The following is a 72089-nucleotide window of genomic DNA, read 5'->3' as shown; positions in this document are numbered from 1 at the left end:
GACCAACACCGACAACGATAGTCCAGGTATACATGCCGACGTCGCAAGCTGAAGATGAACAGATAGAGAAAGTGTATGAGGATATTGAAAGGGTAATGCAGTATGTAAAGGGGGACGAAAATCTAATAGTCATGGGCGACTGGAATGCAGTTGTAGGGGAAGGAGTAGAAGAAAAGGTTACAGGAGAATATGGGCTTGGGACGAGGAATGAAAGAGGAGAAAGACTAATTGAGTTCTGTAACAAGTTTCAGCTTGTAATAGCGAATACCCTGTTCAAGAATCACAAGAGGAGAAGGTATACTTGGAAAAGGCCGGGAGATATGGGAGGATTTCAATTAGATTACATCATGGTCAGACAGAGATTCAGAAATCAGATACTGGATTGTAAGGCGTACCCAGGAGCAGATATAGACTCAGATCACAATATAGTACTGATCAAGAGTAGGCTGAAGTTCAAGACATTAGTCAGGAAGAGTCAATACGCAAAGAAGTGGGGTACGGAAGTACTAAGGAATGACGAGATACGTTTGAAGTTCTCTATAGCTATAGATACAGCAATAAGGAATAAGGAATGAAATAAATAGGAAGCGTAGGGAAGCTAAGACGAAATGGCTGCAGGAAAAATGTGAAGACATCGAAAAAGATATGATTGTCGGAAGGACAGACTCAGCATACAGGAAAGTCAAAACAACCTTTGGTGACATTAAAAGCAACGGTGGTAACATTAAGAGTGCAACGGGAATTCCACTGTTAAATGCAGAGGAGAGAGCAGATAGGTGGAAAGAATACATTGAAAGTCTCTATGAGGGTGAAGATCTGTCTGATGTGATAGAAGAAGAAACAGGAGTCGATTTAGAAGAGATAGGGGATCCAGTATTAGAATCGGAATTTAAAAGAGCTTTGGAGGACTTACGGTCAAATAAGGCAGAAGGTATAGATAACATTCCATCAGAATTTCTAAAATCATTGGGGGAAGTGGCAACAAAACGACTATTCACGTTGGTGTGTAGAATATATGAGTCTGGCGATATACCATCAGACTTTCGGAAAAGCATCATCCACACAATTCCGAAGACGGCAAGAGCTGACAAGTGCGAGAATTATCGCACAATCAGCTTAAGAGCTCATGCATCGAAGCTGCTTACAAGAATAATATACAGAAGAATGGAAAAGAAAATTGAGAATGCGCTAGGTTACGATCAGTTTGGCTTTAGGAAAAGTAAAGGGACGAGAGAGGCAATTCTGACATTACGGCTAATAATGGAGTCAAGGCTAAAGAAAAATCAAGACACTTTCATAGGATTTGTAGATCTGGAAAAAGCATTCGACAATATAAAATGGTGCAAGCTGTTCGAGATTCTGAAAAAAATAGGGGTAAGCTATAAGGAGAGACGGGTTATATAAAATATGTACAATAAGCAAGCGGGAATAATAAGAGCGGATGATCAAGAACGAAGTGCTCGTATTAAGAAGGGTGTAAGACAAGGCTGTAGCCTTTCGCCCCTACTCTTCAATCTGTACATCGAGGAAGCAATGATGGAAATAAAAGAAAGGTTCAGGAGTCGCATTAAAATACAAGGTGAAAGGATATCAATGATACGATTCCCTGATGACATTGCTATCCTGAGTGAAAGTGAAGAAGAATTAAATGATCTGCTGAACGGAATGAACAGTCTAATGAGTACACAGTATGGTTTGAGAGTAAATCGGAGAAAGACGAAGGTAATGAGAAGTAGTAGAAATGAGAACAGCGAGAAACTTAACATCAGGATTGATGGTCACGAAGTCAATGAAGTTAAGGAATTCTGCTACCTAGGCAGTAAAATAACCAACGACGGACGGAGCAAGGAGGACATCAAAAGCAGACTCGCTATGGCAAAAAAGGCATTTCTGGCCAAGAGAAGTCTACTAATATCAAATACCGGCCTTAATTTGAGGAAGAAATTTCTGAGGATGTACGTCTGGAGTACAGCATTGTATGGTAGTGAAACATGGACTGTGGGAAAACCGGAGAGAACAGAAGAGAATCAAAGCATTTGAGATGTGGTGCTATAGACGAATGTTGAAAATTAGGTGGACTGATAAGGTAAGGAATGAGGAGGTTCTACGCAGAATCGGAGAGGAAAGGAATATGTGGAAAACACTGATAAGGAGAAGGGACAGGATGATAGGACATCTGCTAAGACATGAGGGAATGACTTCCATGGTATTAGAGGGAGCTGTAGAGGGCAAAAACTGTAGAGGAAGACAGAGATTGGAATACGTCAAGCAAATAATTGAGGACGTAGGTTGCAAGTGCTACTCTGAGATGAAGAGGTTAGCACAGGACAGGAAGTCGTGACGGGCCGCATCAAACCAGTCAGTAGACTGATGACCAAAAAAAAAAAAAAAAAAAAAAAAAAAAAAAAACTGGTGGACGAGAGTGTTTACCCTGCCAGCAGAGACGTCCAGTTGAGCAATGAGGTGAGAGACGAGATGAGCGTATGGCATCGTTGGCGGGGAGACCTCTATTGGGGAAAGTTCGGCAACCAAGTGCAAGTCTTATTTCGTTCGACGCCACATTGAGTGACTTGCGCGGCGGTGATGAGGATGGAATGATGAGGCGGACAACCCGAACGGAGAAAATCTCCAACCCTGCCGGGTATCGAACCAAGGCCCCTTGAATGGGAGGATAGCACCTTACCACCCAGCTAAGCAGGAGGACTGAGCAATGAGGTGTCTGATCGTGTTTCGATGATCACCTCGAATGAGACTGTTCGCGCTTTCCAACACAGAAGCAGTCACAGCTGTGTGAGGTCGACGACACGCGGAAGATCGAACAGATTTGCGCGACCTCTTTGCAATTATTACAAACGCCTCGCCCAACGACTCGCCGTGCTTTTTACCGCTGCCGGGTCTCCGTAAACATTCTGCAAGAGCCTTCGAATACCTGCGATGTTCTGATCTTCCGCCAAAAGAAACTCAGTGACATCTCTCTGCTTGGAACGAACCCCCGTTACAGACGCCATTTTGAAGGCTACTTACAGCGCTGATGCTTACCGGAACTTAGCTGTAGGTGCTGAAGCGGGAATACGTTGCACAAAAAATTTCGCAGTTTTTCAACAGACACTGGCCGAGTAAATTGCATTATTTATTGAACGCCCCCCGCACAACACCGGCGCAATAACATGAGTTGACGTAGAGGAAAGAATTCCAGTGAGGACTTTCCGCGTATTGACGTGTCCGTAACCTCAACGTGAAGTTACCTGATTTGTTGATGTACCAACGCCAACTGTGCAAAGTATCTACATGGAATGGCGTGCCACTAACAGCCACGCATCACAACGTAAGGACAGTGACCTCAAAAAAACACTTACCGACGGGGTCATGAGACGGGTATCGCAGCTTCTCATGACAGTTGGTTTCAAACACAAGAGTTGTTGCCGTCAGTTGGGGAAGGTCCACTCAATCAAACTGTGGTACCGTACAAAGATCGCGGTGCCTCACCAAAGTTAGACAGATACCACAGACATTGGTGAGGGCTCACTGCAATCCACAACGACGTGGGGGAGGCAACCCATAGGATCTCGCCTGCCGTCTCAGCGTACCAGCACTCTCACATTGAGGTCAATATAGTGTTGAGGATGCAGAAGCTCGGCCCCAGTTCGAGATCCCAGCAACAGCAGGCAACGTCATCGAATAGAACAATGGCGGTTAAAGATTCTGATGAAAAGTATTTCGTGGATGTTGCATTTTGTACTGCAAGAGAACTGTTTGCTAATCTGTTCATCGAGTAAGGGGTTGCTTGTCGTCAGTTGTAATGAACCCAGTAGTGCTGTGGCTAAAAATTGTGCCAAAGTCTGGTAAATATTTTTTTATTTTCGTAAGAAAATGAACTAAAATTTCATGTTTGATGAGCCTTCTTCCAGAGCAATCGAAGGACTCACAGTTGTGGCCGGATGAAAGTAGTTTCGGCTGTTCACAACACAGTTTATGAGCCAAAGTAGTGAAGAAGGCGCATGCAGTGGGCATAAGAAGTCTGGTACCTCGCAAACGGCCAGTGCTCACGGTGACACTAAGCTTCACGTTTTCATTGGCCCAAATTAAACATAACTGGGGGGTAGCTGACAGGAGTTGTGTAATGCGGTACAACGAGTCGCGATTTTGGCTCTTTTCAAACGACATATGACGCCGAGTGAGCTAACGGCCCAGTGAGGCGATAAACACGTAGGCCGAGAGTAGTTTTGTGATGCTTTTTTTGGGGGGGGGGGGGATGTTAGCGTACCATGGCCTCGGTTCACGTATTTATGTTTATATAGGAACTGTAGGAAGCTTCGGAGTGGGGCTCTCAAGCTACGGATGCACCTGAAGAAGGCCAGTTGGCAGCCCAGGAGGCTTCAAGTTCCAGCCTTGACCACTAACGAGGCTGAGCTGACAACAGGAGTCAGCAGAAATTCACCTTGACTCTGGAAAGAGGTGTCAGCCATGGCTGATAAGCCGGCCGGGGTGGGCGAGCGGTTTTAAGCGCTACAGTTTGGCACCGCGCGACCGCTACGGTCGCAGTTTCGAATCCTGCGTCGGGCATGGATGTGTATGATGTCCTTAGGTTAGTTAGGTTTAAGTAGTTCTAAGTTCTAGGGGACTAATGACCTCAGAAGTTAAGTCCCATAGCGCTCAGAGCCATTTGAATCATTTTGAACCATGGCTGATAAGACACTGAAATGTGAACCGACATCAGTAAATTTTGACTTTCTAATCACATTTATTATAGTTGAAAGGCTCTTTACAGCTCCACAATACCATCCTGACAACGTAGAGGTGTCTCTGCCTGGCGCCCTACAATTTATCCTTTCTTCTACGTCTTCATAACGAGTTTGCTGTGGACTCTTCCAAGATCACGAAAACCACTCTCAAACACCACTAGTTTGATGTATACTGTGTTCTCCAGAGTCCTATCATACCTCGATTAGCCCACTAAATCACCAACCTTAATCCTATAGAACACTGTGATTATTTGGAAGAATGGGTGAAACGTAGCAGTCAGTTTCTCCGCAATTTTATAGCTCTATGGGAACTATTTTATAGCTCTATGGGAACTACTCGTGTATCTGATGAAACTTGTGCATTCTCTTCCTTGCCGAACTACGATCAGTATAAATGTTAAAGGCTGTGTAACACGGTAACAGCGTTATGTCTCCGTCGGATGACTAACCTTTTGTACAGTGTGCTTCTGTATCTGTATCTTATATGCGAGTAATTTTATTGGGATATTTCTTATAAAAACTACTCAACAGCAGGCATTTTCAGGCATGTTGTAGTCGATGAGGGGCGTTCAGTAAGTAACGCAACAGACATTTTTTCCCTTGGCCAATTTCGGCCGAGAAAATGCGGAATTTTTTTGTCGGACTTCGTGGAATATTCCCTTTTCAGTCCCTATAGCTTTGTGAAGTTCAGACAGATGGCAACGCTATACGCAGCCTTCAAAATGGCGTCTGTAACGAAGGTGCGTTCCAAGTAGAGAGCCGTCATTGAGTTTCTTTTGGCAGATGATCGGAACATCGCAGGTATTCGTAGGCGCTTGCAGAATGTCTACGGAGACCCGGCAGTGAAAAAAAGCACTGTGAGGTGTTTGGGCGCTAGGGGTTTGTCATCATCGCAGAATGGTCGAGCAAACTTGTGAAATCTTCCGCTTGCCGACCGGCCTTACACAGCTGTGACTCGTGCAATATTGCAACGTGCGGACACTCTTATTCGAGGTGATCGACAATCAAACACCTCGCTGCACAACTGGATGTCTCTGTTGGTAGTGCTGACATTCTCATCCACCAGGTGGTGTACTAAAAGGTGTGTACCCGCTGGGTTCGTCGCCGCATAACTGAAGACTAATTTATTTATTTATTTATTTTTATTTATTTTTTTTTTTTTTTTTGTCGAACATCGTCACAGGCGGTGACACATGGGTTCATTAGTTCGAACCGAAAACGAAACTGTAATCCATGGATTGGCATCGCACCGTTTCACGTTCGAAGAAAAAGTTCAGAGTGGCATCCTCAGCTAGTAAAACCACGGCGACGGTCTTCTTGGACTCTGTTTGATGTCCTCCGTCATGATGCGACGATCAGTTCTGAACCATCAATAAATTGAAGAAACACCTTCAGCATGTTCGTCACCACCAAAGGGAAACGTTTTCCTCCTTCACCAGAAAGCAAGCCCTTACGCAAGTCTGCGCGCTATCTAGGAATTCACAAACCTTCACTGGATTTGTCTTTGTCATTCACCCAACGGCCCGGATCTCGCACCTTCTGTCTTCCATCTATTTGGCCTAATGAAGAATGCGCTCCACGGCAAGCAGTACGTGGATGATAGGGAGGTTATTAATGCTGCAAGACGTTGGCTCCGACGTCGACCAGTAGACAAATGGTTCAAATGGCTCTGAGCACTATGGGACTTAACAGCTGAGGTCATCAGTCCCCTAGAACTTAGAACTACTTAAACCTAACTAAGGACATCAAACACATCCATGCCCGAGGCAGGATTCGAACCTGCGACCGTAGCGGTGGCGCGGTTCCAGTCTGAAGCGCCTAGAACTGCTCGACCAGTAGAGTGGTACCATGCGAGCATACAGGCCATTACAGTGGACGGAGATCATGTTGGAGAATAGAGTAGCCAAAAGGTTGGAGAATAATATTGTGTATTGGAATCCTGAATAGAAACAACCTGTTTTCAGAAAAAAAGTGTTTCATTACTTACCGAACGCCCCTCGTATAATTCAAGTCATGATCATCGAATTTTTCGCTTTGGGAAACGTAAAGGAATGCCTTTCTATCAGGGTATATGCTTATATTTGCACATATATGTGATTTTACTTACGTTTGGTTATCGAGAGCAGGTAACAGGTTAGGTTTTCCGGTTAATAAGACGTACACGAACTTGTTAATGCCCCATCTTAGGACTAAAATGAGTTAGCGGTGTCAGTTTTCGTCTTTTTATTAAGATGCGTGTGTGGTTACATTTAAGCTTCGTATTACTACTACAGCGCGTTAGCTGTTGCATTTTTTCTTCCTGTAGCTGCAATCGCTTGTTAAAAACTCAATCCATAACGCTTCGAATATTGGCATTCATATGCTTATCTTTTCGATTAAAAAGGAAATCTGAGATTGTCAAGGTGTAACAGGCAGTCGATGTTCGAGTTCTAACTGGCGTACCGGTGTTTTGTCTTTCGTTGTATTCTGGGCAGAGATTTTTTAATACATCGAGTTACTGGTTTTACAAACTCAATAGATGTACATATTTTTATTCTGCGTTTTACAGCTACTTAATAAGCATTGCTACATTTCATTGTCTCAGAGTCTCTCATGAACATTTTTTGCTTTCCATACCTTTAATATTTAATTGTAAATGCTCAGGATTAGATTTACTGTCGAAACTTGCATGAGTTGAGAATTGCAACAGCAACTCTGTCTTTGATAGTGCTAATGGACCGCAGCAGATCAGTGTTACCGGGAGATCAAGTTCCGCTACGGTCGCAGGTTCGAATTCTGCCTCGGGCATGGATGTTTGTGATGTCCTTAGGTTAGTTAGGTTTAACTAGTTCTAAGTTCTAGGGGACTAATGACCTCAGCAGTTGAGTCCCATAGTGCTCAGAGCCATTTGAACCATTTTTGAACCAAGTTCCGAGATTTTTATGCTACAAGACGGGAAGATGAAAGTTGCTCAGAAAACAAAGTTCCAGGGTAGAAGGAAACGCAGCAGAGGAAAGGAAATACAGCACTAACCTGACTGCAATGACCGCTACTTATCTCTTGGCAATTTGGCCACTGGTCGGCAGGTTGGTGAAGGCGGATCGAAGCTGGAATGTTGGAACTGCTGCAGTCTCATCCGAATTATTCTACTCCATTACTTGAAGACTATGAGGGTTGTTACGGTACATCTTAGACTTTGAAGGGTCTCTACATGAACCTCTTCATAATTTTGTTTAACATTTAACTTAATGCACCCACCTCTGACACCTAAATGCTGGGCGCAAACTGTGAACTACATAAAAAATGAGACTGAGCAGCTGAGTGTGTGTACAGAGGCCACAAGGTATATTACCTGTATTTCAACTCACTTTTTACTAACATTTTGCGTAATTATCGGAGCACCATACGCAAATTCAATACATCTATGTACAGTATGTCAGTGTATACATCCTTTCTTCTTTTCAACTGATGAATGAAAAGTATGAATGAGAGTCGTACAAGCTAAATTTCAGTATCTAGATCGGTGGGGGTAATAGTAGTCTGCTACTGTGGCAGAACAGCCAACCCTATAAAACACGTACCACGTAGCAAAGAGGTTTCTGTTCGCCTTGGGTGAAGATCTTGTACAGGCTGGACTACACAACAGGGAAGTCTCTGGGCACTTCCGAAAGAACGGAACGCGTGGGTTCGTTCGGTGGTGTTCCAGGAGACGAGAGACGGGCGACACAGACTAAGTGTAAGTGTGCATATACATAGTTGATTCATTGTCTCATTTGTATACATTTCAGCTCAAGCACCGAGCGAGGCGGCGGAGTGGTTAGCACACTGGACTGGCATTCGGGAGGACGACGGTCCAATCCCGCGTCCAGCCATCCTGATTTAGGTTTTCCGTGATTTCCCTAAATCGCTCCAGGCAAATGCCGGGATGATTCCTTTGAAAGGGAACCGCCGACTTCCTTCCTCGTCCTTCCCTAATCCGATGAGACCGGTGAACTCGCTGTCTGGTTTCCTCCCCCAAACAACCCAAACCCAACCCTCAGCTCAATTCAGAATTAACGTCTTACTCCCATCGCTCATTATTCGTTATACGGAATTTTTCTAGCTTATTTCGTAACATTATGAGCAGTTGCATTTAGCAACGCATGCAAGCCATTGTTCTGATCTGCCCCTATTCAAACATGTGGACTCGTGATGTATTTCCTCAGTTCACTCTGATTTAGTTCGTTGTTGATCTCACGAGTATTGCATAACTGAACAGATTTATGAAACTTTGCTAATTTAGAGTTCAGTTCGCAATCTAGATTCCACGTATCTTTGTTGTTTCAGCATGTGTTCAGAACGGATCCGAGAGCCTCAAGTTCGCAGATCGCATGTCAAAGTAATATATCCTGTCCAATTTTCTTAGCTATTCTGAGTTTTAGGACTTATTTTATCCACAATTTCTGTTTGTGACAACCACGTGCTTGCGGATTGTGAGAGTCGTCACATGTCTCAGTTACTGATTCTCGGGGTAAAACTTCCAAATTAGTTTCAGAACCTCTTCTATGTGAAGCTATTACCAGTTCATGGTTGTCGGTGAATTCTTGTTCACTTGCTTCGTGCACTCTTGCCAACCACGTACATACTGGTGAAGATTTTCTTTATTCTTACATTTGTCCTCAGTTTCTATGATACGTGTATATGTGCGTGAATGTCAGCACTGAAAGATTCCTCTGACGCTTAGATAGTTAATAACTAACGATAAATCGCGGTGGGGTCTCCAAGACGCATTTGAAAACTTAATTTTGTAACTCAGCCGAGAGTGTTGTGAAAAACAGCAACCATCACCAATTTATTAGTAGTTTACCTTATTAGTTTGTTCAGCTGTTCTTGAATAAACGTGATACTTTTACCAGAGCACATGCTTACGTATTCTCTCACAGACTTCCACTTTATGTCCTACTGCTATCCGTTGTGCAATAGATAAACATGACCAAGTTATTTATTCAATATTTAGTCAACTATCTTAATCATGGAGATCTTTCACCTACGATACCCTTCAATTTGCGGGTTCCCCACAAAAAGTAATCGCACATTGACAGATCAGGTGACCTGGGTGGCCAGCTAGAGCTGCGACCAGATTGACCTCGGCTAACAGCTCTGTCAGGCCTGAAGATTGCGTAAATATGCTCCAAGGTTCGGCCGGCTGTATGGGCAGTTGTTTCATCCTTTTGGAAATAACTGTAGGTGTATTCCACCTCCGTTAATACTACCAAAAATCCACGCCCAATCATATCCACTCTCCTGTGCCACTTTCATTTTCCCCACTTTGTAATATAGATGATGATTTCTCTATTTATCAACTGTCACACAATGGTAAGTCACTTTCGGAGCTTCACGCCAGCTGCATGGCTACCGAAAGAAGAGGAATGGTCTTTACTTTATGACATTGTTTCTACACCAGAAAATAAATTTTCATATTTGGGAAAATCGGTAGAGACTGTTTTGTACCAAATATGACCGCCGCCAATTTGTCTGGCGATTCACCCTGCGTTGATACACTTTTGGTATTTACAGTACAATAACATATTATTGCTTCACCATCTAAACTTCGCTATTTCGTCTTAGTTTTCTTGTCAGCTCGTGACAGTGCATCTCTCTGTGACATAATGTTAGTGAATTTTCGTATTAAATAGTAAAGAAGAAGTCATTAACCCGAAGTAATACTCGAAATCTCCCGGGATTTCGTACGTATGGTTCTGTGCGAGGACGTTTACTCCTGCAGTCTCCGGCATAGGAAATTATACAGAATCCAGCAGTTTCAAGTGCACTTCAAGCAATAATTTCACTTGTTGCTGCAGTATTTAAGGTAAGTTCCCACTTGATAGCAATCAAAATTACCTTATAATTTGTTGACTATCTTGCCTAATTTGAAAGTCTCTTTATGATCATAATTAAAACTGTGTGTTTACTTTTTTTGCAGGTTTTTCTCATAAAAAGTATAATTTATCTATATGGTAATGCACTTTCCATTGCCACCTTGACCTAAGACGCTTACCACCGTGAGAAATCTTCTCTGTTATCAGTTCACACAGAATGTTATAGTCTCGTTATTTTGTGTCCTATCCTTCATGTTATATTTACGAGCTCAGTCCAAGAAAGCGCCTTTAGTTCACTGTTAGTTTAGTGCTGATAAGTTGAAAAATATTGATGAAACTTGCCACAAAAGTAAGTTAGGCCAAAATAAACACACAGTCACATAGTAAAACCCAACGAAAAATACGTAATTCCTGACTAATGCGAGTAGTTTCTTGTTTCTTTCTTGACACATTCCACACGTCATTGACGTATACTCAGGCGTCTTGGCATTCCAGGTTAAAGTAGCACATATAATAATTTTGTGACATTGCCGTCTGCAATACTCTATTTGAAATTCTGAAGGTAGCAGGGGTAAACTATAAGGAGCGAAACGGTATTTACCACTTGTACAGAAACCAGACGATAGTTATGAGAGTCGAGGGGCATGAAAGGGAAGCAGTGGCTGAGAAGGGGGTGGTAAAGAGTTGTAGCCTATCCCTTATGTTATTCGGTATGTACATTGAAGAAGTAGTAAAGGAAATCAAACGAAAATTTGTTCAGGGAGAAGAAATAACAATATCGAGGATTCACGATGACATTGTAATTCTATTAGAGACAGCAAAGGACTTGGAAGAGCATTTTAACGGAATGAACACAGTCATGAAAGGAGGATATAAGATGAACATTAACAATATCAAAACAAGGATAATGGGATGTGGTCGAATTAAATCGGGTGATGCTAAGGGAATTAGATTAGGAAACGAGACACTTAACGTAGTAGTTAAGTTTTTCTAGTTGGGCAGCAAAATAACTGATGAAGGCCGAAGTGGAGAGGATATAAAATGTAGACTGACAATAACAAGATAAGCATTTCTGAAGAAGAGAAATTTCTTAATGTTCTAATGTAGGTTAAATAACAGGAAGTATTTTTTGAAGGTATATATCTGGAGTGTACCGGTGTGTGAAACTGAAACATAGGCTATAAACAGTTTAGATACAAAGATAATAGACGCTTTCGAAATGTGGTGATTAGGTATTGAATAGAATTGGGGAGACAAGGCATTTGTGGCAAGACTTAACCAAAAGAAGCGACTGGTTGATAGGACACACTATGAAACATCAAGGGATCACCAGTTTAGCATTGGAAGGAAGTATGGGTGGTAAAAATCATAAAGCGAGACCGAGAGATGAATACAGTGAGAAAAATCCAGTAGTTATTCGGAGATGAAGAGGCTCGCACAAGATAGAATAGCATGGAGCTCTGCATAAAATCAGTGTTCGGTCTAAAGACCACAACAACAACAACAACAACGTCACATATAGTTGCGCAGTATCGACTTATTTTTATCCCATTACGTGGTTAATTTTGCGAAGAGTGTACTGGGAATATCTGCTAGGAGAACGGCTTTGCAATTTCGTCATCAGTAAGGCGCTTCCTCCGTGTGGTTTCTGGGTTCTCGCCTCGCAGAGTGGCTGCGCGGTTAGAGGCACCATGTCACTGACTGCGCAGCCTCTCCCGCCGGAGGTTCGAGTCCTCTCTCGGGCATGGGTGTGTGTGTTGTTCTTAGCGTAAGTTAGTTTAAGTAGTGTGTAAGTCTACGGATCGATGACCTCAGCAGTTTGGGCGCTAAATAAATGACGTGCGACTAGGGCCTCCCGTCGGGTAGACCGCTCGCCGGGTGCAAGTCTTTCAATATGACGCCACTTCGGCGGCTTGCGCGTCGATGGGGATGAGATGATGATGATTAGAACAACACAACACCCAGTCCCTGAGCGGATAAAATCTCCGACCCAATCTGGAATCGAACCCGGGCCCTTAGGATTGACATTCTGTCGCGCTGGCCACTCAGCTACCGGGAGCGGACAGTTTGGTCCCTTAGAAATTCACACACATTCTGTGTTCTCTTTGTAGGCACGAGGCTCTCAGTGAATCTCATTAGGAGGGATGAAGTTTCCGTGGATGTTGGACAGTTTCGCGGAAGTAAGACTGTGGCTATTTTTGTGCTTTTGTTGACAGAGCTTGCGCCTCTACTATCTCTGAACTGAAGACACCGTGCCACCGCTGCCATCCATCCCCTGGGATTGATTGAACTCGACAGTTTTGCCTGTTCTGTTCAGGCATCAAAGAACGAGATATCGTCTGCCAACCAGTATAGGAAGGTGAGTTGTTTTCTCTCCTAAATTTGGTGTACCCGTTCGAACTGAGTCGCCCACCACAGTGCTTGGTACGGAAAAGCCTACCAATCGATGGGACAGTACTCCATCATCCCACTACCAGCTTCTTGTCAAGGAGCGTTTTGTACGCCGAGATTGGGAAGTTTCTGCAGAATTCCCCAGTTTTCTTCATGAAATAAATGGCTCTGAGCACTATGGGACTTAACTGCTGAGGTCATCAGTCCCCTAGAACTTAGAACTACTTAAACCTAACTAACCTAAAGACATTACACACATCAATGCTCGAGGCAGGATTCGAACCTGCGATCGTAGCGGTCGCGCGGTTCCACACTGTAGCGCCTAGAACCGCTCGGCCACTCCGGCCGGCATGAAATAATAAGCGGTTTTCTCACCCGTCACATCGGCAGCAAAATTGAGTCTTCCACTCCATGTGGAGGGAAAACTTTGTTTCTTGATCATTCTATCGCCGCCTCGGTGAGGGAAGCTCGTCTTTCAGCCAATGTTTGGTGCTCATGAGAACACATTTTGATGATTTTGGGGAAATGAAACTGTCCCAGTTGCCATTGTGCGATCCATATTCTCAGCAGCTTTCTACTTGCGTACATCTACATCTAGAGACATACTCCGCAAGCCACTGTATGGTGCGTGGTGGAGCGTACGTTGTACAATTTCATAACATGCGTTCTCAGAAATTTCTTTCTCAAATTAAGACCGATGTTTGATATTAGTAGAATCTTTCTTACCAAAAATGCCCTCTTGGATTTTTATGTCCTCTTTGCTTCGCCTATCACGTGTTATTTTGTCTCCAAAGTAGCAGAATTCGTGCACTTTGTGGTCCCTAGTTTTGCTGTTGAGATTATTAGTCATTTCTGGTACTCTTACTACTTTAGTGATTCTTCGGTTTACTTTCAATTTACTGTGTGCTCATTAGGCATTTCATTCAATCGGTCAGTTTCAGTGACCGTAGCCTGGATTCTTATTACCAGTATTTACTCGCGATCGTAATTTCGAAGCGTTGCGTTGTTCTCAAGTGACACGTCAGTGCATAATCGTTCGTTTTAAGGGGACAAGTTCGCGCACACTGTCGCTCCCAGAAATTTCTAAATTGAGTTAATAAAAAATAGAGAAAAATTAAGTTAGAGGTATTAATGCTTAAATATTCCTCATAGTCTCCCACCACCTGACCAAGACGCACAGAACGTTCATACAACCCCGTGAAACTCTAAGAAAAGACCTTGTTTGAGATGTTGTTCAAATCGCGTGCCACTCAAATGTCAGTTAAGCCGTCAATGCGTTGACCCTTCATGAGAATTTCTGCATTTTGTCGTTCTGCGGTATGTTCGTACTGAAGTCAGACGGGTGTCGAGACTTCGAGTTAACCAACACTCGTCATCCGTGATGTTTTTTTCCAGCAAAGAATTGCCTTCGTTTTGCATTTCAATCATGCAGCGACAGGCGTCCACGAGTCGTTGTTTTGTTTGGGACTAAAGCTGCGCGGGACAAACTTTACACACACTTTTCTCTTGTTCAGAACATTCTGGATGATATCTTGAACACCTGACTTAGAGACATTACTCCATTGTGTTTTTTCATACTACAACGTTGACACACTTCGCTTGCATATCCACTACTTAACACTGCCTGCTCACAACTGATGTTTACAGTTGTTACTTCAAGTGGACACCGTAGTTACTAAGCTATCATCGCTCATACGCCAGAAATAAAATCAGTCTCGCAAGTTTTTGGGCGGGTGGTGTATACCTATTGACGTAATACAGGAATCTTAGTCATTCGAAAGAAAGAACCTAGCAGTTCATGTAATGAATAATATCAAATTCATGTCATCTGCGCACTTAGTTTTCATTGCGCGTTCACCAATTGTGACATGTGGCAATTCAACTACTTCGTTTTTTCGTTTCTTCCTATGCCAACTTTCTTTCCTACATCCCCCGCAACAGAAACATTCCAACAAATCTTATTCTGGCAGCTGCTGTCCACAAAGCTAGACATTCAGTTGATGCTTCTGCTCCTCTTGTGAATGCTCGCATTCAGTTTAGTACTACGAGGGGATTTCAGAAAGTAAATTATATATGTCACCCCGCAAAAGGACCATTCCACAACAAGAATGGCACATTGTCAGAAGAAAGCACATGTCCTGGGATCCCTACAGATACATCTCTGCTGCGGTACGGATAAGGGGTGCATCGCAGGTGCGAATAAAATGACCTGGTTACTGGAAACGGACTCCAAAGTACGTGGAAAATACGATTACTTTGCGTAAAACGTCTAAATCGTGCACAGATTCAAAGTGAAATTCTCACTATGTATGGACCAAATCCAGTGTCGCATTCAGTCGTAGTGGATTGGTGCTAACAATTTCACCAAGGCCGCACGGACGTGGGTGACGATGAACGGAAAGCCGACCAGTATGGCCGAGCGGTTCTAGGCGCTTCAGTCTGGAACCGCGCGACCGCTACGGTCGCAGGTTCGAATCCTGCCTCGGGCATGGATGTGTGTGTTGTCCTTAGGTTAGTTAGGTTTAAGTAGTTCTAAGTTCTAGGGGACTGATGACCTCAGATGTTAAGTCCCATAGTGCTCAGAGCCATTTGAACCATTTTGATGAACGGAAAGGGAAAACCATCGACGCCGTCCGCAGACAATGATGTCCAGCCAATCGAGGAACTGATTCGCAGCAACCGCAGATTTCCCAACGACGACCACGTTCAGCACAGCGGTTGCCGAATGGCTCCGTGACACAGGAAAGGGTTTTTGTGGTCCAAGTTGTTTCGACCGTTGTTCACAGAGACCTGTAGACTATGCTGAAAAACAGTGATATATCTGTGTCACTTTGAAGTGTAGTTATTCAATATGCGAGGGCTGATCAACATGGACTGAGAAGTGTTTTTCACGGATGTTTATTACTACATTTCAGTTTTTACATTATTTTTGTCATTCTACTCCTCTCCTAGTTGCATGCACTCTTTGTATCGTCTCTACCAACTCTGGAAAATACATTGCAGGCCATTCTTTGGCAGTTCCTGAGAATCACCTCACTTTTCTTGACCACTACTTGAGACTTCTCAAATCGAATACCCGACGCTTTGCCTCTAGTGATGTGAATTAAAAAAACTCGTAGGGTGCAATATGGAGGGTATAAGGCGGATGCGGTACACGGGTAATGTTAAATTGAGCTAGAAACTGCATTACTTGTTTTGCGAAGTGAGGCCGCGCATTGTCATGGTGAAGTCGCCGCCCAGCTCGAGACAGTTCTGGTCGTTTTCCTTGCAACTTGCTTCCTCAGTTTAGCCAGCACTGACGTGTAGTATGGTACTGTAACAGTAGTTTAAGGGGTAGATCATTCCACGACAGTCAAAAATTTTGATACCATCACTTTTCTTGCGGATGGAACAACTTTTGCCTTTTTTTGCTGTTGGAGAACTTGACGATTTCCACACTGTGCTGGCTCGTTTTCCTTCAGGATCGTTGTGACGCAGGCGTGACTTCTCAACGATGATAATCGATTCCAGAAACGCATCACCTCCATCAGCAAAGAGACGCGGCAGCTCTCGGCTTATCTCCATCCGCAGAGCCTTTGTTTCAGGAATCAACAGACGTGGCACCCAACGGGCACAAACACGGGTCATATGTAAATGATCAGGCATAATCATAAAGACACTGCCATATGAAACTATCACCACTTCACTGAGAATACATAATGTTATCCATCAACCTTCACGAACAATCACAACAGCTGTTTTGACGCTGACGTTAATCACAGCAGAAGTCGAAACAACAGGCTCACCTTGCTTAAAATGACAAGTCGGTTTTCTTTGAAGTCCTTCAACCACGTAAACACTGTTGCACTAGGTGATGCATCATCAGCGTGCACGTGCTGCAGCTTTTCGTAAGCTTCAGTGTCTGTGTGGTTTAAAGGAACACAGAATTTTATTGGACTGTACTGCTCCTCCCCCACGTCACCTCCGTTGTTTGGTATGCGAAATGCAAAGAGCGTCTACAAAACAGATCATTACTATAGACCTACCAACACGAGAGTGCTGCCGCGTATGGAAACCGTACATAGAGACCCCCCTCTTTTTAATTAAAAAATATTTTTTCATAAATCTTCTGACTGGTTTAATATGGCCAGCCACGGGTACCTCTCCAGTGACAATCGATTCATCTCAGAGTAGAACTTGAATCTTACGTCTTTAATTATTTGCAGGATGTATTCCAATTTCTGTCTACCTCTACAGTTTTTGCCCTCTACAGCTCTCTCTGGTACAATGGAGGTTAACAGATATTCTGCCATCCCGTCCCTTCTTCTTGTAAACGTATTACAAATATTCCTTTCCTCGCCGACTCTGTGGAGAATCTCCTCGTTCCTTACCTTATCAATCGATATAATGTTCATCATTCTTACGTGGCATCGCATCTCAGATGCTTCGATTCTCTTCAGTTCCGGTTTCTCCACAGTCCATGTCTCACTGCCATGCAATGCTGTGCTCCAGACGTATATTCTCACAAATTTATTCCTCAAATTAAGGCCTATGTTTGATACTAGCAGACTTCTCTTGGCCAGGAATGCCCTTTAAGCCAGTGCTAGTCTGCTTTTGACGTCCTCCGTGTTCCGTCCATCACTGGTTATTTTGCTGCCTAGACAGCAGAATTCCTTAACTTCATCTACTTCGTGACCATCAATCCTGACGTTTAGTTTCCCGCTGTTCTAGTTTCTGCTACTTCTCATTACTTTCATCTTCTTCGATTTACTCTCAATCCATATTCTGTGCTCATTAGATTGTTCATTCCCTTCAGCAGATCCAGTAATTCTTCTTCACTTTCACTGAGGATAGCAGTGTCATCAGCGGATCTTATCATTGATATCCTTTCAGCCCAAATTTTAAGTCCACTCTTGAACCTTCCTTTTATTTGCTTCTTCGATGTACAGATCGAACAGTATGGGCACTCTCTTCTTTGTCTTCCAGTTTTATTGTTTCCTCTTGGCTTTTGTATACTACCTGTCTCTCCCTATAGTTTACCCCTACTTTCCTCAGAATTTCAAACCTCTTCCACCATTTGACATTGTCGAGCGGTTTTTGCAGGACGACATATCTTTGATTGTTTTTTAGTCTTGCTTCCCCTATCAACCGCCACGTCAGAACTGCCTCTCTGGTGCCTTTAACTTTGCTGAAGCCAAACTGATGGTCATCTAACAGATCCTCAATTTTCCTTTCATTCTTTTGCGTATTATTCTTGTCAGCAATTTTGATGCACGAGCTGCTAAACTGATTGTACGACAATTCTTGCACTTTTCAGCTCTTTCAGTCTTCGGAATTGTGTGGATGCCGTTTTCCGAAAGTCAGATGGTATGTGGCAAGACTCACACTTTCTGCACACTAACAGCAGGTTTGTTGCAGCTTCCCGCAACGATTTTAGAAATTCTGTTGCAATGTTATCTATGCCTGCTGACTTATTTGCGCTTAAGTCCTCCAAACCTCTTTTGAATTCTGATACCGATATTGGATCTCCTATGTCTCTCCTTGTATCGACTTCTGTTCTTCCTCTATCACATCAGAGAAGTCTTCACCCTCGTAGAGGCCTTCAATGTACTCTTTCCATCCGTCCGTTCTCTTCTCTGTATTTAACAGCGGAATTCCCTTTGCACTCTTAATGTTACAACATCTGCTTTTAATTTCACTGTATGTTGTTTTAGATGGGTAGATTACATAACTAATGAGGAGGTATTGAATAGAATTGGAGAGAAGAGAAATTTGTGACACAACTTGTCTAGAAGAAGGGATCGGTTGGTAGGGCATATTCTAAGGCTTCAACGGATCACCAGTTTAGTATTGGAGGGCAGCGTGGAGGGTAAAAATTGTAGAGGGAAACCAAGAGATGAGTACACTAAACAGATTCAGGAGGATGTAGGTTACAGTAGGTACTGGTAGATGAAGAAGCTTGCACGGGATAGAATAGCACGGAGAGCTCTAACAATACTACCACTTGCAAAGTAGGTTAGAAATCAGATTAATAATGGTGCTCACGCAGCGTATGATCGCTTTATCGGGCAACAACAAAGTTATTGACTGTGGATGGTATCGTCAGAATGGAAATAATGAAGTCACTGTAAAAAAAGTCATTAATTTTGGCACTTATCTTGAATGGATTCCTACGTACGTTTCGTCGAAGTTGTCATGGCTCATCTCGTTGATTCTAAGGTGATTCCACTTTGACTGCTAGAAGGTCCAGATCTGTATTTTAGCAATATTTGAAGACCTAACAAATGCGTTTTTCAGGAAATTCTTAATGATCAAACAATCCTAGATAAGAACAATAGTATGGTAGAAATAATTTTTGACTTGGTGTTCACGATCCATAATTTTATTAAACTTCTTGTAAATTCACATATACTTCTTCTTAATTGCCACATCATCAAGAAAACAGTTTTGTATCAATCTTCATATATTTAATTTCCACTTTAACCAAACACAAGACATGACTGTTCTTTTACAAAGCGAAATAACAACTTATCTTCTGCAAAGTGAAACAAAGACTGCCCTGTGTGCATTCGCGCCAAAACGGTTACAAGTAAATCAAAGATTATGGCGGTCTCACTAAAATAAATACACACAAGAACCATATCACTGTAATATATCGATACATCGGAGTACCTGTACATTAATAAAACCAAACGTGAATCTTGTCACAAAAATATGTCTGTTACTTCGCAGAAAAGTAGTAGGTATTACTGGTATCGAGAACTGCGGTTGGAGTGCCGTAATGGTCACATAAATAAAGAACCATTATAAGCCGCATCAAACCAGTCTCTGGACTGAAGACGACAACAACAACAACATGCTGTTTTGACTTTTATACAGGGTGTTACAAAAAGATACGGCCAAAGTTTCAGGAAACATTCCTCACACACAAATAAAGAAAAGATGTTATGTGGACATGTGTCCGGAAACGCTTAATTTCCATGTTAGAGCTCATTTTAGTTTCGTCAGTATGTACTGTACTTCCTCGATTCACCGCCAGTTGGCCCAATTGAAGGAAGGTAATGTTGACTTCGGTGCTTGTGTTGACATGCGACTCGTTGCTCTACAGTACTAGCATCAAGCACATCAGTACGTAGTATCAACGGGTTAGTGTTCATCACGAACGTGGTTTTGCAGTCAGTGCAATGTTTAGAAATGCGGAGTTGGCAGATGCCCATCTGATGTGTGGATTAGCACGGGGCAATAGCCGTGGCGCGGTACGTTTGTATCGAGACAGATTTCCAGAACGAAGGTGTCCCGACGGGAAGACGTTCGAAGCAATTGATCGGTGTCTTAGGGAGCACGGAACATTCCAGCCTCTGATTCGCGACTGGGGAAGACCTAGAACGACGAGGACACCTGCAATAGACGAGGCAATTCTTCATGCAGTTGACGATAACCCTAATGTCAGCGTCAGAGAAGTTGCTGCTGTACAAGGTAGCGTTGACCTCGTCACTGTATGAAGAGTGCTACGGGAGAACCAGTTGTTTCCGTACCATGTACAGCGTGTGCAGGCACTATCAGCAGCTGATTGGCCTCCAAGGGTACACTTCTGCGAATGGTTCATCCAACAATGTGTCAATCCTCATTTCAGTGCAAATGTTGTCTTTACGGATGAGGCTTCATTCCAACGTGATCAAATTGTAAATTTTCACAATCAACATGTGTGGGCTGACGAGAATCCGCACGCAATTGTGCAATCATGTCATCAACACATGATTTTCTGTGAACGTTTGGGCAAGCATTGTTGGTGATGTCTTGATTGGGCCCCATGTTCTTCCACCTACGCTCAATGGAGCACGTTATCATGATTTCATACGGGATACTCTATCTGTGCTGTTAGAACATGTGCCTTTACAAGTACGAGACAATACGTGGTTCATGCACGATGGAGCTCCTGCACATTTCAGTCGAAGTGTTCGTACGCTTCTCAACAACAGGTTCGGTGACCGATGGATTGTTAGAGGCGGACCAATTCCATGGCCTCCACGCTCTCCTGACCTCAACCCTCTTGACTTTCATTTATGGGGGCATTTGAAAGCTCTTGTCTACGCAACCCCGGTACCAAATGTAGAGACTCTTCGTGCTCGTATTGTGGACGGCTGTGATACAATACGCCATTCTCCAGGGCTGCATCAACGCATCAGGGATTCCATGCGACGGAGGGTGGATGCATGTATCCTCGCTAACGGAGGATGTTTTGAACATTTCCTGTAACAAAGTGTTTGAAGTCACGCTGGTACGTTCTGTTGCTGTGTGTTTCTATTCCATGATTAATGTGATTTGAAGAGAAGTAATAAAATGAGCTCTAACATGGAAAGTAAGCGTTTCCGGACACATGTCCATATAACATATTTTCTTTCTTTGTGTGTGAGGAATGTTTTCTGAAAGTTTGGCCGTACCTTTTTGTAACACCCTGAATAGGACAGTGTCACGGAACCTGCAGGATAGAGTCGGTATCCGTCTTTGTTGATCAGCCGTCGTAAGTTACTTGACCTGCTATAACAAAGCGTAATTCACTTTTCGAAGCATCTTAGTTACGTCGTTTGCAGGATGACTGAATATCGTACGTCTCGCAGGTGGGCCCCAGCGCGGACGCACAGACAGAAGCAACAGAGGGACCTGTTGAGGCCTGGCGCCCCCCGGCGCGGCTTATCTGCTGGTAATGTCCCGACGCCGACGAACCAGGTCGCCAGCACCCCCGCCCGCACCCGCGCCCACTCTCCGATAAAACCCGAAAACGCAGCCATTGTTCGGAGCGGGGCCGGGAGCAGCTCATCAGTCTCGGGGACAGTGCTAAAGCGGCGGCCGGTGGGCGTGGCGCCGCCGCCGCTAGCGCTCCTGATGACGCCGTGATACGGCCGACCCGCGCCGCCTCCGGAGCCAACAAAACGACGCGCTCCTGCCCCCTCCAGATAAATAGCATGCGACTTTTCACGGCCCGCGCCCCTTGACAACTGTTGTACCCACCGCGCACTGGTCCCGTCGCCGGTCCGTATAATCGCCTATTGCATAATTTACCGCCGGGCCGCGAGTGCCGCTTTAAATACGGGCGCGCGGCCAGCAATCCCGAGCTATTCATCACGGTTGCTACTGTTACTCCATTCATCACATTTCTTTCTCATACGCGCGTGCATCGCCTGCTCCACTCGCCTTCTTACAGTACTTTTACTTTTTGCCTCGCCGCGCTCTTGTCGCGCTAAAGGCTGAGATCTCCCAGCAGACGCGAGACACCACACTCTGCCTCTGCCGTCGCCGAGTCCGCCCGTGCGCTACTCGGCCCTCGCAGCAGACTGCAGGGGTAAAGTGCGAGGAAACAGAGAAAGACAAAGCAAGCTGGTTTTCGACCATCCCGCCCAGACATACACAAATCTGCTGATGGTTCCCTCTCGCTAACATTGTGGCCATGAAATGAGGCATTCATAACTGCAAACGATATCTATATTACAGAATGAGATTTTCACTCTGCAGCGGAATGTGCGCTGATATGAAACTTCCTGGCAGATTAAAACTGTGTGCCGGACCGAGACCCGAGACTCGAACTCGGGACCTCTGCCCTTCGCGGGCAAGTGCTCTACCATCTGAGCTACCCAAGCACGACTCACGCCTCGTCCTCACAGTTTTAGTTCTGCCGGTATTTCGTCTCCTACCTTCCTTGATATCCATATTGCCTCTCTCAATGCGATGATGACACCTTTATGCAAAACACAAGTTCTTGCACTTCTAGACTGCTGGCTCAGAATTAGTGCTTCATTTCATTTTCTGTAGCGTATATCACGTCGTACGACATACGTTTTTTTTCATGATTTGGCAAATTTGTTCTATTTAACTTTGTGGCCGAATGTCCTTCCTATCGCCACTGTCGCCAGCTAAGCTAAAGGAGTGAATTCGTGCGAGCCGTATGTTTGTGAACCGTGTAAACTTTCGACGGTTTGTTTATAGTACTTTTTGAGGCAGAGATTGGTGACCAACAAAGAATTTGCTTGAACGAGGGTGGCATAATTTAAAAAAAATAAAAAAACCACATTCAGGCTGCCTTATGTACCAGATAAACGCTCATTATCCTCCTTGGGGACTGGAAACGAGTCTACCACACAGTCTCGTCTCGCGAGCTAGCGCGCTTCGCACCCTCCAGGAACCAAGGACAGCGTAGGTACGTGGAATAGTACAATGAACATCGTTTATTTATTTATTTTCCTTTTCTTTCTTTTTTTACTTTCATTTGTTTATTTATTTATTTCTGTCGTTAATGCGACCGAGAATATCAGGAAACCGCAATCACACAAGGAGGAGGGCGCAGCAAGACGTCAGACTGATTGAGACTATCAACGTGTAGTTTTTCCGAGAAGAACATTCCGATGATCAATGAATGTATCGCCGGCCGGTGTGGCCGTGCGGTTCTAGGCGCTTCAGTCTGGAACCGCGTGATCGCTACGGTCGCAGGTTCGAATCCTGCCTCGGGCATGGATGTGTGTGATGTCCTTAGGATAGTTAGGTTTAAGTAGTTCTAAGTTCTAGGGGACCACAGATGTTAAGTCCCATAGTGCTCAGAGCCATTTGAACCATTTGAACCAATGAATGTATCACGTCTAATAAATGATTGTCGAAAGGACAGACTCAGCATACATGAAAGTCAAAGCAACCTTCGGTGACATTAAAAGCAAGAGTGATAACATGGAGTGCAACGGGAATTCCACTGTTAAATACAGAGGAGAGAGCGGATCGGTGGAAAGAATACATTGACAGCCTCTGTGAGGGGGAAGATTTGTCTGATGTGATAGAAGAAGAAACAGCAGTCGATTTAGAAGAGATAGGGGATCCAGTATTAGAATCAGAATTTAAAAGAGCTTTGGATGACATAAGATGAAATAAGACAGAAGGGATAGATAACATTTCATCAGAATTTCTAAAATCATTGGGGGGAAGTGGCAACGGAACGATTGTTCACGTAGGTGCGTAGAATAAATGAGTCTGCTGACATACCATCTGACTTTCGGAAAAGCATCATCCACACAATTCCGAAAACGGCAAGGGCAGACAAGTGCGAGAATTATCGCACAATCAGTTTAACAGCTCATGCATCCAATTTGCTTACAAGGAGAATGGGAAAGAAAACTGAGGATGCGCTAGATGACGATCAGTTTTGCTTTAGGAAAGGTAAAGGCACGAGAGAAGCAATTCTGAGGTTGCGGTTAATAATGAAAGAAAGACTAAAGAAAAATCGAGACACGTTCATAGGATTTGTCGACCTGGAAAAAGCGTTCGACAATGTAAAATGGTGCAAGATGTTCGAAATTCTGAGAAAAGTAGGGGTAGCCTATAGGCAGAGACGGGTCATATACAACATGTACAAGAGCCAAAAGTGAATAATAAAAAGAGTGGACGACCAAGAACGAAGTGCTCGTATTAAAAAAGGTTGTAAGATAAGGATGTAGCCTTTCGCCCCTACTGTTCAATCTGTATGTCGAGGAAGCAATGACGGAAATAAAAGAAAGGTTCAGGAGTGGAATTAAAGGTGAAAAGATATCAATGATACGATTCGCTGATGACATTGCTATCCTGTGTGAAAGTGAAGAACGAACAATTACATAATCTGCTGAACGGAATGAACACTCTAATGAGTACAGAGTATGGATTGAGAGTAAATCGAAGAAAGACGAAGGTAATGAGAAGTAGTAGAAAGGAGAACAGCGAGAAACTTAACATCAGGATTGATAGTCACGAAGAAGTTAAGGAATTCTGCTACCTAGGCAGTAAAATACCAATGACGGACGGAGCAGGAGGACATCAAAAGCAGACTAGCAATGGCAAAAAGGGCATTCCGGCCGGCTCACCCCAAGAACCAGACATCTCCCGTCGATCTGCACACCAGGCGATACTTGTCTATGTCCATAACATTGCAATCGACACACAACGAGGTACCTGCGAGGTGAATCCTGTGAAGGCGTGACCGGCATTCTTGCTTCCCATTGACAGTAAGATACCGTGCAGACTGGACGTCAGTATCAATATAAGGAGCACACATCGATCGCCAAACGGCAGGCCAGTCTACTACATTCGGTGAGCTATGCTGCTGAACGTAACCGTGGATCGCCTTCGTGGATGTCAATTGCGTTGGTAGTATCACAGCATGTACGTAGCTCAGTTCAAGGAAAACGTGGTGGAAATAATAGAAGCGCGGCGAGACTTCCGAAAGCTGGATGGGTGCTGAGAGAGAGAGAGAGTATGGTGCAAGGGCTTCCAGCAACAGGCTAGTAAGACACGTAGGACTACGGCGCCACAACGTCGTGTGAGAGACAATGAAAAGGGCTACCGCTCTGTCAGGCACATGACGCAGACCTAAACCGCCCCTGCACCGCGCGAGGGTGAAGGTCTCTTGCCTTATCTTGAACAGCAAGCCGTGGCGAACAAACGAAACCCAATGCCGACAGCATGCAGCGTGCCATGGATGACAGAACAGGAAGTGTCTGAGACACATGGGGGATACGTGACACCAAATATACATCTACGTATTATGTCTGTTGCAGAAGATCGAGTGGAAATAAAAGGTGATCTAAGAGTCCTAAGCATCGGAGAGTATCACCTACACGCAAAGTAGCAGCACTGTTCGCAGGAAGTCCCGCACCTACAGCCACGGCGCTAGATTTGCGGACGTTAATCCCGCTACGAGAATCTTCGCTGTAGATGGTAACCCATGCCAGTGACCCCTAACTTCACCACCGCTACGAAGAAAGATGACGAGATCGTCTGCATAAGCAGTGCAGCTGAATACATGGTCACAGAGAGACATCACATAGAGGCGTTGACGGAGGCCGCATAGCGACGGTTTCATGGCGAATGCATACAACAGAGCATTGAGCGGACATCCTTGACGCACTGATCGACGGACCGAGATGGGAGGAGTAAGGAGGCCATTGTAGAGTACACGAGACGTAGATCCACCAAGGAGACGCATTACGACGTCGATGGTAGTATCAGGGTAACCCATATTGTTGAGCACCCTTCTAGGCCAGGCATACGACGAGCGCTAGCATGAGCGATTATGTCCCAATAGCGGCAGAGGGCACTGCGGATGTTATTGGCAACTCCCAAAGAAGTTTAGTCGGGGGAAACCACATACTGGGCTGTCCGTTTAAGCCGCACAGCCAACAGCCGGTAAAGATCTTTGTATCACTGTTGCGTAATGTCGAGGAGCGCTAATCGCATATCCGTGAGGTACGCCGAAGCTTGTGGATAGGAATGAGGAAACCATAGAGGAAACTTTGTGGAATCGGCACGAAAGGTGACATAAGGTCCTGACAAATTTCCATCCGCACTCGCGTCAGAAGGGACGAAGTGTCCGATAAAACACCAGTGGGAGGCCGTCAGGGCCACGCGACCTGTTCGTAGAACTCGCCTGGAGAGCGTCATGGACTTCGTCCTCAGTGACGTTAGCAATCAGATCCATCGCCGCATCCCTGGGAACCGAGCCAAAAGAGAGTCTGGAGACCGCCGTAATGTTGGCAGGGCGGTGACGTTCAGATACAGCGTAACACAATGTGCATGGGGGGGCAGACCCGATATCCCGTTGGGTATCAAAATGTTTCCCATCATTATTAATCATATTCCTCCAATTGTGGCGTCTTTCGCTATGACATATAGATGGACGCTCTTGCAATGACCATAGCTGCTTCAAGGTGGCGGCGAGAGAGGGATGTGATCTTTGCCTTGGCACGATTCGCCATCGCCCGGCGCTCTGGCGAATACTGTATCAAAGTAGATACCTGAAGAATGGTGAAATAGAATTCCTGAGTGCGTCGCGCCACGCTGCAACCTTCCTTGTGTAACCACTGAAGCCCTTGCGGAGGGCAGGCTTTGCATAGAGGACTCACCATGACAGGGCAGACTGACAGGCATCACTGCGTCGACGAAAAGCTGCCCACGTGGTCTCGATGGGATGCCGGCAGTCGGCTGAAGTAAGGTGTATCGTGTTCAGTTTCCATGGTCCACGGCCCCACCACACCCTTTGGCAGCAGTGATTGATGGCGCAGGTATATGCGTCATGGTCAGAGAACACAATGGGCCAGACTTCAGCAGCCTGTACCCCACTGACAATATCGCAGGAGATGTAAACACGATCGAATCGGCTGGAAGAATGGCCAGTGAAATGTGTAAACCCCAGACTATCGCCATGAACATGCTCCCAAGAATCCACTACGCTGAGGTGCTGGAGAATTGCCGCTAGTGCCACGCAATAAGAGTGACGTGGTAGCTGGTCTTTGGTTGGCTCCGTGCAGTTGACATCGCCTCCCACGAACAACGCAACCTGCCGACCCAGGAAGAGAGGCGTGACTGTCTCTGAGAAGAAGGCGGAGACCCGAAACAGATGACTCATAAACACTGACGATCCTGGCGCTACTAAACGTGAGAGCCATACCTCTGGCATCAGGGAGATAGGTAACTGCATCAGCGAGGACAGCGTCACGTAAGAGGATTGCCACCACACTACCAGCTGGGGAAGCATGAGATACATGTGCTGTAAAACGATGGGGAGCACAGAAAATTGGAACATACATCTCCTGAAGAAGAGCTACGTCAAAGTTGCGGCACACAGCATGACGTGGAGTAAGGCCAGCTTGTGGCGTACGCGAATGATGTTGACATTGACCGTGGCTGTGCGATAAGTCTGGAAAGCTGCCATCACCAGTGGGACACTCGATTAAAATACTCCCTTTTAGGATCCCGAGGGGGGAAGGGCACATCACTGTGGACCCCACCACGGGGGGTCCATCATTCTGTTCACCCTCAGAATGTCCATCCTCAGCATCGACTTCGTCCGCCCAGGAGACAGACTTGTCACTGGGGCGGTTCAGTGGAACATTATCAGAGGTGCGCCCACAGGTTGCGTCAGACACAAAAACGGAAGCAAACGCATGAGACGCAGGCGGGAGAAGGTCGGTGTCCGGAGGTGGACGCTGACCGGAGATGGAGGTGGGGAAAGACGTCGCGTCGTCAGGTATCAGGGCGTCAGAGGACAGCGCACCATCAGTAGCAGGGTCGTCATCCAGTGCAGACTTCTGGTGGACGCAATTATCAGAAGGGGTACGGCGATGTCTCTTCCGTTTCCTTGGCGACCGTTGCTTCCTAAAATTCTGTCCCGTGTCGGATGGCGGGGGGCTATCGTCCGACGTGGCCAGATGGCAGAAAGGCGGAGGTGAGTACAGCTCCATGATCAACAACCATGGGGTCGGGACAGACAACTTGTGCCTGCTGACGGTGGTCGTTCATTTGTATTGCCACCGGCGGGGTGTAGGAGAGGCAGGAGAAACGTACATCGCGTCGCCGAGAGCAGCCGACATCGGTACCGATTTATTCAGAGGGGGCATAGCAGGCAGCACCGCCGCAGTTGCGTAAGACAGGGGTAATACATTGGGTGCCGCAGGAAGAGCGACGTCTCCTATCGGTGTCTGAACCAGTCTATATCGGAGACATTCAGAACGGACACGGCCTTTCTGGCCACAACCTAAACTGGTGCGCGGCTGGCCATCGTACATGACGTCAGCCCCGCAGCCGGCAATAACCAAGTAGGAGGGAACGTCTTTCCGTAGTTCAGTTTTTATCTGCGGGACACCACTGCGGACACGGCATGTTCGAACGTCTTCCACGTTTCAGCCACGTGACTGACAACGTTGCCGTAGGGTTTAAAGGCGGTGCTTCAAACGGGTGTTCGAAAACCCGCAACGATCGGAGGCCCGAACCTGTGAGATCAACCACGACAGTCCCTATATGTCCGTCAGAGTATCGGAACTTGAGATCGTTAGCGTGGCGGGCACAACGTCGGCACACAGCTCGTCATTCGCCAGCTTTATGTACACGGTGGTACTGAGGATCGAAAAATGAATTCCGAGAACTTCTTGTGGCGGGAGATGCATTTCATCCTGTGTAAAACGTTCAACCTCATACGCCTTCGGTCGTTCATCATCTAATGGAAAAGTTAATTTGATTGTGGCTTGGCGGTAAGAAAACGCCATGACGGTCAATGAAGTCGGACTCTGAAACAAGCAGCTGCGCGGAAGTAAACAAACGCAAGCTCGCTCGCTAGCAGCAGAACGGGCGAGACGCAAACAAGGCGTGCGCGGCTCACCACAGCCAAAGACCGACTGAAGTTGAGCTGTAATTGCCTATTCTGGAAGTACTTAGGAACGACGTAAATCCACAGGATGTTTGAAGAGGAAATATTCTTACTCGTTTGAGGCAGCCCGCCACGATTCCTCTCCTGTGCTAACTTCTTTATCTCAGTTTAGTTAGCACTTGCATCCGTGGTTCTCAGTTATCTGTTGCATAAATTCCTATCTCTGTCTTCCCCTACGGTTTTTACAATTTACAGCTCTCTCTAGAACCGGATATGTTATTCCCTGACGTATTTACAGATGTTCAGTCATCCTGTCCGTTCTTCTTGTCAGTGTTTTCCGTATCTTCTTTTCTTCGCTGATTCCGCAGAGAACTTCCCCGTTCCTTATATTACCAGTCCAGCTAATTTTCACGTTCTCCTATAGCACCAAATTTCAAACTTATCTCTTCTGTTCAGGCATCGTCATAGTCCATGATTAACTACCATACAGTGCTGTGCTCAGAACGTAGAATTTCAGAATTTCCTTCTTCAGATAAAGGTTTGTTTGATACTAATAGAGTGCTTTTGGTCAGGAATGCCCTCTTTGCCGGTGCAAGTCTGCTTTTGATGTCCTCCTTGTTTCGTCCACCATGAGTTATTTTGCTTCCAAGATAGTAGGATTTCTCAATTTCATCTACTTCGGACCACCAGTTTTGATTTTAGGCTTCTCGCTATTCTGATTTATGCCATTATCATTACGATTTCCGGATTTCTTCGGTTTCCTCTCATTTCATATCCCGTTCTCATTAGACTGTCCGTTTGATTCAACCAAAATAGTAGTCGTTCTTCACCTTCACTGAGGATACCAAAGTCATCAGAAAATCTGATATCTTGTCACTCTGTACCTTAATCTCATTCCTTAACCTTTCTTTTACTTGCATCATTGCTTCTTGGATGTATATGAGGGCGTGCTGGAAATTATATCTCCGAATTTCTTACGTGTAAACTCTTTAACAGTTTCTAAATAAGCAAACATTATCAACATTCTACATATTTAGTGTTTATGTGTAGACATTTATTTCTCAACATAGTCACGCAGGCAACGAATACATTTCTCCCAACGAGAGGCCAATTCTTTGAAAACGTCGCTGTAAAAAGTGTGACTTTGCCGACGGAGTCACAACCTCACCTCTACTTGCAACACTTCGTCGCTATCAAAGTGAACTCCTCGATGGAGTTTAACTTTTGAAACCACGATAAAGTCGGATCGGGCCAAGTCGGAACTGTATGGAGAATGATCTGAAACCGAGGCGTTAATTGTTGGAGATGGCGCAGCGCTCTTGAGTGGTCTGGCATTGAGAAGAGGTCTTGAGAGGCTGCACCATATGTGAACGCACTTTTCTGCAGATAATTATACACTGATCCGCCAGAACATTACGACCACGGACCTGATAGCCGGTATGTCCACCTTCGGCACGGATAACAGCGGCGACGCGTCGTGGCATGGAAGCAATGGAGCATTGGTAGGTCGCTGAAGGGATTTGGCGACACATCTGCACACACAAGTCACCTGATTCCTATAAATCCCGGGGAGAGGCGATGAGCTCTGTCACTAAGTTCAGTCGCATCCCAGATATGCTCAAACGGTTCAAATCTGGCGAGTTGGGGGGGGGGGGGGGGAGGGGGTCGGCACATCAACTGGAACTCTCTACTGTGTTCCTCGAACCACTCCAGCACACTCCTGGCTTTGTGATATAGCGCGTTCTCTTGTTGAAAACTGCCACTGCCGACGGGAAATATGATTCTCATGAAGGGGTATACGTGGTCTGGAACCATTCCTTGGCCGTCATGGTGCCTTGCACGAGCTCTACTGCACCCATGGATGCCCACGTGTATGCCCCTCAGAGCATAATGAAGCCGTAGCCAGCCTGCCTCCCTCCCGCATTACAGGAGTCAAGGAGTTGTTCCCCTGGAGACGACGGATTCGCGCCCTCCCATCGGCATGATGAAGAAGGTATCGGGATTCATCAGACAATGCAGCACTCTGCCATTGCACCAACGTCCAGGGCCGATGGTCAAGTACCCATTTCTGTAGTACTTGCCAATGTTGTGGTGTTAACATTGGCACATGCATTGGTCGTCGCTCCGGAGGTCCATTGTTAGGAGTGTTCGGTGCACTGTTTGTTCAGACACACTTGTACTCTGCCCGTTATAAAAGTCTGATGTTAGTTCTGTCATAGTTCGTCGCCTGTCCTGTTTTCCCAATCTGCGCAGCCTACGATAACTGACATCTGTACTGAGGGCTTGCCGCCCAATCCCACGAGTCTGGACGTGGTTTCATCTAGGTTTCGCCACATGATGAAGACACTCACCACAGGACTCCTCGAATACCCGACAAGTCGTGCGGTTTCCGAAATGCTGATGCCGACCCTCCGGGCCATCACAACCTGCCCTCGGTCAAGCTCAGATAGAGCGTGCGCCTTCCCCATATTACACATGGACAGCACCCTCACTGATGCTACATGCACCGTGCGAGTGTCTGACAAGCAGTCATTCCTAGCCAGGTGACGCCGCTATCGCCTGGATAGGTTTATATCGGTAGTAGGTCGGTGGTCATAGTGTTCTGCCTGATCAGTGTACACCGGCACGTCACTCATTGAATTTGGAGATCTCTAGCGGCAGAGGGTTGGAACATGCGAAACGAGGGGGGAAAGTTGTCCGAGTAACAGGCATAACATGTAATACCTCAACCGACATTGAAGGCAGAACCAAAAATTCATTTGTATTACTTTCCAGCACACCTTCGTAAACTGTACAGCAGAGGCGAATGTCTGCATCGCTGCCTTACATCTTTTTAATCCGAACGCTTTATATTGTCCCCTCATGGTTGTGTATATTGCACATTACCCATCATTCCCTGTAGGTCACTCCTATCTTTCTCAGAATCCATGTCTAAAACCCTTTTTAATAGCATCACTTCGTTTTTGATCGTCCACGCTTATTGTTCCCTCTTTGCTCTTTTACATATAGTATATTTCCTGTGTCACCCTATAGACACCAGTCTTCTACTGGGGTGAGGGTGATTATGTAGAGAGTGAAGGAGGGAGGAAGAGAGAGACTTACAGAGAGGAGGAAGAGAAAATGGGCACACGGTGAGTTGGAAGGAGGACACTGATGCAGTACATGGGAGGAGCAGATGGACACAGTGACGGGAGGGATGGGTGGAATGGGCATAGAAAGCGAAGAGGAGGTGATGGATAGAGAGAGGGGCTGGAGGAAATGGACAGAGGAAAGCAAGTGGGGGGAAGTGGAGATGGTCTGAAAGAGGAAGAGATAAGCAGAGGGTAGAGGAGGAGGAAATAAACAGAGAAAGGGAAAATAAGGCGGACAGAGAAAGAGGAGAGGAGGAAGTTAACAGAGAGGGGGAGCAGGAGGTGGGCAGAGACAAGGGAAGAAGGAGATGAAAAGAGGACTAAGAGAGGAGGAGATAAAGAGAGTGAGGAGGAGGTAAAAGGGAAGAAGAAGACGGTCTTAGGCAGAAGGAGCAAATTGACAGAAGGGGGAAGGACAAGATGGACAGAGAGAGTGGGGAGAGCAGATGGACAGAGAGAGGAGTAGTAGCAGATGAGCAGATGGACAGAGAGAGGGACTTTTTTTGGGAGAAACATTTCTGTTCGGCTTGTAAAATGTTTCTCCTCAGAGTCTGAAATAGCCACGCGCTGCTGGATGCTCGGGCAGTGTCACCAGCACACCCAGTGTACTTTTAGTGCTCTTTACTTTACCAAGCCAAGCGATTTCGCACACGTGCAAAAAATATGGGTCGTGATTGGAAATCAGACGGTAACGTTAGAAGACTTACCGTGAGCGCATATAATTTTTGACGGGAAGCCATTCTATTGGGGGAGGTGACCTTGCCTGTCTCGTGGAGCTAGGCTGTCCGTCGTAAGACGTTTATTACACTCATGTAGAGAGAGTGCACACGTGTCAATCGGTAATGTGTGTTTTCCGAGGTACTCGATGTGGAGTGTATTTTGGGGTCGTAGTTTTTTTTTAGGTAGAATTATGGAGGGAATTTGTTCAGGGATGTCGATCTGGAGAGTTGGTCCGAAGAGGGCGAGGAAAGAGGATCGAAGGAGTAGCTGTCGCACGGGACGTGGCGAACGTGGTGGAGTCCATCGTTCGACTCCTTCCAGGGGGGTGCTAGTCGCACAACTGCAGATTAGCGGCGGCGAGCGCTTGGCTACTCAGCGAGATGCAGTTGTTTATACTGAGCATCTTTGCAGACCGGCAGGTTAGGAATCTACCAGGTGTTTTGTCACCTTTCACTGGATGTTCTTTCGACCTGCAGTCGAAGAATTTTAGTTAAGGCATGTACCATATTCTCACAATTTAGTGGTTCGTACTTATTGCTGTTCAATACAGAAACAATCTGATAGCGTTAACACTGATACTCAAAAAAATAAGGTGTCGTGCTGAGAGTTCCGCCCGTTGATGCCGTCTTGATAAACACTGTTTGCACTTACATATTTTGATGTATACAGGTATTTCAACTCCATATGTACTTTTTTGTTTATATGATTAAATGTCAAACTACATCCATTATTTATGCAGAAAAGCTATTGTCATGACGAATAACCTGTCATTTCGTACAAATTAGTATAACTTGTTCTCTTAACAAGTTGTAGTCTTTTTTTGGGAATATTTCGTGTTATTTATTGTTTGATCTCAAAGTAGCCGAGTTTATTAATTCGTATTTCCATAGTCTGTTGTGCACAGATTACAATAGTGTTTCTTTAGGATGGTTTTGTGTAGACTGTCATTCCGGTGCAGAAATGAATCACAGATAATTCCCACATTACCAAACCACCGGGCATCTTGTAACAGCGAGGGGTCATTTGCTGCATAGCCTCATGTTCAACAGCAGTGTGAACTAAGTGGTGTGCTCCAAAACTCTTGTGCCTACAGTATCATTGTACTCAGCCACAGATTGCCACCTGATTTACAGAGCGGAAAAGCCTCTGAAGTCCACGTTATGTGATGAGGCTTGGAAGTCCAAAAGCTTGAGTGCTGCTTATGATTTCGCCGTTCTTCACTTTCGAAAGATGGTAAGGTCAGTAGCATGCGAACTGCCTACCAGCTTCGCCGTTGCCGAGACACTCGCTCCCAGGTGCTGGGCTACCAGTCTACACTTTATCAGTGTCGCTTATGTAAGTCTGCAGGCTTATGTCGATAAATTTTCTCATTTTCGACCTGTATCGCCGGTAGAATGATTTGCAATTCGCCTCTGCTCCGTTCATGTACAAGAGGCGATCAAAAGGTCTCCTCTCGACGACCGTGCAATCCAGAATCGGCATGGTCATCACGGACATTGCAATGAGCATTGAGGCAATCATCCCACCGTCGGATCAGGTAGAAGCCACCCATTTGGTGAAACACCGTGCCCTTCTACGTGAAGAAGTCCGTAACTACCTGTTACACATCCTCGACCCTGTTAGGCCTTTTTTTAAGGAACTGAAGGCATGATAATCGCATGGGGAAAGATCATAGTTATAGGCAGGTGTCGAGCGTTTTCCATTTGAGTTGGTTTAACGCCTAGTTACGAAATTTGCGCTATGGAGGCATGCGTTGTAGTGAAACAGCAGCACACCTTGAAGCACGATTCCACGATCATGATTTTCGACACATATCTTGCCTCATACATATTATTCAGTTTCAGATGGGTGTCTACCGTTGTTTGTCCTTCAGCAGCCAAGAAAATAATAACAGCACGTTATTCCTGTTTGGAAACATTTGATAATAACTTCAAGTTTCCGCAGTTGCCGCAAACACGAATGCCACACTAATCCCTTGCCTTTATGTGGGTGTTCAAATCTATATACACGGAACGGAGTGGAGCTAATGCCATATACGCTGCAACAACGTCCTCAACCGGAAGCTTTTTGATCGCCCCTTATACGTCCCTTACTGTTTCACGTGCCCGCAGTGCTGCCAGGATAGCTTTTAGAGTTGCGGTTATGAGTGGTCATATTGCTTTGGACCAACATGAGATTTGATCTCATCTGGAGGTTTAATAACAACGCCCCGGACGCCATCTCTGGGGGAAATAATATTTTGGTTAAACATTCCTCCTCTCATGCTGTACCCGTTTCCCTTCTAACTAATGGTACGAGCCCACCAATAGCAGCAGAAGGAATTTTAATCAATAACTCTTTTCCAGCATAAGTGCAGGAAAAAATTCCTTTCTAAGCAATGGCGTTGGCCCATCAACGATTGCCTGAGGTGTAGTAGCCAATAACGCTCTTCTTCGGAATTAGCACGGAAAAACTGTTCTTACTACACAATGATGAAGGCCACCAATTGTAGCCCAAGATTTTTTTTACTAAAAATCCCACTTCTCCAGCACGAGCGCGGGAAAACTCCCATTTATAAGAGAAGGGGACACTCGCCTCTAATAGTGCCCAATCTACAGTGGACACTACCAAATTCTGAAGAAGATCCCAACAGAGGGATCGAAACGTCGATTCTGTGAAGAAATATGACGCGGCCTAGCAACTCAGTGGATTTTCAGTTACCAACAATGGCGCTTCTCGTACACCATTTGCGACAGGGACAGGAAAGTGCAGAAGTGACAGTGGAGGTTCAAAAATGGTTAAAATGGCTCTGAGCACTATGGGACTTAGCTGGCCAGAGTGTCCGAGCGGTTCTAGGCGCTACATTCCTGAACCGCGCGACCGCTACGGTCGCAGGTTCGAATCCTGCCTCGGGCATGAATGTGTGTGATGTCATTAGGTTAGTTAGGTTTAAGTAGTTTAAAGTCTAGGGGACTGATGACCTCAGATGTTAAGTCCCATGGTGCTTAGAGCCTTTTGAACCATCTGAACAGGGTGAATCACCTCAAACGTGCACCGCAGATACTGCAGGAATGGTCGCACGGTTCCAGACTGTAGCGCCTAGAACCGCTCGACCACACCGGCTGGCGACAGTGGAGAGCAAACATCCACAGCAAGTACCATAAGGTAACTTGTGGAGTACAGATGCAGATGCAGACATGGGCGAAGTGTTTCCTTCCTAATGATCTCAACATTCATATCTTGCGAAAGGTCCCACCACTGAGGATGTTTATTCCTCTAGTTGTGAATATGCGTTTTGGGGAAGATATTTGAAATAAGAATAATGCCTAAAATCCCGACAATGGGCAGGCACAGCGCGCCGGTATCGCGTCGGCGACTCATTGCCACCGGTTTTTTTGGGGCGAGGATCGGGCAGCCACTGTGCTGCGTGGGAAGCGCCGAGGCAGCCCTGAAACAATATAGCACAGGCGGGCAAGCGGGCAGGCGAGCGGCAGACAGGGCCCAGCCGGCCGGCCCCATGAGAAACTGGCCGCAGCTGGCGCTGGCGCGGGCCGAGTGGCGACACTCCAACTTGATGCCCGGCCGCCGCCATAAATTACGAACACGAATTATTCGTGGTGGCTGCCGACCCTGGCAGCCAACAAGGCTCGTATTTTAAACGGCCGAATTCCAGCTTCGAATTTGTATAAAGGCCCGGCATTGTTTGTCCGGACAGCGCCGTCGTGTAGTCGGCCGCCGGCGCGCGGCTACACCCGCAGTGGGACAGCGCGCAAAGTGCGCGGCGAGCGCGCTGCCGGCGATTCAGCGGCGGCTGGCGGCGCGAAGTGGAGAAAGGTTGGGAGGAGCGTGCACACAGGGCGGGAAATGGAAAATACTTTATCGGCACATGCCAGCGCGTCTAAGGCGTGCTGGAAGACATCGATAGAAAATCAAGCTTTCTCGGAGAGCGCATATAGGTCTACTTGTACACAAATAAGATCAAATGAAAAATCGAGACTGTAAATCGTTAAGCAATTGCAGTCTGCCGACTGTGGTGGCCGATCGGTTCTAGGCGCTTCGAAGGGGAACGAACCAACACCATGTTACGAATGGAGGCCGAAATGCACGCGTTTTAGCTCACGCAGGCTGGCGTGCGGAGGGAAGAACTATACTGACGTGAGGTCTGGAACATGACAATGGAATGAGAATTCAGAAAGCGGACGTAATTAGTTGATACTTAACTTGAATCCATTAATGATGAACGTCGCCCTTGACGGTACATGATTCACAATATTACCTGTTCAGATTATAGTAACTGAATATGGCGCCTTGCTAGGTCGGAGCAAATGACTTAGCTGAAGGCTATGCTAAACTGTCGTCTCTGCAAATGAGAACGTATTTAGACTGTGAACCATCGCTAGTAAAGTCGGCTGTACAACTGGGGCGAGTGCTAGGGAGTCTCTCTAGACTAGCAAGTGTGGTGTCTGGCGGTGACACCACACACTAAATTTTATTTATTTAGTTTTCAGCTTTCTTTCTCCACTGAGAAATCCTGCCCATTATAAACAGTCCAGCCACATTAATGTGACCACCGCCTGTGTATGACTTCGACGTGTAATAAGACGGCAGGATGCAGCACTATCAAGTGGAGGATATGCAAAACATACCGCGGGCTCGGGAAACAGTGCAGTCGGTGTCGTAATGCGGAAACGGAGCGATTTATTTGGTGTCCAAAAGGGGATAAACATCGGCGTTTAGGACAAGGATGGAAGATTTCCTCAAATGGCTAAGTCTGTAAACAATCTCGAGCCACTGTAGATGTATACCGTGCATAGCAAAATGCTATACAAAATCGGCTCCGAGGCAACTGTGTTGCACGTCGAGCGGTAGATGACAGAGGTGAAAAAGGCTGTCGGTGGTGTGTATGGGTGGGCTGACGTTGGTATGTAAGGGTGAATAGACATGCAACTGTCGAGCATATGGCTGCCCAGATAAACCAAGGGACTACCAATGGTGTCTCCTCAATGACCGCTCAGTCAACGTTGCAGTATATGGGCCTCCGTAGCAGACGCCTGATTTGTGCAACCATGCTGACTACTGTTGAGCGGCGATGAAGGCTGGAATTTGTTTGCCAGTACCACAATTGGACGTCCACTGAGTGTCGGCCGGCCGGGGTGGCCGAGCGGTTCTAGGCGCTACAGTCTGGAACTGCGGGACCGCCACGGTCGCAGGTTCTAGGGGACTGATGACCTCAGAAGTTAAGTCCCATTGTGCTCAGAGCCATTTGAACCAACTGAGTGGCGACAGGTAGCTTTCTCATACGCATGAAGTTTTACAGTCCATGTGTCAGATGGTCGTAGCCGCGTACATCCCTGCAACCATTGTCGGAAGGTTCCAGCCCGGAGGAAGGGGCGTTATGGTCAAACGAGTATTTTCTTGGCATTCCCTGGGTGACCTCATCATTATAGAAGTCACAATGAATCAACACATGTATGCATCTATCCTTGGACACCCCTGCATGCTGTTTATTTTTCCTCTAGACGACGGTATCTACACTACGGGACATTAAAATTGCTACACCACGAAGATGACGTGCTACAGACGCGAAATTTAACCGACAGGAGGAAGATGCTGTGATATGCAAATGATTAGCTTTTCAGAGCATTCACACAAGGTTGGCGCTGGTGGCGACACCTACAACGTGCCGACATGAGGGAAGTTTCCAACCGATTTCTCATACACAAACAGCAGTTGACCGGCGTTGCCTGGTGAAACGTTGTTGTGATGCCCCGTGTAGGGAGGAGAAATGCGTACCATCACGTTTCCGACTTTGATAAAGGTCGGAGTGTAGGACTATCGCGATTGCGGTTTATCGTATCGCGACATTGCTGCTCGCGTTGTTCGAGATCCGATGACTGTTAGCAGAATATGGAATCGGTGGGTTCAGGAGGGTAATACGGAACGCCGTGCTGGATCCCAACGGCCTCGTATCACTAGCAGTCGAGATGACAGGCATCTTATCCGCATCGCTGTAACGGATCGTGCAGCGACGTCTCGATCCCTGAGTGAACAGATGAGAACATTTGCAAGACAACAACCATCTGCACGAACAGTTCGACGACGTTTGCAGCAGAATGGACTAACAGCTCGGAGACCCTTGACGTTGCATCACAGACAGGAGCGCCTGCGATGGTGTACTCAACGACGAACCTGGGTGCACGAATGGCAAAACGTAATTTTTTCTGTTGAATCCATGTTCTGTTTACAGCATCATGACGGTCGCATTCGTGTTTGGCGTCGTCGCGGTGAATGCACATTGGAAGCGTGTATTCGTCATCGCCATACTGGCGTATCACCCGGCGTGATCGTATGGGGTGCAGTTGGTTACACGTCTCGGTCACCTCTTGTTTGCATTGATGGCACTTTGAACAGTGGACGTTACATTTCAGATGTGTTACGACCCGTGGCTCTACCCTTCATTCGATCCCTGCGAAACCCTACATTTCAGCAGGATAATGCACGACCTCATGTTGCAAGTCCTGTACGGGCCTTTCTAGATACAGAAAATGTTCGACTGCTGCCCTGGCCAGCAAATTCTTCAGATCTCTTGAAAACGTCTGGTCAATGGTGGCCGAGCAACTGGCTCATCACAATACGCCAATCACTACTCTTGATGAACCGTGGTATCGTGTTGAAGCTGCTTCGGCAGCTGTACATGTACACGCCATCCAAGCTCTGTTTGACTCAATGCCCAGGCGTATCAAGGCCGTTATTACGGCCAGAGGTGGTTGTTCTGGGTACTGATTTCTCAGGGTCTATGCACCCAAACTGCGTGAAAATGTAATCACATGCCAATTCTAGTATAATATATTTGTCCAATGAATACTCGTTTATCATCTGCATTTCTTCTTGGTGTAGCAATTTTAATGGCCAGTAGTGTAACACCAGGACAATATAACGTGTCATCCAGCTCACACTGTACGTGCGTGGTTCGAAGAGCACCAGGCACCCTGGCTCTAAACTCGCCGCATTTAAACCCAATCAAGAATTTGTGGGACCACTTCACTCAGGCTGTTCGCGCCATGGGTACTCAACCGAGAAACCTAGAGTAGCTGGCTACGGCAGTGGAGTCTACATGGCTCCACATCCCTGTTTATATCTTCAAAAACCTCACTGACTCCCTTCGTGCCCATCCACGCTGTAAAAGGTGGTAATTCAGGCTTCTGACACGTAGACACATTAATGTTATAGTACTGTATACAGTCGAGATTCTGTCAGCCGATTGCCGGGCAAACTGGTTGTGGGGTATAGGTGTTGCTGGTTGGGAGTAGACACGAATAAGAACAATAAATACGTCCCAAAAACATTGGTCGGAATTTATTTGTGGGATAATATTTCCCATTTTTGTTTTCTTTCTTTAAATCCCGATTAGGAATGTTGGATACAGGCATTATTTTCGTTTTAATTCTGGGACGATATGTCTCAAACAAAAAATATGGAACGTAGCGTATGTGATGTGTATCTGTTTACGTGCCCACAGAGTAAAATCGATGACTTGCTCCACATGCCAAGTGTACCTACATCGATGAAGTGTTTGTGCTACGGACCAGAAAGAAAATAGAACAACTATTCAAGAGACGCCGTCTTTGAGAGTTGTTCAGTGATTTGTTTAATTAAATATGTCAAGGAAGTATTTAAGGCGTCTATTGATTCAAAATATTAATACTTGTTACACTATTAATGTACACGTGACTCAGTTTATTTTTGATTCACTTCTGTTATTTATATTTTCAGTGATCAAAGACGTATGCAAGAAAGTTACTCCTACCTCGTGATGTATGGAGATGACGAATGACGTTGCAGTTTCAGATTGTCTTCAATTAATGTTACGAAAAATGTCGTTAAAATTATTGATGAAACTAAGTGACTGATGGATCGCTGTAACATTAAGTTTCTGGAAATGGAATACGTGTTCAACAGTTTATGATGTGATGTTCGAACGCTACGGGGATTCAATGATGACAGACACCATTCACACTCGAAAAATCGCACATGCTGTTTATATTTAAGCAATGGGACGATATTTTATTGCTTGTTAACCACAAGGGATTAGCCGTACTATGCCCTCGTACTGTCAGTACCTATATATTCCAAAATACTTTTTATGTAAAGGATCAATCCAAACCATAACAATGTTTCTCTGAATAAGTGTAGCACACCATGAAAGTATTTTGTAACTTTTACTTTTAAAAATTACAGCTCGACCTTCAATTGTCTGCACTTACTTTACACACAGATAATTTATTAATTCCTGTACTACAACTTTTTGTGCCTCTCTCGCGAACCGAACCACTGATCTGTCCAACAAACTACGTTACACGTTTTCAAAAACACAGCTCAACTTTCTACTCTCACTTAACATTTTCAAGCCTCTCGTACATCTTGCCATCAATCAGGTCAACAAACGCCATTCCCTTATCAATTGCCCCTTAACTGTCTCCTTCTCCCTGTTCCTCTGGTTTTACATTAATTTTAATTTCTCTGGGAATACTACATAGTGAGACTGGTAGGTAGTGGCAGAAAACATGGAATACGGTTGCAACACAGAGGAGAAATTACCCGTTCCTCCCTAATTTTGTTGTTGTGGTTTTCAGAACTAAGACTAGTTTGATACAACTCTCCACGGTAGTTAGTCCTGTGCAAGCTTCTTCGTCTCTGCGTTACTACTGCAACCTACAGCCATTCGAACCCACCTACAGTAGCCAAGCATTGGTCTTCCTCTATAACTTTCACCTCTCATATTTTCCTCCATCACCAAATTGGCACAGGATATGTCGTACCAATTGATCCTATTTTTTAATCAAATTTTATCATAAACTTCTCTTTTACGGTGTTCGGATCAGTACCTTCTCATTAGTTACCCGTTTTACTCATGTAACATTCAACATTCTTCTACAGCATCGCATTTCGAAAGCTTCTATTCTGTTCTATTCTTGGCTGATCTATTCATCGTCCACTTCACTTTCGCAAAAACTACACGCCAGATAAATATTCAGGGAAGCCTAACACTTTGCGTGTTAATAGTTTTCTCGTTTTCAGAAATGCTTTTCTTGCTATTGACAATCTGAATTTTATGCACTCTCTACTCCGACCATCATCAGTTACTGTGCCACCCAAATAACAATAATTCTCTACTGCTATCAATGTCTCATTATCTAATCTAATCCATCAGCATAGGTCGATATTATTCGACTACATTCCGTTGCCCTCTTTCACTGTTGTTGATATTCGTCTCATAACTTATTTTCAAGACTCTATCCATTCCATGCAACTAATTTCGCAAGATCTTTGCCGCCCCTGGGAAAATACAATGCCAGCTGCAAACCTTATACTTTTTATTTTCTTCCCCTTGAACTTTATTTCCCTTTCGAAATTTCCCCTTGGTTTTCTTTAGTGTTTCTCAAAAGACAGACTGAATAACATCATATGTGATGCATTTACTAAAAAGACGCCAAAGTACCACAGACACTTGTGAATCTGGAAAAATCGGCATCTTCGAACTTGCCAACAGGCATGATGCCGTAATGAAGGGCAGGAGCTGGGAATGATCCGATGTACCAACTCAGTACTGTCCGGGAGAATATGAATCTAGGTAGTCCCCATACCTAGCAGAGAAGCAGTATATCATTGTGTAAAGTGGGAGAAAGTCAAGACATCTAACAACGACGTGCATCGGGAAGTGATGGTGAGTCCCTGTGAGGAACTGGAATTACTTCCTGAGTCCCTGTACGTCAGCTCCAACCACTTTCTAAAGTGCTGTAAGGGGGAAGAATGAAAATGCCAGAATGAAGGACACGAACCACGGCAACACAGTTCCTGTAATTCCTGAGCAATGCCTAAGTGATCCAAGGACTAACAAACCGAAGCAACTGTTAAAACAGGTGAAACCCCCAAATATTTAAAAAATGGGTTCAAATGACTCTGAGTACTATGGGACTTAACTGGAGTGGTCATCAGTCCCCTAAAAATTAGAACTACTTAAACCTAACTAACCTAAGGACATCACACACATCCGTGCCCGAGGCAGGATTCGAACCTGCGACCGAAGCGGTCGCGAAGTTCCAGACTGTAGCACCTAGAACCGCTAGGCCACTCCGGGAGGCCCAAATATTTAGCTTGTAGCAACAGACACAATTTGTAGTTTATTGTAGCATACAGTTGTGTTTACGAAATCCGTGTTGTACCAATAAGACACAGTGCAAGAGCAAGTAATGTCTTCTGAGTACCGGATGTGCATAGAACTACCTGCCAGAGCGCTTGATAAGCATATAAATTTCTTTTATTAATACGTAATTTCATAAATATCTTTTCTTAATACGTAATTTCACTTTTTTCCCTGTTATTATTTCGTTGCTAGGAGAACAGCAGTATACTGAAAGATTCTAATACATTTTAAAATTTATGTAAATATATCGATTTTATATTCAATGTACGATTGGTTTAGGATGTAGATAACTGAACAAAGAAAATGAGTGATCAGAAGTAAGGGGAAGGTTTGCTCCATTTCAAGAAGTGACATTTATAGTTCCGAACAGATGTTGCGGATGACGCCGCTTGTTAATTATTTTCTTCCCTGTAGCTTATGCCTATTTTGCTAAGAATTTCTAACATCTTGAACCACTTTACATTGTCGAATGCTTTATCTAGGTCTTGAGCTCCCTTAATTCTTGGTTCCATTAGCAAGTGCAACAACAGAGAGCTTCCTCTCTGGTGTCTTAAACGTTCCTGAAGCTTAGCTGACCTTCACCTGAGGTTTCCTTTTCCGTTCTTGTGCATGTTATTGTTGTCAGGAACTTGGCTGCTTGAGCTATTAAGATGATTGTGTGATGGTTTTCGCAGTTATCTGCCCCTTCTGTCTCCGGAATTGTGTGCATCGTATTTTTCCAAAAGTGCGATGGTATGTCTCCAGTCTCATAAATTCTAAACTTGAGTAGTCGTTTGGTTGTCATTTCCCCCAATGATTTTAGAAATTCAAAATGATTGTTATCTGCCCCTTCTGTCTTACTTAATCGCAAGTCTACTAACGCTCTGTTCAATTCTGTTACTGGATGCCCTATGTGTTCGATATTGACTCCCATTACTTATTTTCTGTCGTCGACAAGTATAAGTATTAGTTCTGTTGGCAACGTTTTCTTCGTAGTTACATTTCTTGACCAATATTTGTCAGTCCAATTTCTACAAGTACGCTTTTTAGATAGCTCATTTTTATGCAATTGAACTTTCTACCGTGGTACTCGTTATCGTGTTGTCTACAGCCTCAGATGTCTTCAAACTCACATCATTAGTCCTCCGTACTTAAATATTTAACTTCTTCCTGTATTGATTCTCCCTGACGATCCACTTGTCCCTTTGAGTCCCAAAAACGACAAAAAAATATTACGAAACTTCCTGGCAGATTAAAACTGTGTGCCCGACCGAGACTCGAACTCGGGACCTTTGCCTTTCGCGGGCAAGTGCTCTACCAACTTTTTTTTTTTTTTTGTAATCAAAGACGCTACCCCTTTTTTTTTCCTGTCAGGTGTACCGAGTGCCGGTAAAGCTGGCGCCCTTTTTTTTGTTTTTGTATTCTTTATTATTGAACAAACGGAGAGTACATATATATATATATATATATATATATATATATATATATATATATATACACAAAGCAAAAGTTCTTCAAGGTACCAGTTAAACATATACAAATGAGTGTTAGGTAAACAAATTATTAGAATAACATGAAATACAACAAATTAGAACATATCCTGTTTTTTTTTTTTTTTAAAAAAAAAAAAATTTGTATTGAACAAACTAAAAGTACATATATATTCACTATGCAAAAGTTCTTCAAGGTACCATTTAAAAATATACAAATGACTGTTAGTTAAACAAAAACAAAAAATATTAAAAAAGAAAAACATTAAATACAACAAAATATAACATATTCTGTCTTCTTCCGAAAAAAAAAAAAAAAATTGTGTTTGTTTTTGGTCGATGCATGAGAACGTGGATAAGGGTGTTGCATCATGTGACAGGTAGGCATGGTACACCCCAACTTTGAGGGGGGTCAAGGAAGACGCTGCGGAGATAACAGGCAAAAGTTTTTCGGTAAGATGGTTTCCGGGTGAGGGTGCTATGCGCGGTCACAACTTTGTACCAGAAGTCAAGGACTGTATGCGGACCACTCCGAAAGAGATATTCTAAAGCCTGTCCTCGAAACCAGATTAGGGTATGGTGCTTAGCAAGAGGGTAGTGAAATGTCTGGGGCAACAACAGGAAATCCGGGGTTACCGTCGTTGGCGGGGCACGGAGGTAAAAGCCCACGATTCGTTGGATGAGGAGCCATACGTTTTGTTTCAGGGGGCACGTAAGACGGTGCTCGTCGGTGTCTTCGAGCTGACAGTCAGGGCAGAGTGGGGAGGTGGCCAGTCCTATGCGATAAAGTCGACTATTAGTCGGGAATTTTCCATAGACTAAAACATACCAGAGTGCAGACACAGACGACGGTAAAAAGGGTGCATGCACACACCCCCAAACCGTGCGCCAGTGAATGTCAGGATGCTGTAGCACCATGGGGTCGCAAGGGTTGGACAGCATAAACAAACGATAATAATCTTTTGTACGGGGAGGACGGGTGACTGGAAGATCGGCCCGAACGTAGCTGAGTTCTATGAAACAATTCGCGACGTAGTACAAGAATGGAGAAATAGGTGCCACATTGATCGGTGGATCGAGAGAAGCTGGTCGGAGGATATCTAAGAGACTGCGTGTTAAGGACGGGGCCGGCCCCTGCCAGTGCCGCAACAGAGTGTGGACAAAGAGTGCAGAAGAGCGTGCCCGCACGTTGACGAGTCCGAGGCCACCTTTTGCAGGAGGCAGTGTTAGAGTGTTGTAGCAGACTTTGAAAAGTGCCCCTGCTGACACGAAATATCCAAAGGCTGATTGGATGCGGCGGCCAAGGAGTAACGGCATTGGGAGGATCTGGGCGACGTGTACTAGTTTAGGGGCGACATAGATGTTGACATAGGACACACGTTGGAGTTGGTTTAAGTTACGGTGCACTTGACCGCGAACATGGTGCCGAATCGACTGCAAAAGCCGCCGGTAAGCCAGGGCCACTGTGCGGTGTGTGGAGCTCGTAAATTCGATACCCAAGTAACGAAGGGTGGCACTAACTGGGAGTGGGGTCGGCACCATAGCCGGGAGGCCGCGCCCAATGTGCATCATAGTCGATTTACTGACATTAAGAATGCTACCAGAAAGACGTCCATACTGGTGGATCCATTGGATGGCGTCATTGAGTTCCGTGGAGGAGCAGGTGAGAAAGAGGAGATCGTCCGCATAAGCCCTACAGTGAAAGGTGTGGTCACGCAAAGTGAGGCCCTGCAGTCTAGAGGTAAGTCCAGTGATGAGGGGCTCAAGTGCAATGGCATATAGTAAAGTAGACATAGGGCATCCTTGACGCACAGAGCGGCGTATAGGAATCGGTCCTACAAGCCTCCCATTGACTTGTACCATCGAGACCGCGGGAAGGAGTAACCGGTGAATGGCATCGACAAAAAGCAAAGGGAACCCCATACGTGTCGCCACCATGAGGAGGAATGGGTGTCGAACGCGATCAAAGGCACTCGTGAAATCGACGGATACCAGTGCTGCACGAAGGCGACAAAGCGACGCCAGTGCAATGAGGTCACGGCATTCTCCTAGGGCTGTTTGTAAGGTGGCCCCACAACCACGTGCAGTCTGCTCAGGTGAAAGGACCGTAGGTAAGACGGAGCGTATGCGCGCTGCTAAGAGGCGTGCATAGATTTTATAGTCTGCATTCAGTAGTGTAAGGGGGCGATATGCAGAGACATGAAACCCTCCCTTCGGTTTAGGCACAGATAGAAGAATGCCAGTGACGAATTCAGGTGGAATTGGGAAGGACGGAGTAAAGAGTTCCTGAATCATTTCCGTGCAGCGAGGAAGCATTAACGTGGTGAACGCCCGGTAAAATTCCACTGGGAGACCATCTGGTCCGGGTGATTTGTTCTTGGCCCCTTTGTTGATCGCATTTACCACCTCTTCTGCGGTGATTGCAGACATCATGGACGTTGACTCCGCTACGGTGAGAGTCCGATCAGGGGAAGGACGGAGATCATCAGGAATGGGCGTCGCCATCGGTTCATCATCATAAAATTGGCGATAATGTTCAGCAAAGGCGGACACGACCGCCGCCTGTGTTGTGTGGTGAACACCATCGGAGGTCGTGATGTTGGGAACGAAAAGCCGACGTCGACGACTATGGTCGGATGCGGCATGGATTGTGAATGGGGTTTCGTCGTGGAGGAGGTCTTGTCGTCGGGAACGCACCACGACACCATGCAGTCGTGCATGTTGAAGAGAGAGGAGACGAGCTTTAGTACGTTGTCGTTCTCTGTGGGTGTCAGGTGATGGAGGGAGCGCATCGAGCTCACGGAGGACGGCGTAGTGAAAATTTGTGGTGTCTCGATGCCATGCTGCTGCTTCCTTGCCACATTGTATGAAGGCCTTTCTGATCGCAGGTTTGGCACATTTGAGCCACCAATGGAACGTGGATGTGTACTGCGGAAGGCGTCTTTCTCAAGACGCCCATGTAGTGGCAATACATTGTCGGCAGTGTGGATCATTAAGGAGGGAGGTATTAAGCTTCCAGTAACCTCTGCTGCGCCACACTGACTGAGGTGGCAGAGCCAGGGAGCAAATGACGGCGCAATGGTCCGAAAATGCAAGGGGCCATCGTTCAGCTTGGGCGACTTAATTGCCGAGGTGAGCAGAGACATAAAACCGGTCCAGTCTGCTCGCAGAATGTGCTGTATAATGGGTAAAACCGGGGGTATTGCCATGAATTTTCTCCCAAACGTCCACTAGATGAAAATCTTCGATTAAGGTGAGCAGCGCCGGGCATGGCGAATAACCAGGTACTTGGTCCTGCGGATGGAGGACACAGTTGAAATCGCCTCCCATGACAAGGCGATCATAGCGTCCAGAAAACAGGGGCGCCACGTCATGTCCGAAGAAAGTGGACCGCTGCCGACGGTTCGTGGAGCCAGACGGAGCGTAGATATTGATGATGCGTGTGTCGAAGATGGTGTCCGTGAGTGGGATTCCTTCGCGTATGTAGAAAGCCACTCCACGCCCTGATTGATCACATGTGGACGTGTATGAGTCGTAGCCGTAGACTGGTGGTAGTGTGGCAACGCGTACTTCCTGAAGAAGGGCGACGTCGACGTCAGAGGCCCGAAGCATGTCACATAGGAGTTGCAGCTTGGGTGCAGTGCCGATCATGTTGATGTTCAGTGTGGCAAACCGGTATGTTTGTTTCAGTGGTGGTGGACGCGCATCTACCATCACCAAGGGAAGTAAGAGGAGGGCACCGACAGGAAGTCCCGTCCCATCAGCTGCAATGCCTCGCTTTTGATGTTAACAGGTAGCCTCGTCCGGCGGAGGTAACTCATCCGGAGGAGGGGGCGTACCTTCCTCAATGTCGTCGGCCCATGCTCCTGTGCCGTGGGTCTGTCCAATGTCCATGGGAATTGCGTCGTGGTGAGAGAGATCTGGAGTTGTCGGCGGGGAGACAGGCGTCTCAACCGGCGCACCGATTGTTACATTGTGCGTGGCGACCTCCATAGTGGTCCCGTCCTGCGAAACGTCTTGTTCATCGTGAAAGTTGTCCGCCGACCTCTGCGTGGAAATGTCGGCTGCTTGGGTGTCGTCTTCGTCGTCGCGGGTGGCAACGCTCTGAGAGCCCGTGGGTGAACGGCGACGGCGTTTGCGCCTACGTGGCGAGCGTTGTTTGCGCACGTGTTCCTCAGTGTCGGACGACGGCAAGGAGGAGCGTCGACCTGGTTCGAAGGTGTCGGTGGGTACAATGAAATTGTCAAACAGGTGTTGTGAAGATGTACTGGTCTCCTCAGCGTCCGGTGCGGGAGCCTGTTCGGCGGCAAGGTTGTCAGGTGGGACGTCTGTACCGTCCGTTGGTGACTGGGACGGTGGGACGTGCCGATCGGAAGGACCGGGCGACGGACTGGACGAAACTGTAGACGTGGCAAGAGCCGCTGCGTAAGTGACCGGTAGGGCGGTCATCGTGGGTGTGACGGACGCTTCCGACAACGGGAGCTGCGCGACACGTCGTTGAATGCATTCAGACCGTGGGTGACCTTCTTTCCCGCAACCGGAACAGGTCCGAGGTTGGCCGTCGTACATTATAATGGCACGGCAGCCTCCGATACGTAGATAGGAAGGCACGTGTTTCTGCAACTCGATGCGGACCTGTCTAACACCGTTTAAAACTGGATAGGTCTGAAATTGGACCCATCGTTCGGCAACATGTTCAAGAACGTTGCCATAGGGACGGAGCGCCTCGATGACGACGTCTGCAGGTAGTTCGAACGGCAGTTCGAAGATCCTTATCGTCCGTGTGCCGAGACCTGCGTGATCGACGGTAACGGGTCCGACGTTGCCGTCGGAATGACAGAAGCGCAGTCCACGTTTTGCCTCTTGAAGCACCTTGTCGCACGCCGCATCGTTGATCATTTTGACGTAGACGGTACTGCTAACTATGGACAAGTGGATACCAATTAGATCCGTTGGTGGTATTTTAACTTCATCGCGTATAAACCGTTCTACCTCCAGGGCCTTGGGTTGGGCAAAGTCGGAACAAAAGTTGAAACGTAATGTCTTCTTCCGATAGTTGTGCGCCATGGTGGTCTAGAAGGAAAACGGCACTTACAGCGGCCGAAGTAAACACAAACACACCGTGCGCGCCTCGCCCGCAGCGCTCTGGCGCGTGACCGCCTCGCAGCACTGCCGGCGGCAGACTGCCCAACTGAGCTACCGAAGCACGACTCACGCCCGGTACTCACAGCTTTACTTCTGCCAGTACCTCGTCTCCTACCTTCCAAACTTTACAGAAGCTCTCCTGCGAACCTTGCAGAACTAGCACTCCTGAAAGAAAGGATATTGCGGAGACATGGCTTAGCCACAGCCTGGGGGATGTTTCCAGAATGAGATTTTCACTCTGCAGCGGAGTGTGCGCTGATATGAAACTTCCTGGCAGATTAAAACTGTGCGCCCGAAGGTAGGAGACGAGGTACTGGCAGAAGTAAAGCTGTGAGTACCGGGCGTGAGTCGTGCTTCGGTAGCTCAGTTGGTAGATCACTTGCCCGCGAAAGGCAAAGGTCCCGAGTTCGAGTCTCGGTCGGGCACACAGTTTTAATCTGCCAGGAAGTTTCATATCAGCGCACACTCCGCTGCAGAGTGAAAATCTCATTCTGGAAAAAAATATTATTTTTGAAATTATTCACAAAATTAACCTTTATTTCACACGAGTAGGAAGCAACGAATCAAAGAAGAAACGGGCAAAAAACAGCAATGGACTGTTTTACGGAGGTGTTTTCACTTTGGAACATAATTTAATTTTTTTTTCGCGGCGTTAAGACTTTTTGTCATAGTAAGCAACGAATATAAGAAGAAAAAGGCAAAAAAAATCACTTGTTTTAACCACGATGCGTTCAGTTTTCATCCACTCATCACTCATGTGGTATATTTAGAAGCAGTTTCACATTTTTGGCAGACGCAACCCCTAATCTACACTCCTGGAAATGGAAAAAAGAACACATTGACACCGGTGTGTCAGACCCACCATACTTGCTCCGGACACTGCGAGAGAGCTGTACAAGCAATGATCACACGCACGGCACAGCGGACACACCAGGAACCGCGGTGTTGGCCGTCGAATGGCGCTAGCTGCGCAGCATTTGTGCACCGCCGCCGTCAGTGTCAGCCAGTTTGCCGTGGCATACGGAGCTCCATCGCAGTCTTTAACACTGGTAGCATGCCGCGACAGCGGCGACGTGAACCGTATGTGCAGTTGACGGACTTTGAGCGAGGGCGTATAGTGGGCATGCGGGAGGCCGGGTGGACGTACCGCCGAATTGCTCAACACGTGGGGCGTGAGGTCTCCACAGTACATCGATGTTGTCGCCAGTGGTCGGCGGAAGGTGCACGTGCCCGTCGACCTGGGACCGGACCGCAGCGACGCACGGATGCACGCCAAGACCGTAGGATCCTACGCAGTGCCGTAGGGGACCGCACCGCCACTTCCCAGCAAATTAGGGACACTGTTGCTCCTGGGGTATCGGCGAAGACCATTCGCAACCGTCTCCATGAAGCTGGGCTACGGTCCCGCACACCGTTGGGCCGTCTTCCGCTCACGCCCCAACATCGTGCAGCCCGCCTCCAGTGGTGTCGCGACAGGCGTGAATGGAGGGACGAATGGAGACGTGTCGTCTTCAGCGATGAGAGTCGCTTCTGCCTTGGTGCCAATGATGGTCGTATGCGTGTTTGGCGCCGTGCAGGTGAGCGCCACAATCAGGACTGCATACGACCGAGGCACACAGGGCCAACACCCGGCATCATGGTGTGGGGAGCGATCTCCTACACTGGCCGTACACCACTGGTGCTCGTCGAGGGGACACTGAATAGTGCACGGTACATCCAAACTGTCATCGAACCCATCGTTCTACCATTCCTAGACCGGCAAGGGAACTTGCTGTTCCAACACGACAATGCACGTCCGCATGTATCCCGTGCCACCCAACGTGCTCTAGAAGGTGTAAGTCAACTACCCTGGCCAGCAAGATCTCCGGATCTGTCCCCCATTGAGCATGTTTGGGACTGGATGAAGCGTCGTCTCACGCGGTCTGCACGTCCAGCACGAACGCTGGTCCAACTGAGGCGCCAGGTGGAAATGGCACGGCAAGCCGTTCCACAGGACTACATCCAGCATCTCTACGATCGTCTCCATGGGAGAATAGCAGCCTGCATTGCTGCGAAAGGTGGATATACACTGTACTAGTGCCGACATTGTGCATGCTCTGTTGCCTGTGTCTATGTGCCTGTGGTTCTGTCAGTGTAGTCATGTGATGTATCTGACCCCAGGAATGTGTCAATAAAGTTTCCCCTTCCTGGGACAATGAATTCACGGTGTTCTTATTTCAATTTCCAGGAGTGTAGAAACTTACTTGAACTTATAACGGGTAAAATAAATTAGAGTTCTAAATAAAAAAAACGGGCATAAAATTCAAGAAATTTATATCAAAGATACGTACTGCCCCAGTGCCCAGTACTTTCGCTGTCAATGGTCTCCGCAGTATGATCATAAGAAAGATCACAATCTCCTACAATCACCCAGCATAATGTTCGTACCGATAATTGATTTGAGCGCCGTTAAAGCTACACTCTACAGTGTACCACATTCATAGAAGTACACTACATAGGTGTACCGCTAAATATCATTGGCTGTCAGTAGCTTTGATGGTTTCATGAGAAAGGCACTAGTACTTCAGAGCAGTGCAATGGTCCTTCGAGGCAGCAAACACTATTGTTCAAAGGTTTAAACTTCAGATTACTCTTCGTCATTACTAAAATGCGGTCTGAATCTATATCTGCTCCTCGGTAGGCTTTACAATGCAGTGTATGATTTCTGAATCTTTGCCTTATCATGATGTAATCAAGTTGGAATCATCCTGCGCCTCCAGACCTCTCCCAAGTGTAACTCCTCCTTTTGTGATTTTTGGACAGTATGTTCGTTTTTACCAACTAAAGATCGCTGTCGAACTTTATTACTCTATCTCCTCTCATTCCCACTACCAAACTCATATTCTACCGTAACATTATCTTAACTTCTTTCCCTTACTATAGCGAGTATAGACACGCTTATGAGCAGTCTGTTGCACTCAGATATATACACTACTGGCTATTACAATTGCTACAACACGAAGATGACGTGCTACAGACGCGAAATTTAACCAACAGGAATAAGATGTTGTGATATGCAAATGATTAGCTGTTCAGAGCATTCACACAAGGTTGGCGCCGGTGGCGTCACCTACAACGTGCTGACATGAGGAAAGTTTCCAACCGATCTCTCATACACCAACAGCAGTTGACCGGCGTTGCCTGGTTCAAAATGGTTCAAATGGCTCTGAGCACTATGGGACTTAACATCTGTGGTCATCAGTCCCCTAGAACTTAGAACTACTTAAACGTAACTAACCTAAGGACATCACACACATCCATGCCCGAGGCAGGATTCGAACCTGCGACCGTAGCGGTCACGCAGTTCCAGACTGAAGCGCCTAGAACCACACGGCCACACCGGCTGGCCGTTGCCTGGTGAAACGTTGTTGTGATACCTCGTGTAAGGAGGAGAAATGCTTACCATCACGTTTTCGACTTTGATAAAGGTCGGATTGTAGCCTATCGCGATTGCGATTTATCGTATTGCGACATTGCTGCTCGCGTTGGTCGAGATCCAATGACCGTAGCAGAATATGGAATCGGTGGGTTCAGGAGGGTAATATGGAACGCCGTGATAGATCCCAACGTCCTCGTATCACTAGCAGTCGAGATGACAGGCATCTTATCCGCATCGCTGTAACGGATCGTTCAGCCACGTCGCGATCCCTGGGTCATCAGATGAGGACGTTTGCAAGACAACAACCATCTGCACGAACAGTTCGACGACGTTTGCAGCAGCATGGACTATCAGCTCGGAGACCTTGGCTGCGGTTACCCTTGTCGCCGCATCACAGACAGGAGCGCCTGCGATGGTGTACTCAACGACGAGGCTGGGTGCACGAATGGCAAAACGTCATTTTTTCGGATGAATCCAGGTTCTGTTTACAGCATCATGATGGTCGTATCCGTGTTTGGCGAAATCGCGGTGAACGCACATTGGAAGCGTATATTCGTCATCGCCATACTGGCGTATCACCCAGCGTGATGGTATGAGGTGCCATTGGTTACACGTCTCGGTCACCTCTTGTTCGCATTGACGGCACTTTGAACAGTGGACGTTAAATTTCAGATGTGTTACGACCCGTGGCTCTACCCTTCATTCGGTCCCTGCGAAACCGTACATTTCAGCAGGATAATGCACGACCGCATGTTGCATGTCCTGTACGGGCCTTTCTCGTTACAGAAATTGTTCAACTGCTGCCCTGGGCAGCACATTCTCCAGATCTGTCACCAATTGAAAACGTCTGGTCAATGGTGGCCGAGCAACTGGCTCGTCACAATACGCCAGTCAGTACTGTTGATGAACTGTGGTATCGTATTGAAGAAGCATGGGCAGCTGTACCTGTACACGCCACCCAAGCTCTGTTTGACTCAATGCCCAGGCGTATCAAGGCCGTTATTACGGCCAGAGGTGGTTGTTCTGGGTACTGATTTCTCAGGCTCTGTGAAACCAAATTGCGTGAAAATGTAATCACATGTCAGTTCTAGTATAATATATTTGTCCAATGAATACCCGTTTATCATCTGCATTTCTTCTTGGTGTAGCAATTGTAATGGCCAGTGGTGTAGTTAACATGGCAAGACGTCACAAGTTGAATACTGTATCACAATCCGTGGATGATGCGCGAGTTATAGCGTATCGAAGTTCACACAAGAATAGAGGTCTTAGGTCAAGAGCATCCATGATGGACCTACAATATTTCGACGCAATACATGGGACAGCTACAAGTGTGAAACGAAGGGGCACCTCCGCTGGCCGTATGAGGCAAGGGACTACCTATTGTGAGTCGGAAATTTGAATGTATGTCGTCTCCTCGAAACTGGTAACGATGGTATTTGTTCTTAATAAATGGTTCAAATGGCTCTGAGCACTATTGGACTTAACATCTGAGGTCATCAGTCCCCTAGACTTAGAACTACTTAAACCTAACTAACGTAAGGACGACACACACATCCATGCCCGAGGCAGGATTCGAACCTGCGACCGTAGCGGCCGCGCGGCTCCAGACTGAAGCGCCTAGAATCGCTCGGTCATACCGGCCGGCTGTTCTTAATAAATGACATTATTAATAGAGGCTGGATGCTGTTTTTATGTAGGAATTAACTTGTAAATCTATCACTATCTTGCAATATAGAAAGGCAGCAAATGGTTCCTCGAGACGCTGGAGAGGGCCCAGGTTAACGGTGAAGGCGCAGGAGGCCGAGATAGAAGCAGCGGCCGGCCGTCGCCGGTAAAGGAAGAAGGCGCACCGCGCTAGACAGGCGCCGCTCTCATTACCGTGGCGGCTTCTGCGCACGCGTAATGAGATCACGTGTTCCGCGAGCATTACGTCTGCGCCAGCGCTGCCGTATACATATATACGCGATACGGGCGGAGGGAAATTTACTGCGCTCGCTGCTCGGAAACAGCTTGCGAGCACGAGGTGGCTACGAGACGGTGGCTTTGTGGCGCGCCGATGGCGATGGCGACGGCGACGGCGACTCCCACTGACTGCCTAGGCCTACCGCAGTCGTCAGTGGTCTCCCAAACAGTCCAGTCAAATGGTGATTCTTAGAGGAAAGTTTTGTAGAAGTTTCTTGACATGTTTTCGAGGGTGGTGAACCCGAATTTTCAAAGGCGCACCAAAATTCCGGCCAAGAAATGGGTCAAAAATTAAAAAAAAAACGACAAAAAACGATACTTTTTCGTTTTTTTGTTTATAACTCGGAAACGACGTAAATTTCGGCAAAGTTGACTTGTTATGAAAATAAAGAGCAAAAAATTTCCCACAAAACAGAATCCCTGCCTTTTATTGTCGAACCAGCCGTATAGCGCGTAGCGCATGTTGAGATTAGTGTAATTTCAGGTGCCATCAACAAAACCCAACTCCTTGTCTTTCAATACGCTATGATTTTCCAGAATGAAATTTTCACTCTGCAGCGGAGTGTGCGCTGATATGAAACTTCCTGGCAGATTAAAACTGTGTGCCGGACCGAGACTCGAAATCGGGATCTTTTCCTTTCGCAGGCAAGTGCTCTACCATCTGAGCTATCCAAGCACGACTCACGACCCCTCCGCCAGTATCTCGTCTCCTACCTTCCAAACTTCACAAAAGCTCTCCTGCGAAGGAGTCGCGGTACTGGTGGAATTAAATCTCTGAGGAGAGGCCGTGAGTCGTTCTTGTACAGCTCAGATGGTAGAGCACTTGCCCGCGAAAGGTAAAGGTCCCGAGTTCAAGTCTCGGTCCGGACCCAGTTTTAATGTCCCGGGAAGTTTTATTTGCTATGATATTTTTGCAAACTGCAAAATGCAAGCTTTCACCACTCCTATAATTAAAAGTTTTCAAATATTGTGTGTAAATGACGTAATAATTGTGGTTGGGGAGCATTTGGTAACAAAAATAATAAGTATCGTACAGTTATCCTATTAATGTAATAATTTTAAAGAAATTGCGAAGAAGTTTCATCCACTTCACGCTTCGCACATCGCTGTCCCCATCTTTAGAAGATTCATAATCAAAATGGGAATATACAGGATGAATCGCCTGCCGCTGTTGCCGAGCAGTTCTAGGCGCTTCAGTCTGGAACCGCGCTGCTGCTACGGTCACAGGTACGGATCCTGCCTTGGGCATGGATCTGTGTCATGTCCTTAGGTTAGTTAGGTTCAGGTAGTTCAAAGTCTAGGGGACTGATGGCCTCAGATGTTAAGTCAGATAGTGCTTAGAGTCATTTGAACCATTTGAACAGGGTGAATCACCTCAAACGTGCACCGCAGATACTGCAGAAATGGAGAGTGCTATTGATGCGTGGTTTTCACAGAATGGGTTAATAGTCAGGGGCTCGTGTCTTAGCCAATCAACAGAATGTAGTAATACTTAGAAAGTATATTTCTTGTGCAAACATATACATTTTAAATGGAACATTGCTTATTGACATTAACAAATTAAAAGTAGGGTAAATTAGAAGGACATTGGTGATTGTTGTAAGATTCTAGTGTGAATTGTGCACGGGATACCGTACTGTGAAAAGTTTCCACGCCAATATTTGGTTGTGCCTTTCAAACTGCGTAGTTTCTAGGTATGATGTTGTTACGTTTGCTTACAGTGTGCTTCTGTGTTCCTTGAGTGCACTGCGACTTGCTAGTCGGTCAGTGTTTCTCATTCCAAGCAGCAGGTCGTGAGTGGACGATGGGATTTACAAATGCAGGAACAGCCGACATGCTTTAGGTGTATGGAGGGTCTGGCAACAATGCAGTTCGTTCCTACAACGCGTATGCGGCAATATATGCCAGTAGACGTCAGCCATCTCGGCGATGATCTAAAACCTCTGAAAGTGGTAACGGAATGAAACGAGCGACGATAGAAAAGGGGGAAATCAATGTTCTTGCTACTGTTGCAGTTGATGCGCATATTAGGTTCCGCGCAGTCGCACGAGCAAGGGGCATGAGTCAGGCAAGTGTCCTATGCATTCTCCATCGAGGTAACTTCCCGCCGGCCGGCCGGTATGGCCGTGCGGTTCTGGGCGCTTCAGTCTGGAACCGCGTGACCGCTACGGTCGCAGGTTCAAATCCTGCCTCGGGCATGGATGTGTGTGATGTTCTTAGGTTAGTTAGGTTTAAGTAGTTGTAAGTTCTAGGGGACTGATGACCACAGATGTTGAGTCCCATAGTGCTCAGAGCCATATGAACCATTTTAACTCCCCTCCCTATCATATCTCTGTTCACTAAGACCTGCAAGGAAACGATTATGAGACTCGTGTTAACTTCTGTATATTGGCATGAGGCCAGGATACTCCAGATATATCATCTGTTTAGCGATGGAGCAACATCTAGCAATCATGGCCAGGTAAACTACCGCAATATTGGTGTGCTGACAATCTGTAGCTTGTCCGGCCAGTTCCTCGGATTTGACGCCTGCAGACCTCTTTCTGTAAGGAAAGCTGAAAGACTGTGTCTACAAGGACATGCCAACTACATCCGATGATATGCTACGACGTATTACTACAGACTGCTCGGGCATCGCCTAAATGCTAGCACGTGCGCAGCATTTGTTTCATACCAAACTGGAAACGTATATTGCCGCTGTCGGTGGTCATTTGGAACAAAAATTGTGAAGGTCAGTTGTCTCGTTACTGGTAAGAATTCACATTATTACTGTATTCTCTTGTGTTGTTCATTACTGTGTGATGCCACACTTTTCAAAATAAGATATCTAGTAAAGGACTCGCACCAGAATCCTGCAAGAAACACAAATGACATTCCAGTTTACCCTACTCTTATTGTCTTAATTTAAATAGGCAGTGTTTCATTTAAAAAAAGTGCATGTTTGGGCAAAAAAATCCACTTTATAAGTATAACTACAATTTTTGAAAACTTTGAAAAAAATGTGTGTGAAATGGTTCAAAATGGTTCAAATGGCTCTGAGCACTATGGGACTTAACTGCTGAGGTCATCAGTCCCCTAGAACTTAGAACTACTTAAACCTAACTAACCTAAGGACATCACACACATCCAGGCCCGAGGCAGGATTCGAACCTGCGACCGTAGCGGTCGCGCAGTTCCAGACTGCAGCGCCTAGAACCGCTCGGCCACACCGGCCGGCTGTGTGAAATCTTATGGGACTTAACCGCTAAGGTCATCAGTCCCTATGCTTACACACTGCTTAACCTAAAGTATCCTAAGAACAAACACACACACCCATGCCCGAGGGAGGACTGGAACCTCAGCCGGGACCAGCCGCACAGTCCATGACTGCAGCGCATCAGACTGCTCGGCTAATCCCGCGCGGCTGAAAACTTCCCATTTCCGCAATATTTTCCTTGCAAGTCTTAGGTGATTCACGCTCTTTATAGATATGTTATAGCTAGGTTAGATAACAACAGACGGCTAATTTCAGTTCATAGCAGATAATATGTAATGAGCCGTGGCGCCATTAAGTTAGTAGATTGTTCTGTCTGGCGCCACTAGCTCAAGGGCAGTATCGACTATCCCTCGTGTGGCCCCATTGGCAATATCTATGAGGAAGAGTTGGTGTCTGTGGGTTGCGTCCTTAGAAGCTCTTTGCTTGCCGATATACAGACGGGCTCGCTGGCTCGAGGGAGCATCTTCGGCGGTACTCCGCAAGGTTACCGCCTTTCGATTGTGCCATTCCAGCGCTATTCGAAGTGCTAGGTTTTTCAGGTGCCAGCCAGCCAGCCAGCGAGCCCAGCAGCAGCAGCAGCAGCAGCAGCGGTCCCGGTCCCGGCCAGCAGCAGTGGTCCCGGCCAGCAGCAGCGGTCCAGCCGGCAGCAGCCAGCCAGTCCTGCTGCAGCAGCAGCAGCAGCGGCGGCAGCGTTCCAGCCAGCCAGCCAGCCAGCCAGCCAGCCCAGCAGCGACAGCAGCAGCAGCAGCAGCCCCGGCCCCGTCCGCGGCAGCAGCAGCAGCTGCGGCGTTCCTGCCACCCGTCGCCGTCGCCGTCGCCGTCGCCGTCGCCGTCGCCGTCGCCAGCAGCGTGGGACTCTGGTTTTCGTTCGTCTTCGTCTTCATCCGTCTCCGTCTCCGTCTTCATCTGTCCCCAGTTTTTGTCCTTTCTTTTTCGTCCTGTGCGTTTTTGTTTCTCCCTGACGTCATGTCAGCCCCCACCACCACTACCACCACAGCCATCGTTTATACTTCCCCCTCCGCTGCCACCACCACCATAACATCGTGTGCCCAGTCACACCCCCTCTTTCCATCCCGCCTCTTCTCACTCTCCCTTCGCCCTCGCTCTTTGTCGCCCCCTCTCCAGCTTCTTCCTCCCGCTCCTCTCCCTCTGATCCTTTCCCCCCACTCCCCCGGCCTGTTACTGCCGCTCCAGCTAGGGTGGTGGCCCATTGGGCCACTGCCCGTGCCCAACTCTCCCCCTCGCCTTCGCCGTCACCGCACCACCGTCGCCATCGCCTTCACCGTCACCATCTCCGGCGCCGACTGCTGCGTCTACGCCGGGACCTGCCCCTTCCCGTCACCTCCCTATAGCTCCCGTCCCTCACATCACCACCCACCCTTCTGCCGCCGTTAAACGCCATAGTGGCACCACCACCTCCTCCGCTCCCAAAAAGGCCCTGCCCCGTCGTCCTTCCCCCCCCCCCCAGAATGCCATGGATGTCTCCCCGCCTGGCCCTGCTCCCTCTGCCTCCTCCTCCTCCTCCTCCTCCTCCTCCTCCCCCCCCCTCTTTATACAAATACCTCCTCTCCCGTCCCGATCCTTCCCTTCTCGAGGTCCACAATCTCTCCCTCCTCCTCCGCCAACACTTCCCTGGTGCCCCCATCTCTCTCCTCACTCCCAGACGGGATTCCGTTCTCATCTCCTCCCACAGCCCAACCCTCCATATTGACATCCTCTCCCACCTCCCCGTCACCCATTTTGGCCCCAATGCCTCCCTCACCCCTGCTCCTTCTCCATCTGCTACCCACCAACCCCAACCCCTGCGTCACTCGCCGACCCTCACTGCCATGATCACTCGGCTTAGTCTGCCGATCACGGAGGAGGAGATATTGGCAGAGCTCAAGGCGCATCTCATGCTGGAGGTGTGAGCAGTCCGCCACATTTTCAACTCAGCCGGCCCCACCCGCCTTATGCGGGTTTTCTGAGGACGCTCCCTCCATTGACCGTCTCCTGAAGGAGGGTGACCTCCTCTTCAACCAGCGCTACAAGGTCGACCCCTCCCGTTCCCCTCCTCAATCCCTGCACTGCCAGAGGTGTCTGCGCTACAACGCACACCCAGCAGCCGAGAGCCACGAGGCCCCCACCTGCCCGCATTGTAGGCAAGCGCACTTCCTCCGGCAGTGCCCTAACCTTCAATCCCCTCCCTCCTGCAATACCTGCAATCTCCCCCATCCCACCTACTCCCAAAAGTGTAAAGCCCGGCCCCCTCCGACCACTCCTGAACTCACCGTCCCTGTCTGTCCTCTGGACGCCCCCACCCCTCTCGGCAATTCCCTTCGCCCACCCCCTACCGCTGAGGACATCATCAGATTCCTCACCATCGTACTTCAGAATGTTCATCCTTTTCAGTGCCCCCACACTCTCCAACAGATCTCCCTCGCCACCCGTTCCATTTTTCAACTCAAAATGTACGCCACCTGCTCCCACAACCAGGCCCATTTCACCTTCTCCCGTCTTGACACCCTTGTCTAAATCCCTGACGCGACAGCACCGTATCCTTTTCAACAATATCTGCTCTATTCCTGCCAACAAGAACCTCTTCCTGCACACCCTTGCCACCCACCACGTGGATGCCTTCCTCCTCAATGAAACCTTCCTCCAACCCCACCACACCATCCACACTTCGCCCTGTGTCCTCCACCGCTCCGATAATCCCCTCCCGATTGCGCATGGCGGAGTTGCCATTGGTCACCACCGCCAGATTCCCGTTCGGCTCCAACCTCTCCTTCCCAACCCCACAGAACACCTGATCCTTAGTCTCTTCTTCCCCGGCCTTACCGTTACCTGCGCCACCATCTATGTCCGCCCTAATGCCCCTATTCCCTTCGACTTCCTCTCCCACATTGACCGTACCTTCTCCTCCTATGTGATCGCCGCCGACCTCAACATCCATAGTCGTTCTGCCGCCCAGTTACGGCGGTGGCATCGGTTCCTCTCCTCCCTTCAAGGTGACCTCATCCCCATCCCCCAGCACACCCGTCCCGAATCCAATTCCACTCCCAATGTTATCCTTTCCTCCCCCAACCTCCTTGGCTGCATAATGGTGGATGTCCTGGAGCCTATCGGTAGCGACCATCTCCCTGTCCTCCTCATTTTTTCAGGCGGTCGTCGCCCCCGCCTCGACCCTCGTCATGACCCTCCCCCTAAGTACGTCCATGACTATTCCCGTGGCAACTGGAATGCCTACCAGGATACCCTCTCCACCCAGGTTGATAGCCACCCCTTCACCTTCCACCACCCTGACGATGTAACCCATGCCGCCTCCTTTCTCCAGCAGACCTTGTCTGAGGCCGTGGAGGCCCACATCCCTACTGTCGCCATCCACCCCGACCATCCTACCTTACCCCCACAGGCCGTCCTCCTCCTCCGTGAATCCCGCCATCTCTACCGTGCCTTTTCCTCCGCACGCATGACCCGGACTTACTACGACGCCACCGGCAACTCCAGCGACACCTTCGTAATTTGCTCGCAGCTAAGAAACGCCAGGACTGGCGACAAACATGCATCCTATCAACTCGTCCAAGTTCTGGTCAGCCTTCCGTCGCCTTACCGGAACTAAACCCTCCCTCTACTATCCTCTTCTCCATGATGATCACCCCTTCCCTGACGCCCTTAGTAAGGCCAATCACTTTGCCTCCTACCTCTCCGATGTGTTTTCCATCCCCGATGATCCCCAGTTCGATTACTCCCTCTTCCCGGATGTCCGCGATCAAACTGATACCTCTGTCCCTCCCCTCGCACCTGGTTTCCAGTACTTGGACAACATTGCACACACGGATCTCAATGCCCCTATCACTACACAGGATCTCATTGCTACACTCCGCACAAAACGCAACACCGCTCCTGGTCACGATCGTGTCACCTACCGTCACCTTCGTGAAGCTCCTGTCGCTTTCCTCTCCACTCTGGCCAGGCTCTACAATGTAGTCCTGTCCACCGGTTACTACCCCGACCTGTGGAAATCCTCCCGTATCATGATGTTCCTTAAACCTGGCAAACCACCGTCCGCTGTCTCCTCCTACCGTCCCATCAGCCTTACCTCGGTCTTCAGCAAGGTCCTAGAATCTATCCTCACCCAACGCATCCACCAGCATCTCCACCAGCACCACCTCCTTCCCGTTACCCAGTGTGGCTTTCGGCCATCCTTCTCTTCCGACGACCTTCTCCTTCACCTCACTCATCTCCTTTCCGACCAGCTTAATTCCTGTCGCTCCACAATCTTCCTCTCCCTGGACTTCGAACGTGCTTATGATCGCATATGGCATTCCGGTCTCCTCTTCAAGCTCCAAACCTTCGCCCTTCCCATTAACTACGTCCATCTGATTGGCTCCTTTCTCTCCCACCGTCCTTCCTACGTCACCATCCATAACACGGATTCCTACACCTTTTTCCCCTCCGCCGGTGCGCCCCAAGGCTCTGTCCTCTCCCCCCTTCTGTACCTTTTGTATACGGCGGACATGCCGCCGCTGTCACCACCAGTCCACCTTCTCCAGTTTGCCGATGACACCGCCTTCCTTGCCATTGCCCCCACCCTGCAGCGCTCCCAACACCTTCTCCAATCCCATCTTGACCGGTTCACTGCTTGGTGCAACCAGTGGTTGCTCAAGGTCAATCCCTCCAAAACCCAGGCGATCATTGTAGGCAAAACCACCCCTTCCTTCCGCCTCCTTGATTTCTATCTCACCATCTATGGCCGTCCTATCGCCCTCACTCCCACCCTTAAGTACCTTGGCGTCACCCTCGACCATCGCCTCTCCTGGACTCCCCATCTCCGGACAATCCAAGCCAAGGCATGCTCCCGACTCCGTCTCCTCGAGCTCCTTTCCGGCCATACGTGGGGTCTGGACCCCTCCACCGTCCTCCACACCTATAAATCCCTCATCCGCCCTATCCTTTGTTACGCCCATCCGGCTTGGATCTCTGCCCCCCCTACCTTTTATAAATCCCTCCAAATCCTTGAACGCCCTGCTCTCCGCCTTGCCTATCGCATCCGTCTCCCCCCCCCCCCCACACGGATCCTGTACGATCTCATTCTGTTCCCCCACCTCCTCCTTTTCCTTGAAAGGATACGGATCCTGTACACCTCCCACAAACTCGATCCTCCTCACCCACTTGTCTCGCCCATCCTCTCCCACCCCTGCCCGCTGCCGCACCTGTATTCCCACGTTCCACCCGGCCTCCATCTCTCCACCCTCCTTACCCTCTACCAAGGTGGCTTCCGCCAGCTTCCCCTCCCTGATGATGTCCTCCTCCCCTCCATCTACCCCTCCTATCAACTTTGATCCTGCCCCCCCCCTCTTCCGGCGTCCTTTCCTTTAGGCACCCTCCCTCCCTTCTTTCTCCTTTTCCCCCATCCCTCTTTCTCCATCCCTCTTCCCCGGGCTTCCCCTCCCCCTTCCTCCTTTCCTCCTATCTCCTCTGCCCATGGCATCTCTGCTCTCCCCTCTCCCTCTCCCACCCCTCTCCTCCTTTCTTGGCAGGTCCCCATACTCGCACACGCTACGTGGACTTTCGCGCGCCAGAGGTCATCGCCCTCAGTGTCTCGTGTGTGCCGTCGTGTTTAGTGTTCAGTGTTCACCGTCGCCCTCCATCGTTCACCTGTGCCATCGCCATCTTCAGTGTTTGTGTGTCGTTTCAAAAGTTTGTCGTGTGGATTATCGTCGAGTGTGAACGGCTCCATGTTTGTCTTTATGTGTCTACTGTTTTATTGCCCACTGTTCTGGAACTTACGTGTATTCTTTCTGTTTTTTTCTCATTGTGTATTCTATGGCTGAAGAGCAGCGTAGAATGCTGCTGACAGCCTGCCTGTTGTACAGGTTTTAAAATAACAATGAAGTAAAAAAAAAAAAAAAAACCTCGAGGGAGGCGGCACCAAGTTTGGGGATTGGCGGTAGCGTCTCGACAAGAGGCGGTCAAGAGGTCCGAGCAGCCGAAGCCACGAGCTACGCAAGGAGGGCCTGGGCAGAGGAAGGATACTGGAATGCTTCACCGGGGTCAGCGTCGACCACAAGAAGGGGGCCAACATCCCGTCGGTTGTCTGGCAACATTTGGTCGGATGACCGCTCGTGGCCTGGCTGGCCCCTTCTACCTCGTTGTCTTCGGCATCACTCCGCAACCGCCACGACGCACCGTGGATCTGTGGAGCTGCTTGCTGATAAAGGGGAGTAACATTCTGTAATCCTCGTGGTGATTGGTGTCATTGTCTACCCAACCTCCTAATTATTTTCTGGTTTGTACCCGACCCTCAGAGTCTTACTCGGTCGGCTCCTTGGTCGTAAATATAGACCGTAGTATTATACTAGGACACTAGTTGTCGTTTCAAAAATGGTTTTGATATTATATTTCGCTTCGTTTCTAGTTCATACCCGATCATTAATGTTTTAATGAATCAGCTCCTGGTCGAAAATACATTCGGGACAATTGTAGCAAGACATAGGTTGCCCTTAACAAACAGGGGTCTTGTGGTTAGATTTAGACGTTAACCGGTTCGATTCCTTGTGTGTAATTGTATTTGAGATAATCTGAACTATCTGTTGTACTAAGCTGTGCCTTCCTGTCTTTGAAAGATCGGATCATTATTGGTGTATTTTTAACTGGATCTTTTGGTTCCGGCGAGTGAGTTCTCTTGTAATAAGTGTTAACAAGTAATGTTTTAAGACGTTCCTTCAGAGCAGCCTTCATAACTGAGAAGCAATTTAACTTTTGACATATTAACAGCCAACTGTCACCATGACTTTAGTCAGAATGAGACTGTCAAAAGGGACGGGTTGGAATCCAGTCACACCTTGTTGCTGATTGAAATGAAAAGGTTGCTCGCTTTGAAGCATGCGTTATCATAATCATAATTGTTTCCTAGTGTGTTTAACCTTAATCATAGGTGAGCATCTTAATCCCGAACCTTTCGACATGCAGTTTCCAAAAAAAAATTGGTAATTTGTTTGAGTAATTCAAACATTCTTGTCATTAATATTACTTATATGTTTTCATACGTTGTAGAAGGGCATTTAATAAGAGAAACTGTGTCCAGTGCCACAGTAAACATCGCTGTTTCATCCAATAACGGGCTGCAGGTCCGGGCCCTTGTAATTGTTGTCATGTTGTTCTTGTTTTGATTTCTCTTCTAAGAGCTTATTCATTTCACAAATTTGTTAATTTATAAAGAAAACAAATTTATGATTATATATTGTTAAATAAACAGGTTGTGTGAAAAGGGAGTTATATTGGTGGGTCCTCCCTCCCACGTTTACCTTAATACCAGTAAATACCAGGTAAAACATTTGAGTTGGAATCAATGTACTTTGTTGGTTACAATAATGAGGTCATTAGATTTGACAATGGAAAATTTTATTAACAACGATATGACATACGGCTTACCCTCGTGTGGCGTGGTACACTGAATTTCCTCCATTACTTGAAAACTGTTGTTTCCACCAACAGTTTGGGTGTTCTAGTCAGAATTGCCAAACACTGATTGAAATGACGCCAATGGATCAGATTTCAATCCATTTGCTATCTTTATTGACGCCTCAAAACGAACTGCTTCTGTTTAGGATGAGGCACTGTATCCTAAAACATATAGTACGCCAGCTACTCTCTGAGAGCTGTACAGTTTACAGGGGAATGCGGCCAGGCCAACTTGCAATGGTGACAAGAAAGAGTTGGGGCTGACAGCTGCCACCATGCTGTGCTGTGGTCACAGTTCTGCTCGTCCATGTATTCAACTTTTCCCGCTTCTTCTTCATAGCTAGTCGAGTAAGAAAATTTTGGACAGTATCAGGGATGAGGAGCTCTTTCTCTGTAAAACAATTGGTCTCGGGGATGGGGGGATATTTCGTTCGATTGCAAGCCAGCCATCGAATACAAAGAAGATTTTGCTGGAAAGCAGCACGCTCCAGCCTCTCTCTCTCCTCCCCTCGAAAAAATGAAGCTGCACCCTTGAAACCTGCTGCTTGTCCAGACGTATCAGTTCAGCAGCATCGTTTCATGCGGAAATTACCGGAGGTGTACACGCTTCGCTTTTAACATGCCCATGCTTGCCTGTTGGCCTGGCAGGCAAGCTACGGCAAGGTATCAGCAGAGCGGGTAGGTTAGCTGCTTTACTTCCATGCAAGAGAAGCTATGCCCAACCCAAACAGGCTACAGGAGTCTTTCCTGCCAACCCGTCTTCCCGCTGTGATACTACGCAGACGGTTAACCTTACGCTTCCACGGTTAATGAAAATCCCCGAGTGTTTCAAGACGAGGCGCAATGAAATACATATTCATTTCGGGTCATTGTAGGCAAGAAAACTGTGCCTTTTATTCGTCCTTTATTTTCCTTTTCCTCTTATTTCTGGCTTATTTATTTATTTCAGTACGGACAGTTTTACCTGCAGCTTCGCCCTCTTTCGACTAGTGCTGGCTGTTCTCAGTTCGAACCATCATCAGACCATATGTTTTTTGTGGTTATGAGAAGCGTCTGTGAAAGTAGGGATCCTTCGCACCTAAAAATCTGGTCTATTATACTGCAGCGCCAATTAAAATAGGGTTTCTGTAGCCTTAGTGTGTTCCAGACAAATATGACCGATGTTACACTATTTTTTTTTTTTTTTTTTTTTTGCCAGGTTCTTATTGCGAGTTCACGGAGTTCATTCTAAGTGGCGAAAATAGTACATCCTAAATTCACGAAATGAATTTTAGCAAACACGACATTCGTTTTTCATATTGTGTCAATCTAAAATGTATCAGGGATGAGGAGCTCTTTCTCTGTAAAACAATTGGTCTCGGGGATGTCTGAAAGAAGAAGCTTTTCTTTCATACAATGTTGCATACCACAATAATGTGGTTTTTAACATCCACTAAGCCATATCTTTTTTCCTATTTCAATCAGTGGTCACCTTAAATTTAGAAAGCGTATATAATGATAAGTGGCTGCAAGTCCTTAGCACACATTTCAGTACATTTGTCATCAACTAACCCTTTTGTCTTCTTTCAAAATATTTATGGAGTGCAGAAACTGCTGGTCAAATTTACAAACGTGTCATAACATACTCGAGGTTCCCAAATTAGTTCTTAGTACCTTTTTGGACCATTTGCTTTGCGAGACACCTAACGATTTATTTGAAGGTGCCTCATGACAGATGAAAACTCTACGCCTGCAGGACTTGCGCTCTGTTTCGTGACTCCAATATTCAGTTTTTCCTCAGTCTCGTTTAAGTTTGGTTTTTTCTTTTCCTGCTCTCACCAGTATGATAAATGAGCTGCAGTGAAACTACTTATGCAAACATATCTACATCTACATCTACATACATACTCCGCAATCCACCATACGGTGCGTGGCGGAGGGTACCTCGTACCACAACTAGCATCTTCTCTTCCTGTTCCACTTCCAAACAGAACGAGGGAAAAATGACTGCCTATATGCCTCTGTACGAGCCCTAATCTCTCTTATCTTATACGCCGCGCGGGATTAGCCTAGCGGTCTGATGCGCTGCAGTCATGGACTGTGCTGCTGGTTCCGGCGGAGGTTCGAGTCCTCCCTCGGGCGTGGGTGTGTGTATTTGTCCTTAGGATAATTTAGGTTAAGTAGTATGTAAGCTTAGGGACTGATGACCTTAGCAGTTAAGTCCCATAAGATTTCACACACATTTGAACATTCTTATCTTTGTGGTCTTTCCGCGAAATGTAAGTTGGCAGCAGTAAAATTGTACTGCGGTAAGCCTCAAATGCTGGTTCTCTAAATTTCCTCAGTAGCAATTCACAAAAAGAACGCCTCCTTTCCTCTAGAGACTCCCACCCGAGTTCCTGAAGCATTTCCGTAACACTCGCGTGATAATCAAACCTACCAGTAACAAATCTAGCAGCCCGCCTCTGAATTGCTTCTATGTCCTCCCTCAATCCGACCTGATAAGGATCCCAAACGCTCGAGCAGTACTCAAGAATAGGTCGTATTAGTGTTTTATAGGCGGTCTCCTTTACAGATGAACCACATCTTCCCAGAATTCTACCAATGAGCCGAAGACGACTATCCGCCTTCCCCACAACTGCCATTACATGCTTGTCCCACTTCATATCGCTCTGCAATGTTACGCCCAAATATTTAATCGACTTGACTGTGTCAAGCGCTACACTATTAATGGAGTATTCAAACATTAAGGGATTCTTTTTCCTATTCATCTGCATTAAATTACATTTATCTATATTTAGAGTTAGCTGCCATTCTTTACACCAATTACAAATCCTGTCCAAGTCATCTTGTATCCTTCTACAGTCACTCATCGACGACACCCTCCCGTACACCACAGCATCATTAGCAACCAGCCGCACATTGCTATCCACCCTATCCAAAAGATCATTTATGTAGATAGAAAACAACAGCGGACCTACCACACTTCCTTGGGGCACTCCAGATGATACCCTGCCTGGCTAACTGCGGTGCCGAAGTGGCCGTGCGGTTAAAGGCGCTGCAGTCTGGAACCGCAAGACCGCTACGGTCGCAGGTTCGAATCCTGCCGCGGGCATGGATGTTTGTGATGTCCTTAGGTTAGTTAGGTTTAACTAGTTCTAAGATCTAGGGGACTAATGACCTCAGCAGTTGAGTCCCATAGTGCTCAGAGCCATTTGAACCATTTAATTGCGGTGGGTAAATAGTGCAATGTGTTATCGGGCGCGTCGGGTTGAAAAAGTCCTGTGAAGCATGGCAGTGTCCCTATTCTGTATCGTCCGTACAATTTGATTCTGTAGGTCAGCCACACTAGGGCCGTCGTTTTCGGTTCGGTAGCCAAAGTTGCTATTCTGTATGCTACTGATGCCTGTTACTGATCGATCCGTCTGCTGATTTTTCGTCTGCTGTACCGAGAGACAGTGATGAAGAGTCGGTAAGGCCGTCCGATTGGTTCAATGTGAGGAAAAAATTTGTCATTTTAGAAATAGTGAGTGATTAATAGTTTTGGATGTAGTGATAATGTTTTATTGAAGAATCTCCGGGACAAATCTAAGTGGGTTCAGAAACGTTGAAATGCATGCATTTCAGCCGTGAATCATGGAAATAGACATGGTGTGCTTGGTACTGTTAAGGAGAAGGCAAGAGCAACGGATGCCGGCAAGCAGTTGAAGGAAATGCAGCACCATGCCATTTGCCAAGTAATCTGCAGGTCGAGACGAAATGTTTTGAAATGACCGAGGGCAACTTTCTGCCAAGGTGTGGACTGAGCAAGAAGGCGGCCTGTAATTTTGTTGAGGAACTGTGGCCATACATGAGAGCCCACCAAAAGTACCTGAATGTACTAACTTTTCATTTTCTTTCACCGCTCCCACTGGTATTTTATATGACCTACACTATTCACTGCAAACATACTTTTCGAAAACAATAATGGAAATAGCGTGTGTAGTAGCTGTGTCGGCTGGCCGCTTAGTGTATGGATCGCTTTGAGCGGTGCAGTACTCTGTGCCAGATGCGCAGTTGGTGGGTGTGCATGCCCACAACTGTGGTCACTTATTTTTGCTGGCGCGAGCGAAAAGAGAGGGACAGCAACATGGCACGGGCTCACCTCGGTAGCTCGGGAGCCGTACCTACTCGCTACCGAGCGGCTTACGGAATTGGAAAGAGGCTCCGTTGTAGTAATTCTACAACTCGGTGCGCTGACCTACCGAACCGGTCGGCAAAGCGACCGAACGATACAGAAAAGGGCTGCTGGAAAGTGGAAACCCAAGTTGGTGTATTTTAATCACTATGCTTCAGTACACATGTACTCTTCCGTCTCTGTTGCGGCGTGTTGAGCCGCTGTACCGATTGCAGAGGAGACAGGAGCAGGCAGGGCTGGAAGGAGAATTTGTACGCCTCTGGGAATTACGCGTCTCGCGGCTACAGAGGTGAATCACGAGTTCTGTGAGAGTAGTTCGGCTCCCGGAGGCCCTCCACGTGAGCAGTGGCTGGTGTTAAACGGCGCAGTGGCAGACGGGCAGTCGTGGGTGTCGGGGCGAAGCGAGGGGTGGCGGGGCTAGGTGGTCAGCCCGTCCCACCCCACCTCGTGCCAGGCGGCATGAGCGATGTCCCGGCTGCCCGCTGGCTCCGACGCCGCCGCCGCCGCCGCCAGCTTGTAAATGAGCGCCCCGCTAATGAACGGCCCGCTGCGGCGGCCGCAGCTGCCGTCGTTACGGCGCAGGCGTCATCGCTCAGCCGCCGGCCGCTACTGACCGGCTACTGCGCTTCGTTTACATACGTTGCGGAATCAGGAAGTCAAATGCGGAGAGAACGACTCCAGAAATTCCTCTTTCTCAGCGATGTGTTGTCTCACGCGTGTGATCGGACTCAGTAAGACACCGATTTAGACGAGCTCGGGGATACTAGTCGCGAGGCAACTCGAAGGTCTGCTCCTGTGTTCCACTACCGAAAGGAAACCCAAGGTCTAAGATCATCTGATCGGAGCCAGTGGAATCATTCGAATACTTCATTACAAGTAATTTTTATTTGTACATATGGAAACGTTAAGCTGACACCACGACGGAAATGAAAAGTGAAACACCGTAAATAGGAAGTCCAATATTTATCGAACTTTGTGGGGACGCACATGACATGTTGTTGTTGTTGTTGTGGTCTTCAGTCCTGAGACTGGTTTGATGCAGCTCTCCATGTTACTCTATCCTGTGCAAGCTTCTTCATCTGCCAGTACCTACTGCAACCTACATCCTTCTGAATCTGTTTAGTGTATTCATCTCTTGCTCTCCCTCTACGATTTTTACCCTCCGCGCTGCCCTCCAATACTAAATTGGTGATCCCTTGATGCCTCAGAATATGTCCTACCAACCGATCCGTTCTTCTAGTCAAGTTGTGCCACAAACTCCTCTTCTCCGCAATTCTATTCAATACCTCCTCATTAGTTATGTGATCTACCCATCTAATCTTCAGCATTCTTCTGTAGCACCACATTTCGAAAGCTACTATTCTCTTCTTGTCAAAACTGTATATCGTCCACGTTTCACTTCCATAAATGGCTACACCCATGCAAATACTATCAGAAACGACTTCCTGACACTTAAATCTATACTCGATGTTAATAAATTTCTCTTCTTAAGAAACGCTTTCCTTGCCATTGCCAGTCTATATTTTATATCCTCTCTACATCGACCATCATCAGTTATTTTGCTCCCCAAATAGAAAAACTCCTTTACTACTTTAAGCGTCTCATTTCCTAATCTAATTCCCGCAGCACCACCCGATTTAATTCGACTACATTCCATTACCCTCGTTTTGCTTTTGTTGATGTTCATCTTATATCCTCCTTTCAAGACACTGTCCATTCCGTTCAACTGCTCTTCCAAGTCCTTTGCTGTTTCTGACAGAATTACAATGTCATCGGCGAACCTTAAAGTTTTTATTTCTTCTCCATGGATTTTAATACTTACTCCGAACTTTTCTTTTGTTTCCTTTACTGCTTGCTCAATATACAGATTCAATAACATAGGGGAGAGGCTACAGCCCTGTCTCACTCTCTTCCCAACCACGGCTTCCCTTTCATATCCCTTGATTCTTATAACAGCCATCTGGTTTCTGTACAAATTGTAAATAGACTTTTTCTCCCTGTATTTTACCCCTGCCTCCTTCAGAATTTGAAAGAGAGTATTCGAGTCGACGTTGTCAAAAGCTTTCTCTAAGTTTACAAATGCTAGAAACGTTGGTTTGAC

The 72089-nt window shown here is 47.0% G+C and overlaps 1 protein-coding gene across 1 annotated transcript; it reads right to left on the bottom strand.

Moving 5' to 3' along the window:
• Positions 1 to 48388: 48388 nt before the first annotated feature.
• On the bottom strand, positions 48389 to 59292 carry LOC124739345 (dentin sialophosphoprotein-like). Its single transcript, XM_047248615.1, has 2 exons — positions 59175 to 59292; positions 48389 to 49002 (listed from the first exon to the last, which is right to left on the bottom strand). Exons 1-2 carry the CDS (start codon positions 59290 to 59292, stop codon positions 48389 to 48391), a joined length of 732 nt encoding a protein of 243 aa, XP_047104571.1.
• Between the last annotated feature and the right edge of the window lie 12797 nt (positions 59293 to 72089).

The sequence above is a fragment of the Schistocerca piceifrons genome, chromosome 1 (assembly GCF_021461385.2).
Source record: "Schistocerca piceifrons isolate TAMUIC-IGC-003096 chromosome 1, iqSchPice1.1, whole genome shotgun sequence".
NCBI lineage: Eukaryota > Metazoa > Arthropoda > Insecta > Orthoptera > Acrididae > Schistocerca > Schistocerca piceifrons.
The sequence above is the reverse complement of the archived record's forward strand: the minus strand, read 5'-3'. Positions and strand labels throughout refer to the sequence as shown.

Excerpts from the sequence above, each read along its gene's own strand:
- LOC124739345 (XM_047248615.1), bottom strand. The coding sequence starts at position 59,292 with ATGAAGACGGAGACGGAGACGGATGAAGACGAAGACGAACGAAAACCA. Across the intron at positions 49,003-59,174 it reads CGGCGACGGGTGGCAGGAAC|TTTCGTCCAGTCCGTCGCCC; the intron begins GCCGCAGCTGCT and ends CCACGTCTACAG.